Source organism: Lolium rigidum, chromosome 7 (assembly GCF_022539505.1).
Source record: "Lolium rigidum isolate FL_2022 chromosome 7, APGP_CSIRO_Lrig_0.1, whole genome shotgun sequence".
Lineage (NCBI taxonomy): Eukaryota > Viridiplantae > Streptophyta > Magnoliopsida > Poales > Poaceae > Lolium > Lolium rigidum.
In genome coordinates, this window is record NC_061514.1 from 97,293,588 (window position 1) to 97,359,641 (window position 66,054).

Genomic DNA, 66,054 nt, shown 5'->3' on the forward strand with positions numbered 1-66,054 from the left:
CCCCAAGCCCCATCCAAGACGAGAACAGTAATGAATCAGCCAAATGTGTCACCATCGGCTTCCAAGTTATAATGCAGAACCAGCCGATTCCAACAACATCGGCTCCCCAGAGCAGAGAACCTTCAGGGTGAGCTGCCCCCCGAGCTTCTTCAGTCCATTTCCTGCGCCTTGCTGGTCAGACCGGCCCCTTTCCTTTGGTGGATTTGATGCAAACCATCTTTACCTGATCTGCACGTCCATGCTGCTCTTGGCATCGGTCAGGGTCATGATCCCTCAAACTTGCCGCTACTCGCAAAAAGAATCCGGAGGTTCTTGAAGAGAGGATCTGAGCCACCAAACCACTCCATTGAGGAGTTCTTCCATTAGAGTCTCTCTTCGTGGCCTACTTCCTGCTCCATTGACCCTCCTTGCTATAACAGTTATACCTCTGAGTCGATGGTCATGCATCGGCTTTCTGTCCTTAAGTCGATGTGCGCGCATCGGTCCGTGCTTAATTTTTTTTGAATTTTACGACCGATTTATGTATCGGCCCCCATACTTCAATACCCATCATCAAAGAATATCTTGGGCTCTTGGGCATTTGAAAGATACTACTTCATATCCTCGTGTTTTATCCACCTAGAGTGCCCCCGAGCCGATTCTTTCAAGAGATTTGATGGTATCGGCTCTTTAGGTATTCCCTGCTGGATCAAATGTTGAACCCAGGCAGAATGGATGGTGAGGATAATTTTGGCCGATTGCTGGAATCGGCCTCCACGTTGCTTGCTCGATGAAGGTTTTTTGCGATGTTCCTCCATAAATCCTTGGGGCCGATCTCCTGGATCGGCATCGCCACGTTTGTCCATAGACGCTGCGTTCGCTACACGGTCGGGCCCGGGGATAAGACCAACCTAGTCCCATCCTTTGTCACGTCAACTTGCTCGCAGTCGTCGAAATTGGGTGCCTCGTGTAATCCTGGAGCACCAAACTCCGTTGGAAGGACGAGCACCATGTTTGTGCCAGCCGATGTTTCATCATCGGCTTTCCTTCGATGGGGCGCCACTTTTTTCTTTGTGGCTGACCTTCTTCGTCCAGGGTTCGCTGAATTTTGGCGGCCAGATCAGGCCGTGCCTTCCTCAACGTGTGCAGGTATAACCTTTCAGCTTCTTCCAACCCACGCAGAGCGCCGAACCCTTCGCTTACAGGAACAGGCCGAGCCCATCGGGGCACCACCTTGGCCGATGATACTTGTCTTCTTCATCATCGTCCTCTAGTTCCTCGAGATCTTCCACCGGAGCGGACTCGGCATGCTTGTTCCGAGACGGGAGAGGCCCTAGACGTTTGAACACGGACACGTTAGCTGCATCCTTCTTCCTTTGTTTGCATTCGGGCAATTGCCGATTGCAGGCAATCGGCTCATTCCCGAATCCCAGCAGATGTCGAAGAAGGGGCGGTCTCGGTGCCTATCCACGTCCGTCTTGCTCCCTCGACTTTTCCACCGGCGTGGCGCTCATGTCGCTCCTCGTCGTGATCATGCCGACGACGTCTCTGTCGTCCCTAGCCGGAGCGATCCTTTTCATCATCGTCGTTGTATCGTCGGCGTTGGTCATACTGACTCACGTACTTGTTGAGGAGGTGATCAGAGAGAGGTCGCTGATATCTTATGTTCTTCACTTCTCCCTCTGCGACGTAGCGCTTGCCGTCGTGGCGGAGCCGATCGCGTGGAGCGGCTTCCTCGTGTCTTTGCTATGAGAGCGAGCTGCCCTCATCTCCGTCCTTACCGAGTGGTGCCCGAGGTCCTACCATGTTGATATTGCACGAGAAATCTGGCCGGCACCTTCCATGGTGAGTATACTCCACCATATTAACGGCGGGGAAGGGGTGTGTGTCGACCTTCATGGCGTGCTGGTTGAAAATTAACCGTCCTTTTTCTATCGCCATTTGGATCGTCGACGCCACACCCTGCAGTCGTTAGTGGTGTGGGTGAACGTGTTATGCCACTTGCAGTATGGCTTTCCGTTCAGCTCTTGCACCGTGGGGATCTTGTGGCCTTCGGGTACCTTTAGCTGCTTCTCCGTGAGTAAGAGGTCGAAAATCTGCTCAGCTTTGGTCACGTCGAAGTCGAACCCTTTTGGAGGGACTTGTGGCTTAACCCACTTGCAGGACACGGGCCGCCGCCCGAGTCCATTCAGCCACTCGCTACCTCTCGATCTTCCGCAGCACCTTCATCCTCGTTCGCCTCAACCCAGGACTACCGCACGCTTGAATTTGTCCTGGTAAACATCCGGGTGGCGCTGTTCATATGTCGACGGCTTCGCACCATGTGCGCCAATGAAGGGTAGTGCTGCGGGAGGCCACGTCCTTGATCGATGATGAGAGACCCACCACCGCCAACTCGATCGCTTCTTTTCACTTACGTGAACCGAATAACATCGGTTCCTCACGGTCCTGAAGCGCTGGATGTATTCGACACTGTTTCCCGCGCCTCGTCGTACTTGTGCTAGATCGGCAATGCCAGCCTCGGAAGCCTCTCGAGTGATACTGCTCATGGAACTCGCTCTTCCAACTGCTTCCAAGTCCGGATTGAGTTCGGTGGCAGCGATGTGTACCAACCGAAAGCCGATCCCGTGAGGGAGTCGTGCGAAGAACCTCACACGCAGCTCGTCCGATGCTCGAGATCGTGCCTGACTGTAGCCAAATATCGGCTCACATGCTCGATGGAGCTGGAACCATCCGATCCACTAAACTTTGTAAAGTTAGGGAGCCGATATTTGGGTGGTAGCGGGATCAATTCGTACTCGTTGGGGTACGGCTTGGTATAGCCGAATGTCTTCCTTTTCAGGCATCATGCCGAACCGATCTTTCGTAATTGTACAAATCTGATCCGCGGTGATGGCTGAATCCGTCGAACCCCGAAGGTTCGCTGGGGTGGCATACTTAGCCAGCCATGCTTGCTTTTCCGAGTTCTGAGCCAAGCTGCAGGATCCGAGCTGCGGAGGTTTGTCGGAGTGGCGTACTTAGCTAACCACGTTTGCTTCTCAAGATCTGCTCCCGACATTCCTCCTCGCTGTTCCGGAGGCCCTCGCTTGCTGTGCACGGTTCGAGAGTGCCCAGTACTGCAGTCGGCACGTATGCGCACGTGTACCGTGCGGGATCTCCTTGGGCGCCTCGGGTAGGGATTGGTAGTCACTAGGATCACCACCAATCTTGTAGACGACGTATGCCGATGAGTTCGGCACTTCGAGTGCTGCCAACGCGAACGGCAGGCGGTGGACCGAGACCGGAGTGGCATCTCTCCTTTGTAAGTCCCCAGAGCTGGTCCCGACGGAGAATACCGATGGCTCATGATTTCCTGGATCACGCGCGAGCGACACGCTCCAAAGTGTTCACCGGGCTCTCGAGTGGCGGTGCAGCAGAATGAGCCACCATGAAGTTGATCTCTCGACGCAGCGACTCAGGTGCGTTCTTCGACGGGCGGACATGTCCACTCCATCGAGCGCGCCTTCGGTGAGAACCCTTCCACTCGATGCCATGGGAGCGGGTTCCGTGGAAAGAGCCGATGAGGTCGGCTTCGAGGACCGCCTTGATCTCGTCATGCTTCTTCTTGAGCTTGTCGGTCGCGATCCTCGTACTTGACCGGAGTGCTTTCCGCCATCTCGGATGTAGATGGCGATGCGGTGGATGTCGAAGGAGTGTCCCACCGTGCGTGCCGAAATGTGTTGCGGTCGAAACCCACCGGCGGGCAGCGACCGGCAACACCGTAGAGCCGGGAACAACTAGGGCTGCGGCCGGCCCTGGTCCCTCGGAGCGACGGCCCGCAAAGCCTTCCGGTCACACGTCCGATGCTTGTCGCAAGGGCGTGCCACCTGATCTATACCAGTCGGGAAGGTGTTGGATGATGCCTCGCTTAGTTTCCTGCATGGCATACACGTAAACGTTAAATACGAGCCTCGATCGGCTCTCGAGGTTGTCTGTGAATCGGCTCAAAGAGCCGATCCACCCATGATTCGTACGAGGTGTACGAATATATGGTGGTCCTGCTTGATCAAGATAAAGCTAAAGCGATCTACGACGATTTAGGGTTTTCACCGCATAATCGGATCATCCTACTCACGATTGGGCCTCGCGCTCGCGTGACGGTGATCGTAAGCCGATCCTAGACAGGGCCTAAAAACCAACACGAGGTTGATCCCCGGAACATCCTGTCTAGGGCTAGCAAACTACACCCTACACGCCGCTGGATCCTCCAACCCTTTGTAAGGCCTAACTATTGTGGATATTAAACTAATCCTTGAAGAACAAGGAGCAACTGTAACGGATCGGATCTACTAAATAATGATCAAGCGGGTGCCGCCCCTACACCTAAGATAGGTGTAAGGGCGGCTAGATGTATAAGGGTTGCACTACGACGAGCATATGATACGAAGAACAATGCTAACCCTAAACATCTAAGATAACTACGCTGCTCGCCATCAAAAAGGCTTCGGCACGAGCAACGCATGAACAACGTAAATAAAGCTTATGCTGCCTAGATCGCAAGATGCGATCTAGGCAGCATGGTGCTTACCAGGAGAAACCCTCGAGACGAAGGAGTTGGCGATGCGCCGAGATTGATTGTGTTGAACGTTGGTTGTTGTTTATTTCATAAACCCTAGATACATATTTATAGTCCAGGGGACTTTCTAACGTGGGAATAATCCCCACCGTGTACGAGACAAACTCTACCTAAACGACACGTATCCTACTATATTACATATACACGGGCCAACTAGCCCAAACTTTGCATAACATGCCGATTCACGTATTTCTCCCATGTATATTCTTCAAATCCATCTTGATCGCGGCCCACCTCTGACTCGGTCAAATTCTGGTGATAACAGCCTAACCGCATGGATAAGCTCACATTAACCCGTCAATTTTGGATCCAATTCGGGATTTTTCTTGGGAAGTGTCGGAAAGAAATTGGAATGGAATAATATAGATTCATACAGAGGAAAAGGTTCTCTATTGATGCAAACGCTGTACCTAGAGGATAGAGGAAGAGGGAAAAATCGAAATGAAATAAATAAAGAGTAAAGCAAAAAAAAAAATAAGTCGAAGATAGAAGAGCCCAGATTCCAAATGAAGAAATGGAAACTCGAAAAGGATCCTTCTGATTCTCAAAGAATGAGGGGCAAAGGGATTGATACCGAGAAATATTTCTTCTTATTATAAGACGTTATTTGATCCGCATAGGAAATCCGTAAAATCTCAGATCTTATTTATTAATCTTAGCTATTAACTAGTTCGAAATTTAAAGTTCGACTTATACTTAATAATACTTATAAAAAAATACTAAAACTTCTTACAGATAAAGTTAGCTTGATATGCTTAAGTAGAGGATATCTTTAAATAAAATTATAGAATTTATTGAACTTTTTTTATTTCTCTAATTAGCAAATGCATTTTTCTATATAGAATGGATTTGATTCCAATTTCTATAATGGAATTGGATTTCAGATATTTTCAATTTGATATGGCTCGGACGAATAATCTAATACATAGAAAAGAATAGTATAGCCTAATCTATGCATGCTAGGTGCTCTATTTAACAGTACAGGATGTCCTCGCATAACTTCTTGAAGTATTTCCCATACAATGGGTTCCTTTTCCCAAATTTTCCTTTTAGCAATCCTTACATTAGAAGTAGCGCGTTTCGTGATTAAATCGCGAATTACAAATAGCTGAAAAAGCTTTATTGCTATCTAGAGGTAATCCACATTGATGTAATGAAAGCGAAGGACCCACAACAATGACAGAACGCCCCGAGTAATCGACCCGTTTGAGGTGATGTAGATGGTGATGGAGAGGTGCCTTCTGCCGCCACCGACTTCCTATGGGTAGCGGTTTCCCTTGGGGGCGGTGGCCCTTGGCCCCTTCGCCTCCAAAAGTTGAGTTTCCTCTCAATATGTAGTGGTGGAGATGCAATTTAGGCCACTTGATGCATGTCCCTTTGATCCAATAGCTCTTGGACACCTCTAGAACCTTCCTAGGACTCACCTATGCCCTTTATTATCCCATGAAATCGTGGCTTGGCCGAAATCCTTAAATATGGAAGGAGTTTGAGTCAATCACATCACAAACTTTTGGAGTCTCGAAACTGCTCATGTATATTGTGAAGTAATTGGGTTCAAATGGCGCGTACGGAGTTCGATTATATAAAAAATTATTAGCTACAAATTTCCAACAACTTTCATGTTTGAATTTTTTTTCCGTTTAACGGCGTCTTCAGGGCTAACATAGCAATCTTCGAAAACAGTTATGCAAGGACATATTCTAGAAAACTTCAATTTCACCGGAATGAGTGATTTCCTTCCATATTTGTATATTTCCTAAAAGTGCGAAATAAAACTTGTGCACTTTTGCAAGTATTAGTAATGAATATGTAAAATAAAAAAATTAACACAATAAACTACAAAATTTATGACTGTATTCCGCATGCATAAGCAAGCGCGGCGATGCCGGCCAAGACTGCATCGGCCACGCGCCGCCGAAGCTGGAGCCCTTCAACAACAAGGATGACTACGCCGCGGCGATGTACCGACGCCTAGACCTCGGATGTGGCCACCACTAGCTAGTTTTATGTTTTATATTTACATTTTTTCCAAATTTTATACGAACTATCTCTGGATTATTTACGAAATCGTTTTAAAATCAAATTCGAAGTTTGATTTTATGACGCACATGACTGGAAGTTAACCGCCTCCATTTTTAAAGCGACGATCCTTCGTACGGCCAAAGTACGGTTGCGCCGGCCATAGCCTGAGTAATCCATTGCAGGAATTCAATGGTGGTGAGACTTTTTTTTTTTTTGCGAAAGTGAGACTTCGTTAATGAACGGACCCACGTGGCACGTACCAGAAAAAATACAGCTAATATACAATAGGATAATACATACATCTGCATAGTGCATACGGTGTGCCCTGGACAGATGTTAGTTAGACACGTCGGTGAGGCTAGCACGGTAGCAGACCCACAAATTATCGTCCATCTTTTTTGCACAGTAATTTCCGAGGACCCAAGCAAGGTATAGCCGCCTTTGTTCTTTTTGGACAAAAAAATCATCTCCACAAATGCTTGGAGCCAACCACGAGCGCGCGGGGCCCACAAATAAGTTCCCCTCGCCGGGGGCCCACCCGTCATGTTCTCCCCCACGAGCACGAGGTTCGTCTGCTCCCCGCGAAAGTCTTATCAGTTACGGCCCCCTACTCGTCGTCCTAATCCACAGGAAAGGAGACAACGCCAGGCCACCACGAGGCGCGAGCGCACGGGCCACGCTTTTCTTCCGCTTCCTCGCGTCGCGTGGCCTCCACCTCCGTCGCCCTCGCCGTCGCCGTGCCGCCTCCATGGCGTCCGTCCACACCGCGCCTCGCGCGCCGCTACCCGCCACGGGGCCCTCCTCGTCCTCGCCGCAGCTGGACCCGAACCCTAGCCGATTCCTCGCCGCGCGCCGCCTCCGCGTCCGCCGCCTGGCGGGCGCCGCGCCGACGCCGACGCGCCGCGCTCTCGACGCGGCCTCCGTGTTCCGCTGCGGCGCGCGCAGCCCCGGCGCCGACTCCGGCGGCGAGCGCCGCCGGGGCTGGGACGCGCTCTTCCACGGCGCCTTCCAGGGAGCCGTGCGGCGGTGGAGCGAGTACGTCGGCAGCCGCTGGCCCTCGACGCCCGCCTCGAAGGAGGCCGGCCCGGGGAAGAGGGCGGAGAGCTCTCGCCAACCGGAGGAGAAGGTGGAGGAAGACGGCGAGGGCAGGGAGGTGGAGGACGGAGAGGGGAAGTGGAGCTGGGAGAGGTGGAAGCAGCACTTTGCTCTTATTGAGGAGAGCGAGGGCCTTGTTGATGAACTGCAGGTTCGTTTTTCGCATTCTGATTATCTATGAATATGAATTTGGTTGCACGGAATGCACCCCGATGATGGTTTTTGTTACTACTGTTTACGAACTTGGAGCATTTAGTACTTTAGCAGTATAATAAATGACTCTGCTGGCGATGCCTAAATTCCACATCTCCATTTTCTTCTACCAAACTGTCTACACCTGCCTTATAGTAATAGTACAAACTAGCAACACAAACAAGTTAGGTTGTGGAAAACAGGGGCGTGATTATGATACCTCAACACAAAACGGGTGCAACATTGTATAACTTCATGGTTTTAAAGGTGTTAAGGCGTCTTAAAGCGGAGGGGGGGGGGCCTAGACGCCTAAGCGACGCCTTTAAAACCATGACTTCATGTATATGATTTGCGTGATCCCTTGTCTTTTGTGATTTAGTTTGTGTGTTATGAGGCGCAGCTTGTGTGGCACAAGTTTGAAGAAATACTCTATAAGCTTAACTGATGTTAATTTACTATCCCAAGGAAGCCTACACTTAGGGACTGGACATTATTGAGGCCAAGCCTGGCATAATTGGCGTTAAGCAATTTTCGTCTACTAGGAATGTGGATTAGTCCCTGTGGTTCTTTTCATGTGTCGGAACTACTAATGTTGTGTTAGACCTAGTGATTGTAGGCTATATCTTGGGCTTAATGTCATAACCACCTTTTCCCTGTGCTGTCTGTTACCACGCCAATAACACGTTGGAAAACAGTGTCAATGTTTGTACTTAAGATTTGCTATTCTTAAGCTCAAATACCCTTTTGTTAATAGGCACAATGATCTGGTAGGTTCACGAAGCATGCATGGTTTAGACTGGCAGAACACCTACACTTTTGATGTAGAGCTGGTATCACAAGAGTCACCGTAGAAGCGCCGATCATATACGAGCTACAGTTTGACTACCTTCCTGACATCATCACATGGTTTAGACTGGTAGAACACCTGTGCTCTTAATGTAGAGCTGGAATTACAGGACTCACCATCGAAATGATGATCACATGCGATTTACAGTTTGACACTACTGAGATTCATGGTACTCCAGCTACTATATTATTGAAGGTCCATAGTTCGTGGCAACATTTTTTCTGTCTGGGACTTCGTGGCAACATTAAGAAGAGTCATGAGCTCATCTACCATTTTGAGTGATGCTTGGACTTTTTTTTTAAATGTTAGCAATTGAATGTGCTTATTTTAATATACCCAGAATTGTTTGGAACTATTGAGCATGCTGTTTCGGTCATATCTGGATAGGACTTAAAAAAAGAGAACAACTCTAATATTCACGCATGGCTGATATACCATCTGTATATGTGTTTTCCTCCAATTTTTTTCCCTCTTAACCTGTGTATGAAATTGCAAATTTCCTGATGGCTGTATATTGCATTTCAGCTACAACTCCGGACTGCTGTGTATAGAGAAGACTATAGGAGTGCTCACAAACTGAAGTTGGCCATTATTTCTACATCAAGAAATGATACTGTTGGCAGAGCAATATCTGACTTACATGTAAGAAATTAGAAATATCTATTCTTTTATCTTTGTATAGTTAACTAATAGTAAATGCACCTCCGATCATTTTACTTTGCTTGTCACGTTGTGCCCCTCTACTCCACAATATCCCAGTTAATTGCCTGCCCCCCGACTTGCAAAGTAGTGTCTTCCTGTGCTACAAGGGGATTAATGTATGGTGTGTTCACTGATTTGGACGGAAACAATAGCAATAAATTATCTAAACTGGGTTAACCCAATTTATGGGGCCTTCAAGATCTACTTTCAACAAAAATTTCTCTCACCTAATGTATTTACATTCCCTATCTTAATCAGCAACATTATACCATGTCAGTCTAAATGCCACCTATGACAAGTGACCGACTTACAGTACACCCTGTTGAAACTGGACACGAGTACATGACTGGCTGTTTAATTGGATAACGTTTGTTGTGCCGCTGTGAACCTGGGGTGACACGGTTGAACAGGAGTTCTTTCACACAAGTCTAGAGATCCCGGACTTGCGTCTGCTTGGAGGAATAATTCTTGGACGATGAAACGAAATACAAGTGATTGGGATTTGAGCCCACAGCCTGCAATGGAGCAATTGTACACCTGCCTGCTGTGTTTTGTACATATCTTCAATTCCAAAAGTATTAACTCTGGTCCAGCCTTCCAATCAGGGACCGGAGCCTGACCAAGCCATCGACCTGTCCTGTTTCCAAACTATGCTGTAGTTAAGAGGGATTACTCTAAATTTTCTCATGTAGAGTCACTGATTCGATTCATGCCAGGAGTAGATTGACAAGATTGATAGTTCAATGTTAATTTGATGATTGACCACTGTTTATCTAATGTTTTTACTCTCACAGAGGGCCGTAGAAGAGGAGCGTTATATGGATGCAGCTCATATTAGAGACCACGCTGGTGCCGGACTGGTTAGTAACACAAAGGCTCAACTATCTGTTACAGTTTGCAACTGTGAAATATGTAATATGTAGTACCACACATAATTTAAGTACTTCAGAGAACGGACCTTTTTTCTAACGGAAAGGAACATACCTTTTAAGTTAATGTCTGGATTAAGCCATTACATTGAAGGAAAATGGTACATGAATCCTGGTTGATTACTTGATTTAGTTCGAGTTAAGTTGAAGAGGTACGGAATGACAGCACAGACCCATCGGGTAGAGATGCATGCCATATGTCTGACAGTTGCCTAGACCATGCACAAAGCACGACGTTCTCTTGAGCAGAGGAATTAAAAGATGGTAATCATGCTATCCGTCTTAGTTACTGATCCCACATGTGGCCTGCCGCTTGCCTAGTTAATTCCACTGTTAGCACTGCTTTTCAATGACCATTATGTCCTTTTAACTGTAAGCTAGCAGCTTTAAGTTCATGCAGGATAAGGTCATCCAACAAGCCACTGCCATTTAGACCTGAATATCTTGTTGTGGAAATTGGAATACTCGTGCATAGAAACAATAGACTTTGTATATGAAGTAGCATTTCTTAGTTTTTATTATCTACTGTACTCTCATTTATGAATATCCTTTCTACTTTTTTGTTTCTTTTCATCCGTGCAAAAGAATGCCATTACCTGATCCTTTAGAGCATTCACAGTTGGGATGGTGGTCTGGAATTTCCGGAAGTTTGTCTGATCCATATGGTCTTATAATTCGTATAAGCGCTGAACATGGACGTTACGTTGCAAAAAGTTACGATATCAGGTATTACTTTTGCAGATCATTTATTGTTTCATGATTATGTTTGGCATGTAAATAACTGCAAAGTTTTTCTTTAGCTCTATTAAGGGCTATGTGCTTTTTCTTGAATAAGTCTTATTCGTGTGCTTTCTCCATGCTTTATGTTTATGCGTGACTTGAGTTCTTAGTTTTATCAGCCCTGTTTTGGGGAAGAGATAGAAAAGACAATTCCTATGATATGGTTGGGTTAGCTACTGCAGGGTGTTCATTCTGAAGGAAGCTATGCCTTCTATTATGGAAATGGGTGCATCTTAGCTGTGTTTTGGTACCTGAGAGTAACTACTAGAATTAATTCAAATAAGGGGTGTGGGAGTTGCTTGTTTGTGGTCAAGTTAACATGTTAAGATGTTGAGGTCATAGAGATTAGAGAACATGGCAATGACATCAGTTATTGAAGCTTACCGTGAAATGTGAAGAAACTGGGTCAAATCATGATTTTCCATTGATGAAATGGAACTTGGATTCGTAGGAGCGACTTTGTTATTTGATCAGTTATCATATGAAAGAGCTACCAGCTTCTGTTTGGATTATAGATTCATAACAATGATATATGAGCTATGTATGAAGGCTGTAGAAAGAATTGTTTCCTCTCAACCACTATAGTCATATGTGAAGGCTGCTTCAATGGTAATATTAAAACTGCACATGTCCTGCATCAAATCATATCACATCAGCAGTATTTTCCAAGGTAGTATGCGCTAGTCAGGTGCTGTGGGAGCCCAAACTACTAGTGCCTAATTATTACAAATTAGTTTGGGGCTCTGAGCTAGGTGTCTGCCTAGGCAGGATAAATTGACTAGGCAGGCAAGGTGTGGGAGGGTGCCACCTAGCTCTCATGCTACATTTCTCCAGTACCCGCGTGTCCATATTATTATGGTACAGATGAATTCCCTTCCTCTAGTTACGTCGATTGTCTTGATGCCTATATACATGTGCGCCTTCATAACTTTGAGCTTACGTTTAGTTGTTTAAACCTTTCATTTAGTTGTTTAAACCTTTCATTTAGTTGCTCAATACTAAGTTCTCCAAAATTACTAATTTTAATCAAATCATCTTGCGATGGGCTTTCCGTTGCATGAATTGTGTCGAACATTTGTTTTATTTGCTGAAAGTATTGACTGTTTTAACTCTCTCTCTCGCTCTCTCTCTCTCTCTCTCTCTCTCTCTCTCTCTCTCAGGCAGCTGGGTTCAGATGGTCATGGTTTCCCTATATTCGAAATTTATTTTGCAGAGGCAAATGGAGGATACAACCTGCAGGTACGTGCATAACTAAAAATGGTCATTCCCGCCTGTCACAAATTGCACAAGTAGAATGTCAGGTTACGTTGTTGGCACATGCTCGTAAAATCACGTTACACCCCTTATTTCCTCTGATATGACGATAGCATTATAGGATATGATGATGCCAGCTGGATATGCCATACTGATAAGCACTTACATTTTTAATATGTACTTTCTTCTGAGTTATGTAGTTGTAGGTGGACCTAGGTACTGGTCCCCGACATTCCTAATGCACATGAAGTACCATGTCCTGACTTCCACAGTTACCGTTGTGTCTGAAAATCTTGTTATATGCATCCTTTATTCATAAGATTTCAGTTAACGGCCTTCCGAGCGTAGCTGCCTTAGTTTACTCATGGCCACAAATAAGCAAAGTTTTGACTAGTCCATACATGTTGACGTTGAGCTCTGGTATATGGCATCTGGCAAGTGTAGCAGTCCTGTACTATGACATGATTGCTATACCTGATCTGACCTAGTGTCAGACTTTCAGTACAAAACCTAAGCTTGCAAGAGCTCCATACTAGGTTACGGCTTACAGTCATTGCTATCTCGCGATTTGCGAACTTGAAGCTTTTTAGTCATGTACATCTTCTGACAGAATGTGGCTCTTGTTTCCAGGCAGTGCATCTGAAACCAGATGCCAGTGATTCAGACCAGTTGCCAAGTATGTTGAGTGGAAAGATAGACATCAACAGTATGAACATTTCTAGTAGTTCCTTAGGGGCTAAGCATGAGGAACACGACGAAGGCATAAATATGGATGATCAAAGTAGTGATGACAGTGACGTTGCTGCTGGGCCAGCTGGTTTGAAGAATTTGTCAAACGATTCACCTCCAGTTCCCAGGATCAAAATATTGAAAGTGGCACCTATGGAAAATATCAACCAAGACTATATAATTAAAATCTTTGACCAGATGTCAGAGGAAGATGATGAAAATGATGATGCTGAGATCGAAAATGAATCTTCACAAGATATTGGTGATGAAGATAACAATGAAGAAGCAGAAATAATTTCAGCAGAAGAGAATAATAATGAGTCTGGCGAGGAAAGTGATATTGAAGCCCTACTATCAATAGGAATTGAAATTGAGAACGGCAAGGAATTTGCTTCTCAGTCATCACCTAAAACCTTTGAACGTATGCCTGCTAAATTAGACAAGAGAGACCGCTTTTCATTCTCCTTCTATACTGAACAGTCGAGTAAAAAGCCAGATGCAGAAAGGGCTCAGCAGATTCCGAAGAAGCGAGTTGGCTTCCGTACCATTGAACAGGATGGTGATCTAAAGTTTGATCGTGTAAAGTTGGCTGGGGGCAACAGGAAACTACCGGTAATTGATACTGTGCTGTTCTGCAATAGCTTTGATCTCATGGCTTACTGCTAAAGTAAACAAACAACCTATTATTTACTCTGGGCTTCCAATGCTATTTATGTTTCTCTCTGAATGTTGCCAGTATGCACAAACCGGTACAACATCAAACTAAACTTTTTATAAACTGTCAGCAAATTTTGTGAATTTTTTTTCTGTAAACTGCACCACATTTTGTCTTGCTGATAGACTGCATTGATCTGTCCAAAAACTTCAGCAAACTAGTCTAACATCTGTTTTTGAGTTGTCTTTTGGATGTCAAAAAGCTATCTGTATTAATTTCCTTTCGGCATGAACATAGCTTGAATCCCCTTCGTATTGCTTTTTCGATTTTCCCACGTATATAAGATAAAACAAAGGGGCATGTGTTTTGAAATAGCATTGTAGAGTCACATAAAGAAAGAAGAGTTTTTCATCTCAATTTATCTGCTGCAGATATTGCAACTTGGTCTTAAGCAACACAATAACAATGTTCAGCCAAAACTATATGGAGTTACCCACTTCAGCCGTATTCAGATGCCTATCTCTTCCGATCCTCTTAGTGGTATTTCTCTATTCATACCTCCCACTTGAGCTTTTCATGATATCATTATCTGTCATCTACCATTCAAATTTTTTTATCTGTCGTCTCCCTTTGCTGGTATTAGCTCTAAAAAAACTTCTTGGCAGGCTTATATGAGACTGCATCTGGATTCGACTCAGAAGTCCTTAGTTTACAACGGAAATTCGGTCAATGGCAGGAGGATGATTCACCTGAGGAGCATGTGGATCTTAAATTTTACGAGTACGTCGAAGCTGTCAAATTGACTGGGGACAATCTTGTACCAGCGGGTCAGGTATTATGCTTTGGTTTATGCCTTTCCTGTTTGCAGCTGAAATGCACCATTTTTGGGTACTTTGATGTTAACTTTGCACTTACTCTTTCTCTAAGGTAAGAAGTGTGTTTATCATATCATGCATTGCACGTTTTTGAATAGTCTTCTGAAATACCTTGCATTTTACATAACATTAGGGGTGACACACTCAATATCCGTAGATCACATCCTTATTCTAAATCCTTTAAGTTGAATGCCCTTACTCTGTTTCTTAGTTGCATTGTGGTACCCCTCTCTTCTTTATGTGATCATGTAGTAACTGACAGCTTTGATTACTAGAGCTGATTAAGATGCCTTAATTTCTTATTATGACATCCTTGCTCAGATTATTCTGATATTGGAGATCACTATTTAGTACAATACGAATATTTGACGCTGTCGAAATACTTGTGCATTATTCGTCTGGTTCACGCACTATTATAAAATAAATTGACTAATGCCACACATACAAAAAATTAAATTACGTGTTGGTTTGTATAGCAACAACATAGAGGTTGCAGTTGTTTATTTATTTTTCTTTTTGAGTAAAATTAACCTGTGCCAGCTCATAAGTTGAATTTGTGTAGATATTTTTGCATTGACAATTAGTAATTTAATTCTATCAATGTTATTTCCATTGCAGGTTGTCTTCCGTGCCAAAGTTGGCAAACACTATCTGCTCCCTCATAAGGGAATCATCCCTAGAGAACTCGGAGTGGTATTTTCTCTGAGAAGATTAGTGATTTTATCTTTTCACTATGAAACTGCTTGTCATACATTACAATATAATACAGGTTGCTAGGTATAAGGGGCAAAGGAGAATTGCAGATGCTGGTTTCCAAAATCCTCGGTGGGTTGATGGCGAGCTTTTGATACTAGATGGAAAGGTAAAATTATATATATAAAGCATATCTTTGTTTTTATATTCATTACATTTTTTAAACAGAGTTCAATGTGCAATTTGCAGTTCATCAGAGATGGTCCTGTGATAGCTTTCTTTTACTGGACATCAAATCTCCATCTTTTTGAATTCTTTAGGCGGCTGAGTCTTCCTGACTAGGTTGACTTAAAGAGCTGCAGTTGAAGGTACTGCATTTCATCTTATCGTGGCTTACTTACTATCCAAGCTGTCACTGTTCTGAAGTATTGATAAATGATAACCATCATGCCCTTTACTGTTGTTTCTTGTTGCATTTGGTCAATATTGTTGTTTGTTCATGCAGAAGTGGTTCTTGTTGATAATTTATGTGTAGAATTACTCATTCTTAATGCATGTAATATTGTAGTCCCTGTACCAACCAATTAGCATTAAATTGGACAAAATTTCATCAGCTGAACATCTTTTGTCAAGACAGATAGTGCTCTCATAGGTTAAAACACAAGGCCAAATTTGAAACACATAAATGGTTTTCTAGGTGAATTTCTACCGAAGCTTACTTTTAATCAAAGTTATGTTGGGTTGTTTCCACTTGTTTTGAGAAAGAAGTATTTGGTTTATTCTAGGTTTGTCTGAGCATGTTAGATTGATAGATAACTCAGGAAAACATGATTGTTGTACTGTATTCTGCTTGGAATTTATGCTTGTCCTTTTTTGAGTTTTACTTCATTTCTTACCTGAGATTCCGATGATGCTTGATCCTTATGTTGATAGAGATTTGCTGGCAGACTGATGTTGCGGATTGTTGCATGAGCTCCATGTTACATTGTCAGTAGCGAGCCCTTTAGGTGCTTTCCCTGTGCCATTCACGGAATAGAAACCTTGCTAGCCCATTATGCTTATAAGCAGCTGCCGAAGCAATGCATACAATATGCCTGGTTGGGGCTTGTTCGACGAACTACTTAACACCGCCATCAGTACAAGAGCTGCTGTGTCCCCAGAGGCATGGGTTTGCAAGCATCGAGTCTTTAGCCATCTGACGGAGATGACCCTCCCAAAGGACCTCCTGGGAGGTCCTCTGTACAGGATCACTTAACCTATCAATCTATCAGACCTCCAGTACAGGGACTCACTCCTGGTGATGTGATGGATCCAGTACCATCAGCTGGACTCTTTTGCCCTACATTGTCACCTCAATAGGTGGTTTTACTCAGAATATGTAGAAGGTATCTCGAAGGGCATGCTATGGGACCTATGGACTTTGTGTCCTTCATGGTTGAGATCCTCATCAAGAGGCGCATCCTGTCCCTGAGCTGGGGGGACACGGACAGGTGTAGGTTGTCTTTTGCACTTGAATATGTATATACATCCAGCTCATTTTCATGCACGAGCATTGGTCTATCAAATGACCGAGTCTGTCTGTCTGTGTCTCTCTCTCCCTGTCTCTCTCATGCCAGTTTCTAACTGATGGTGTTATTATCATGATTGATTCTTGATGTCCTTTGCCACTCAAATTCACTGAACACAAAAAAAAAATTCATGAGTTTATTTTGTTTCACCAGTGAAAGGTGACTAATAAGCTTTGCGAATCCATTATTTGACTTCATTATGATATCTGCAATTTAGTAGTAATACAGTTGGATCCACCGCAACACCTATAGATATTGGGCTCTATTGCATTACGCGTGTTATGTCTTTGCCCTACTCTGCCCTGAGAGGCCATTTCTACTTATTACCCCTTAGTTAACATCTTCATACTGCAGGAGACTGAACATTGAATTTCTGTGCACTTGTTACCAGGTCTGTCGACAATCACAAATGCTGTTGTACAGTTTACAGATGATAATGTACATAGTTGCCTTTCGAGCAAACTTGACTTTCATCTGGCATCACATTTTCCAAATACGGGGTTTGTTTCAAAGATGACCCTGCAATATGATGATGACAACATGGGAGTGCCATTCACATAGAAAGCTGTAAAATTGAAGGGCGAGAAATTGAAGCCAGAGAAGAAATCTGCCAACTTGAAGGGTGAGCATTTCTCATTCTGGGTTGAGGTCAAGACTTGCTACATCAGAAGCAGATAAGAGTAACTTATTTCGAGAACAAGTAGAACTGTAGAAGTGAAGACTTGGCCTTCATACAGGGCCATTTTGTATGTGAAATATAAGCAACAATTTTTTGCAGCGTGGTGAAAACTTGAGTGTGTTATCGCGTAACTAAGGTCACCGTTCAAACCGGTCATCGGAGATATAGACTGATGTATATTTATACAGCTCGATGCCAATATATTCAATTATGTTGAACTATGTCCATGTCGCAATGCCAATCTTTCCCCTCTCTCCAACAATCAAGCAAAAAACTACTATGACTATTTCAGAGGGTAACTTGCATATGGCTCTAAGCCTCCACGCATGGATGGTACTAGCAGGCATCCGCTCCGTCAACCACCAGATCAGGTTCTTGTTTCCTAGCTGTCCTTTTTTTGTGTGTCTTCGTGAAATCAAGATGTTCAAAGGTACTGCTAGTGAGGCGTACTGAAACCGGTGGGCCAACGCCGACAAATAACATCCAGTGATGTGACGTGTGTAGGACGTGACCGTGATGGCGTGATATGTTGTCTAGGGACGACCACTTGTCGCGTCAACCGGCCGGCGCCGACGGGAGGTCGCTACCTAAGGAATGAGCACGCGCAGACGCAGAAGCTGTTAGCGTTTTACAGTCAAGTGGAAGGCAACGAGTAGATGAGATGGAAGGCTAAGGACGACTCCCGTCCGTGCTGGAGCGTTCGTTCAATGTAGCTTTTGCACACCTTCTAGGGACCACTGCCTCTCTTTTTTTTTTAAAAAAAAATGCTCACATTTTTCTTTTAGAAACATAGTAGAAACGCAGACGTTCACATACACGCGCATACATTCATTCCTATGAACGCACACACACACCCTATCCCTATGAGCACCTCCGGAAGACTGAGCTGGTGGATTGGATCTTGAAATTGACGAATTGACGAAGTCATCACAGACGCCTCGCTGTCGACGGGTACATCGTTTCCCACTAAATAAATATTCCGCTTTTTACGAGACACATAGATGTCAAACCTGAAGTTTGATCTCTGGTGAGCTTGGGGTACAACTATCCTCCTAACCACCCTATGGAAGTTCATATTTTCGTGCTGCACCAAGTAAAACAACTCTTTGTATACGAGTCAGCTAATAAAGATTGTGTTGCTCATTTCTTCTAAATCACAATGAAACAAGTACAATTAGTATGTGTTTATAGTCACATCAGCAAATATTATCCTCTCGGTCTATGTATAATGCGATACACACAATACCCTAGCGTCCAAGACGTCTAGATAGAAATGATGCACAAATAGTTGAATAATATCGTCGCATAGATAAAACACTCCTCACATGTTGCGATCGTGAACTACTCTAACAACCCACCACTTAATAAACACACAGAGAAACAACCTTTGAAGCGTTGAAAATATATATTTGAAAAAAATGTTGTTACCCTAGAGTTCACCTCAATTAGAGGACGAAGGCATAAGGCACTTGAAGAGAGTGCATTCACTTGTACAACTGATGACCCACAAGTATAGGGGATCGCAACAGTCTTCGAGGGAAGTATTACCCAATTTATTGATTCGACACAAGGGGAGACAAAGAACACTTGGAAGCCTTAACAACGGAGTTGTCAATTCAGTTGCACCTGGAAACAGACTTGCTCGCAAGAGTTTATCAATTAGTAACAGCTTTATAGCCAGTAGCAGTAGTGAAATAACGGCAGCAGAGTAACAAAGACAGCAGTAGTGATTATAGTAAACAGCAGGATTAAAATACTGTAGGCACGGGGACGGATGACGGGCGTTGCATGGATGAGAGAAACTCATGTAACAATCATAGCAGGGCATTTGCAGATAATAATAAAACGGTGTCCAAGTACTAATCAATCAATAGGCATGTGTTCCAATTATAGTCGTACGTGCTCGCAATGAGAAACTTGCACAACATCTTTTGTCCTACCAGCCGATGGCAGCCGGGCCTCAAGGGAAACTATCGGATATTAAGGTACTCCTTTTAATAGAGTACCGGAGCAAAGCATTAACACTCCGTGAACACATGTGATCCTCACATCGCTACCATCCCCTCCGGTTGTCCCAATTCTTGTCACTTCGGGGCCTTTGGTTCCGGACAGCGACATGTGTATACAACTTATAGGTAAGACCATAAACAATGAATATCTTGATGAAGCAATAACATGTTCAGATCTGAGATCATGGCACTCGGGCCCTAGTGACAAGCATTAAGCATAACAAGTTGCAACAATATCATCAAAGTACCAATCTACTGGACACTAGGCACTATGCCCTAACAATCTTATGCTATTACATGACCAATCTCATCCAATCCCTACCATCCCCTTCACCTACAGCGGGGGAATTACTCACACATGGATGGGGGAAACATGGCTGGTTGATGTAGAGGCGTTGGCGGTGATGGCGGTGATGATCTCCTCCAATTCCCCGTCCCGGCGGAGTGCCAGAACGGAGACTTCGGCTCCCGCGACGGAGTTTCGCGATGTGGCGGCGTTCTGGAGGGTTTCTGGCGACTTCGACTTCTCTCCGTGTGTTTTTAGGTCGAAACGAATAAGTAGTCCGAAGGAGGGCGTCGGAGGCCGGCCGAGGGGGCCACACCACCTGGCCGCGCGGGCCCCCCTGGGCCGCGCCACCTGGTGGTGTGGGGCCCTCGGGCCTCCACTTCAAGTTCCCTTCCGGCTCCGTTAGTTTCCGGGAAAATAGGGCCTTCTCGCATAAATTCCGAGGTTTTTCCCGAAAGTTGGATTTCTGCACAAAAACGAGACACCGTAGCAGCTTCGCTGAAAACAGCGTTAGTCCGTGTTAGTTGCATCCAAAATACACAAATTAGAGGTCAAACAATAGCAAAAGTGTTCGGGAAAGTAGATACGTTTTGGACGTATCAACTCCCCCAAGCTTAGCTTATTGCTTGTCCTCAAGCAATTCAGCTAACAACCGAGCGATAAAAGAACTTTCACGAACACATTTGCTCATATGATGTATATATTCTCATGATATGGCTAATACTTAAGCAAGCTCATAATGAGGCACATGCAAATAAGATCATCTAACAACTATGTCAATCATGGAGAGGTACCAACAATTAATAATAAGCATCAAGAATCATGTACATAAGCAAGATTGCAATGTTCATAAGAGAGTATGATAAAGTGGTATCTCGCTTGCCCGTATTTGATTGGCAAAACATAAATGCCCGGCACCTCCGGAGTTCATAGAAAGACTAGAAGTAGTGATTGTCAAAGATAAAAGCATCAAAGTTATACCACAACCAATCATATTTTGAGACAAGCATATTATACTAAGAATGACAAGCTTGTGCTCTCAAGAAAGTGCTCAAAGAAAGGATGGAGACACAACATAAAAGTAAAAGATTGACCCTTCGCAGAGGGAAGCAGGGATTAACATGCGCTAGAGCTTTTCATTTTTATAAATCAGGAGTAAAATTATTTTGAGAGGTGTTTGTTGTTGTCAACGAATGATAATGGGTACACTAACTACCTCGCCAACCGGACTTTCAAGAGCGGCTCCCATGAATTATTGCATATTTATTTGGCACTCCTTCCAACCTTTCTTGCACAAACCATGGCTAACCGAATCCTCGGTGCCTGCCAACAATCTCATACCATGAAGGAGTGCCTTTTTATTTTAGTTTTATTATGATGATGACACTCCCCCAACCTTTGCTTACACAAGCCATGGCTAACCGAATCCTTCGGGTGCCGTCCAACAATCACAAACCATGGAGGAGTGTCTATTTAAGTTTAATTAATTCGGGACCGGGAATCCCATTGCCAGCTCTTTTTGCAAAATTATTGGATAAGCGGATGTGCCACTATTCCATATGAGAGTCCGTCAAAAGTAAATGACAAGGTTGAAAGCTAAACACCACATACTTCCTCATGAGCTATGAAACATTAACACAAATTAAGAAGCATTTTGAAGGTTTTAAAGGTAGCGCATGAGAATTTACTTGGAATGGTTTGAAATGCCATGCATAGGTATTTATGGTGGACACTCGGAATAACTTGGTTTTCATGTATTTGGAAGCACGAGCAGCGTTCCCGCTCAGTACAAGTGAAAGCTAGCAAAAGACTAGGGAGCGACAAATCAAGAGAGCAAGAATCGTCATAATCATGCTTGCGGCAAAATAAATTAACCGAGGCATAAAAGTGATACAAGAACTCGAAGCAATGTAAATCATTGAGGCTTAATTGACTCTTGTTCAGTCATATGCATGCGTGAGCATGTGCCAAGTCAATATAAATGAATTATTCAGAGGAGGATACCACAATGCCATACTTACTTATGAATAAAACAATGCAAGCAAACATCCATGACATGCTACTCATATTAATAGATTGGAACTAATCATGAGAGATCATGAACTACTAGACTTTCTCAAATAACATATACCTCACATGAACCAACTAAGCATGCTCACATGGATGAGTATATGTACAGAAATGAAAACAAATAGAGTTCATACCAGCCTCTTACCACAATCAGATTGTCGTAGATCGTCATTATTGCCCTTTTCACTTGTGTAGCTTGGATAATATGAAATGAAAACCACGCTCCAGCCACCGAAGACCATTGAACTCATAAAGAACTTTACAAACCAAAGAAGAACAGCAAATATTTTTGGTGTTTTCAAATTTGAGAATAAGAACAAAAGGAAACAAACAAACAAAGCAAAATCTTTTGGGTTTTCTTATAGCAAACTAGCAATAGCAAATAAAGCGAAACAAATGCAAGAAACCAAGATAAACAAATGGTGAAGAGAAACAACAGAAATATTTTTGGTCTTTTTGTGGTTTGGGAAAGAAACAAAGCAAAAACAAGAAATAGCAAACTAAAAGAAACACAGAAAAGCGAGATGGCAGAAATCTGCCAAAACCTGACAGCAGTACAGAAATCGATTTTTACAAAAATCTTACGTTGCTCAGTTCAAAAAGTGTTCAACTAATGAAAGTTAGATAACAACCTGGGGAACCTGCACAAAAATTTGCAGCTCAAAATGACGCTCTGGCTATTTTTGAGAATTTTTACGGTAACGTTCCAGAATCTGTTTTCAGGCAGCACTTCCCCAAATATCATCTTCCTCTCATTAGAAAACCACTCAAACGAATAAAGCAAGTATGTGCAAGTATCCAGCAACCATAATATGCAAAGAATGAGTGATGCCGGTATACCTCCCCCCAAGCTTAGGCTTTTGGCCTAAGTGGAGTTCAATCCCATCGATCCCATGAAGTAGTATCTCCGTAATATGAAGATGGGTCATATTCCGGGTATGTGCTAGAAGAAGCACCCGGATATGTGCCAGTGTGGTCGTAGGAGGTTCCGACGTCCTCGGAGTCATGTTGCTGGTGGAACTCTTGTATCTTCATATGTTCTTCCACCTCCTCCTTAGTGCGCGACCATGGTTGCCTGTCAATATCAAACAAGCCTGGGCCGGGGAAGAGGGATTTCTTTCTCATCCCCGTCAGCAAACAACATTCTATAGGCCATATTATCCAAAGTAGACTCAGTGGTAACAAAATGATGACTCTTCATGGCAGCAATATCAAGTCTCCTAGGGGCCAATGGCACATCATTAGGATCAATAGGAAGATCTAGATATGTTAAAACACGCAGTGCAATAGTTCCTCCAAAAATAGGTCCCCTGGTAGACAAGCGACGAGCAATAAGAGCACCAAGGTGATAAGATGTTTGACCAGTAAGTGCAATGTTCAGGAAAGCAAGATGGTAGCTAGAAATATTACTAGTGTTCTCCCTACCAAGAATGCTAGTAGCAATGTAGTATGCAAAATATTTAATGGCGGGGAGTTGAATGTTCCTTATCTTGCCCCGCTGAATGGTGCGACAGTCGTCATTTGTGATCCCTCGGTAGAGCTCCAACAAGTCCCGAGGGTTGTCATCAATCCTACTTGCTGTACCTGCAGTGGTCAATATCCAAAGCAAGACAAAAATCCGTCAATTGCATAGTAACAGGATTACCATAAATCCCGAATGCAACCGTTGGCTCATATTGTTTATTGTCAAACCGGAAACTCTCGACGAAAATTTTTGTGAGCATATAATACTGCTCCCTTTCGTCTCCAACGTAAGTGGCTAACCCCGCCCTGTTGACAAGGGTGAAGAAATCCTCCAATATTCCTCGCATTCCTTAGAAAATCATAACATGGAAAAGTAGAAGCATTAGGAGGACCGTTGTCCTCTTCAGGCGCGAAGCTAGGCGCAAGGATGTCTTCATTGTATGATTGCCTAATCCGGGTGGCGGCCCTAGAAGGCCTCCCGGTGCTGGTTGTCCCCTTCTTGAACAACTCTCCAAATTTGAACTTCTTCATTTTCTGAAATTTCCAACAAACAATATAAAACTTGATTTGGTGACATAAAATTGAGGGAAACTACTATAGGAACTTGCTAGAGTACTAATCATGCATCAAAACTAGTTTCTACCACTTAGAACAAGCATGCAAGCTCACTAAACATGTTACCTACAGCAGCAAAATATTCAAGATATACTCAACCAAACAAAATTCTACTTGGATGGGTGGAGGAGTCACATACCGAAGAGCAAATGTGCCAAATTTCGACGTAAATCTGGGCTGAGCAAAGAGATCGAGAAATCTGAGCTCCGGAGCAAAAACGCGAGAGAGATGAACTTGGTACGAGTTTTTTCGGGAGAGAGAAGGTGCCGGGAGGAAGAGATGGCAAAGTGGGGCAGAGGGGAGCCCACACCACATGGTGGCGCGGCCACCTCCTTGGCCGCGCCAGCCGTGGTGTGGCGCCCTCCGGTGCCCCACAGTCATCCTCTCGGTGTTCCCAGGTGCCTCGTCGAAAAATAGGACCAACGGTATAATTTTCGCGAATTTTTGAAAACTTTGAAAAATGCACATTTTCTCGGGTATTAGGTTTATTATTACCGGCCAGGAAATTTTTTTGAAATCTCAAATCAACTAAGAAACTTTGCAAATTAAAAGTGCTACAGCAACTAAAGCAAGTGGAGAAAGAAAGAGATGTTGTTTACCTCCTCTATGCATATAAAAGGTATTTGTTAACAAGGTTGATCAAGTCTTGTCACCAAATAAATTTTACATAGCATATGAAGAAATAAACCTCAAATCAATCATGTTACCTTGAATTGTATTGATATGGATCCAATCACAAGAGTTTGATATTCTTCTTTATGCTCATATATAGGACAATCGATGGATCCCACTTTGATAGTTCTCACATGAGAGATAGTATTAACTCCGCACGCTTTCTCAATCCTCTTGGGGAAATAAACGGTATGTTCCCTATCATCAACATTGAAAGTAACCTTTCCTTTATTGCAATCAATAACAGCCCCTGCGGTGTTAAGAAAAGGTCTCCCAAGAATAATAGACATATTATCATCTTCGAGCATTTCCAATACAACAAAATCAGTTAATATCAAGCAGCTTAGTAGTAACTTGAACAGGGACATTCTCACATATACCAACAGGAATAGCAGTAGATTTATCAGCCATTTGCAAAGATATATCAGTAGGTATCAACTTATCTAAGTAAAGTCTCTTATAAAGAGAAAAAGGCATAACACTAACACCGGCTCCCAAGTCACATAGAGCAGTTTTAACATAATTATTCTTAATAGAACAAGGAATAGTAGGTATACCTGGGTCGCCCAACTTCTTTGGAATTTTGCCATTGAAAGAGTAATTAGCAAGCATAGTGGAAATTTCCTCATTGGGGATTTTCCTTTTGTTAGTAACAATATCTTTCATATACTTTGAATAAGGAGGCAATTTAATAGCATCACCAAAGGGATTTGCAAGAATAAAGGTTTCATCCAATCACAGAATTTATTATAGTGTTCTTCTTCCTTTGATTTTAGTTTCTTAGCAGGAAAAGGCATTGACTTTTGCACCCAAGGTTCTCTTTCATTACCATGTTTCTCAGCAATAAAATCTTCTTTAGTATACTTTTTATTTTTAGCATGCTTTTCAGGTTCTTCTTCAACCTCTTCTTTATCAGGAGTATCATTCTTATCATTATCATGTTCATTACCACTTTCAGTTTCAGCATCAGAAATAGAAATACTATTAGGATCATTAACAGGTTCAGAGGATTCTACAACATTTTTATGTTTCTTTTTCTTTTTCTTCTTAGAATGAGCACTAGGTTCAATGCGTTGAGAATCTTGTTCAATTCTTTTGGGATGCCCTTCAGGATATAGAGGATCCCGGGTAGAGACACCACCTCTAGTTGTTACTTCATAAGCATGTTTCTCTTTAGAATTATTCCCTAACAAGTCATTTTGCACTTTAGTGAGTTGATCAATTTGAGTTTGAATCATTTGAAAATGTTTGACAAGCATCTTAACATCATTGGAGGTTCTCTCCACAATATCATGCAATTGACTAATAGCTTGAGAATTTTCCATTAAATGATTCTCTACTCTCATATTAAAATTTTCTTGCTTAACAATATAATTATCAAACTCATCTAAGCATTGTGCAGGAGGTTTCGAATACGGAATATCTTCCCTAGTAAAGCGTTGAAGGGAATTTACCTCAATCATGGATGAAGGGGGAATTATCTCACATATATCTTCTATAGGAGGTAGATTCTTCACATCTTCGGATTTAATACCTTTCTCCTTGAGAGACTTCTTGGCTTCCCTCATATCTTCATCATTCAATTTAATTAAACCCCTCTTCTTCACTATTGGCGTTGGAGTTGGTTCAGGCGTAGTCCAATCATCATGATTCCGGCCTATTTTAGCCAATAATTCTTCAGCGTCGTCTGGAGTTCTTTTCCTGAAAACACAACCAGCACAACTATCCAGGTATGCCCTAGACTCAATGGTTAGTCCACTATAAAATATATCAAGTAAATCATGCTTTTCCGGATCATGCTCAGTGCCGAGCTCTAATAAGAGAGCAAAATCTCGACCAAGCCTCGTGCAATTTCTCTTCATCTCCCCGTTCAAAATTATAAATTCTCTCGCAAAGCAATATGTTGAGCACTAGCAGGAAAGTATTTGCGGAAGAAAACATCAAGCAATTCTTTCGGACTTCTAATAGAATTTGGTGGCAAATTATTATACCAAGTTTTAGCGTCATCCTTTAATGAGAATGGAAAGATTTTAGCAACAAAGTAAGTACGCATCTTGACATCATCGAAAACAAGCTACTCGCAGTAGATAACTCAGCCATGTGTTCAACAAGCACTTTCTTTTTCAGTACCACAAAAGGGTGTTTTCTCAACAATAGCTATATGAGATAGATCAAGAGAAAAATCATAATCTTTATCCCTAATATTTATAGGAGATGTGGCAAATTTAGGATCGGGAGACAGTTTATATCTAACAGTGTGTTCTGCAAGCAACTTTTTAATTTTTCTTGCATCAGTAGTAGCATTGCATTTTTCAATAAAATCATCATCGAGCTCCACATAATCTTCCTCAAGATCATCACTAGAGTATTCAAGTTCAGGTGAACTAACAGGTGTAGTAGCATTAGGAGTTTCAAGTATTTTCAATTTGTCTAGATTTAGCAATTGTAGCATCTAGAAAAGATCCCAATGAACCACTATCATCAAGCACAGCAGTAAACATTATCAATATTATGAGAGTGTTCAGATTCAGCAGATGTATCCGCATGCGAAGCATGTGGCGGTGAAACAAGTTTATCAATCACGGATGGTGAATCAAGAGCAAGCAGAGGTATTCAGAATTGTACCTTTTCTTGTAGTGGATGGTAATATGGCGATCTTAGTATCGCGAGGTTTACCCATGATGGAGAATTTGCAGCGAACAATATTAATCCAAGTGAACTTCCAAATAAAGCTATGCTCCCCGGCAACGGCGCCATAAAATAGTCTTGATGACCCACAAGTATAGGGGATCGCAACAGTCTTCGAGGGAAGTATTACCCAATTTATTGATTCGACATAAGGGGAGACAAAGAACACTTGGAAGCCTTAACAACGGAGTTGTCAATTCAGTTGCACTGGAAACGGACTTGCTCGCAAGAGTTTATCAAGAGTAACAGCTTTATAGCAAGAGCAGTAGTGAAATAACGGCAGCAGAGTAACAAAGACAAGCAGTAGTGATTATAGTAAACAAGCAGGATTAAAATACCGTAGGCACGGGGACGGATGACGGGCGTTGCATGGATGAGAGAAACTCATGTAACAATCATAGCAGGGCATTTGCGTGATAATAATAAAACGGTGTCCAAGTACTAATCAATCAATAGGCATGTGTTCCAATTATAGTCGTACGTGCTCGCAATGAGAAACTTGCACAACATCTTTTGTCCTACCAGCCGGTGGCAGCCGGGCCTCAAGGGAAACTATCGGATATTAAGGTACTCCTTTTAATAGAGTACCGGAGCAAAGCATTAACACTCCGTGAACACATGTGATCCTCACATCGCTACCATCCCCTCCGGTTGTCCCAATTCTTGTCACTTCGGGGCCTTTGGTTCCGGACAGCGACATGTGTATACAACTTATAGGTAAGACCATAAACAATGAATATCTTGATGAAGCAATAACATGTTCAGATCTGAGATCATGGCACTCGGGCCCTAGTGACAAGCATTAAGCATAACAAGTTGCAACAATATCATAAAAGTACCATCTACGGACACTAGGCACTATGCCCTAACAATCTTATGCTATTACATGACCAATCTCATCCAATCCCTACCATCCCCTTCACCTACAGCGGGGGAATTACTCACACATGGATGGGGGAAACATGGCTGGTTGATGTAGAGGCGTTGGCGGTGATGGCGGTGATGATCTCCTCCAATTCCCCGTCCCGGCGGAGTGCCATAACGGAGACTTCTGGCTCCCGCGACGGAGTTTCGCGATGTGGCGGCGTTCTGGAGGGTTTCTGGCGACTTCGACTTCTCTCCGTGTGTTTTTAGGTCGAAACGAATAAGTAGTCCGAAGGAGGGCGTCGGAGGCCGGCCGAGGGGGCCACACCACCTAGCCGCGCGGGCCCCCCCTGGGCCGCGCCACCTGGTGGTGTGGGGCCCTCGGGCCTCCACTTCAAGTTCCCTTCTGGCTCCGTTAGTTTCCTGGGAAAATAGGGCCTTCTGCATAAATTCCGAGGTTTTTCCCGAAAGTTGGATTTCTGCACAAAAACGAGACACCAGAGTAGTTCTGCTGAAAACAGCGTTAGTCCGTGTTAGTTGCATCCAAAATACACAAATTAGAGGTCAAACAATAGCAAAAGTGTTCGGGAAAGTAGATACGTTTTGGACGTATCAACAACCATTTCATCAATGATCACCCTAAACACAAGGCATAAAAGATGATCAAGATGGATTCATGAAACGAGAAAGGAGGAGACACCATGCCGGTGTATATTGTGAAATGATAGGCCCCAACCACCAAAATGAGGCAAACAAGAAAGCCCCTCCACCATCGCTAGGCAGAAATGAACCAATAATGCCGTGATCTAACAACAAAAGCGGCATCAAAAGCAAACACTGCATTATGCTTCATAATTTGGATGTGCATAATAGTCTTGTTATGCACTTATGCTTGTTAATATTAAGATATCGATGCATGCTATACTTGTCTTGATACTTGGACATAAAAAAACCCTCCATCTTCAGGCTACAACCTAGTTGCTAGGGCCAATACCCTATTCATCAAACAATTCTGTTCCTCTCCTTGTTGTGTAGTGGTTTCATGTTACTCACTAGAGCCCAGGATGCTCCTTTGCGAGTGACCACGAAACGAGCGTGACGTTGTGAGTCCCACCTGCGAAGGAGGCGACCTTATGCCCTCCCACAAGAGTGACACAACCTTATCCTTCCTAGCCCGTCTTCCCTGCACCTCTCCCCCAACTCCCTCTCCCACGCCATGCCATCCAACCTCGTTGGAGCCGACGGAGAAGGCGGCGATGAGTCTAGAGTGAGCCAACAACAAGCTCTAAACTTGGGATCGGAGGGTGCGTGTTCCGTTGACACCAGCAAAGAAAGGGGAGGAGAGGGCTTCGAGGGATGGTTGAGGCTGCGCGGGAGCTACACCGATCACGAGTGGCGGTTCCAGGTGCTTTGCTCGACCTCGGTTCGTGTGGGGTAGTGCCGAAGGTAAGGAAGAAATGGTTTAGGGCTAGGGTTTTAATTTTATCATTTTGCTGTCTCAAAGTGACCCCACATTTCGTATCACGTGGATGGCCGCCAATAAGCAACCATAGTCTACCACCCCTTCATCCCAAACCACTCGTACTTGCATGTTCCGTTTTACTCGATGGCATATAGATTCAATCGGTTTGTCTTCTCTCTTCACCTCCACTTCTACCATTCTCCACAACAGATTTGCAATTGCATTTGTTCCCTAACGAGCAAACACTAATCATCTTCACCATGTTTTTTTTTTGCATTTCCATTTATTGGCTTCAAAAAAATGTTAAGGTGGTCAACTTTCTTCCTAGTGGCAAGTGTGGTGACAAATCTCCCTAGAAAATTAAGAAAACAAGATATTTCTATTTTCAAAAAAGTATTCCAATTCGATAAATCGCGGAATTATCCTGTTTGGAAGTATTTATGACGACAACAAACAGTCAAACGTTTCCGTTTTAGCTGAAAACTGACGAAGTGGAGAAGAAGAAGCGATGAGTGTTTTCCTTGCGCCACGTTTCGCAAATAACCTTCTTCCCCGAGGCCGAAGCCGCGTCAAACAAAATAACCTCGTGCGGTGCGAGCTCCCCTCCCCACCTGGCCTCCTCCTCCCTCTCTCTCTCTCCCCTCTCCGCTCGCCAATTCCCTCGCCATCTACCCCCCACCCACGCGCCCACCGGAACCCGCCGCCCTCGACGGCGAATCCGCGGCGCCCGCCCCGCGAATCCGGGCCGCCCGCGCGCGCCCAGATCCGCACCCCCGCGGCGCCCCCGGATGTCATGAGCCGCCCCCATTTGCCCGCAAACCCGCGCGCAAATGGCTTCTTCGACGGCGCGGGCCGCCGCCTCTGCGAGATCGAGGAGGCGGCGGCCGCCGTAGCCGCCGCCGACCAGCCCTGGTCGGGCTCGCCGTCGCAGTCCACCTCCCCGTCCTCGGCCTCGTCGCTGCCCATGTCCTCCTGCGGCCAGTACATGCTGCACCGGGTCGGCAAGTTCGACACCCTCGCCGGCGTCGCCATCAAGTACGGCGTCGAGGTAATGTCACGAACGGGACTCATCTTCTCGCCAGGGCCTACTGTTTTTATATTACATTTGGAATATCAGAGACAGAGAGGATATAAAATAACAACGGTCTTTAACTTCTACCTGTTCTTGGTAGCCTCCCTGTTGTATATCGGCGATAATACGTTTTGAATTATTTGCTCATGCTGAATTGCTGATGTGTAGGTAGCCGACATCAAGAGGCTGAATAGCCTCTCCACTGACCTCCAGATGTTTGGCCACAAGACGCTGCGGATTCCGCTCCCTGGAAGGCATCCTCCCTCGCCTTTCCAGCACAACGGTTCATACGACGGCGATGACAGGTACTACATACAATGCTAACTTTACATTTGCTTTTTAACATTTTTTTCCTTCTTCCGGAAAAGCGTTAGCATTCTACTTACTTAAACCATGCCACTAGTGAGTTGACATGTTGTAGTGCTATTAAAAACGTGTTGTGCATTTTTTTCTGCGAATGTAGTGTTGTACATATTGATTACATCCTTACGAGTTTGTTCAGACATGTAGAAGGATCAAATGGGTAATAACACATTGGGTTTGATTTCAGCTCTAGTCAAGGTAGTTGGATTGGCTATGAACTACTGTTATCTTTTGAAATTGTAGTGTTATAAGTTGGAATGGAAGTCTTACGCAAAGTTATCTTATTGTACCTCATATTGCTGCGTTTATTACTTTTTAGCTGGACCATGTCTCTTTTATGGAACCAATTCTGCCTAAAGCTTTTCCTTCACAAAAAACTCAACTTTATATTTTGTATATTTTATTCCTATTTGAAGCGAATGCATGCACACTTCCGTAAGGTGTATGTCGTTACGGGAGGAGTTGGAGTACAAAATTTGTGGCTAGCCAATTTGTCTCTATGATGCGCAGTTAATCAGTTTGGTCGTTACATAACTTAGCAATTTTGAATTCTCACTGCACAAAGGGATTTCCATGTATATTTGGGCAGTTGTTGCCTGTCTTGTCATGTTCTATAGTTCATCAAGTGACCATATTGAACATAAGTTAAGCTGACACACGAATAGCCTTGAAGATGGGGGAAATGAAAAAAAAAAACACATTTTTGATGAACTTGTGAACATGTCTCAGTCTCTCGATCATCTTGTACATTACTGGACATATTTTTCTCCTTCTGATTAAGGTGTGTAGACACTTTCTAAAATAAATTCAACAAAATGCACACACTTTCTATGAGCAGGAAGTGGTTTTAGTAAATTCAACTCCACTAGAGTTTCATCCATGGTCTCTTATAGATTCTAATATCCTGTTCTAGTTGGCATTGCAAATGATTTTCTTCTGCCTTTTGCATGCTACAACACTTCACAAACTAGCTACTTGCTATGGGTTCTCTTTGCACCATCAGACTTCTTTTGCTGTCTCTACTTTATATGCTACCAGGTATAACAATATAATATTGTTTCAGGGAATGTACTCCACGGCGCCTTCATGAAGATCTACTGGATTCAGTTTTGAGAACACCAAGACACAAAGTTTCACCAGCCATGAGCCTTTTGCAGGGGTACTATGGTCTCACACCACCTCCAAAGAGGGATTCAACACACGAAGGAACTGAGATGTCGATGTATGGGAAAGGCAAATCAGTTTCCTTGGTTGACGGGCCATGGTCTGCAGAGACACCAAATCCTAACAAGTTCCTGTTTGAGCATAGGAATGCCAGAAGCCCAACAATAGGTTCTGTTGTGAATGGCGAGTCCGAGGAGAATGGAGACAGCGAAAGGCCAGTAAGGCGGCACCAGAAAGCTGACGGGGAGTTGTTACTTAGGGAGGAAAATGGCAGCGCTTTATTGTCGAGGGCTGGGAAAGGGCTCGCGTTGAGGCCAAAGGCAGGCAGTCGAGCAGACATGAACAAGAGCCATCAGAACCTTATTGCTATGATGGAGCCTTCGTTCGACGACGGGCTTCAAACCGTGAAGAAATCGTCGAGCACGCCCGAGTTCCAAGAGCCAGAGAGCAACAACAGCAGCTCCTCCTCCATATGGTCAGCGAGCAAGTGGAGCCTAAAACCGGACGGTTTCACCCTCCCTCTTTTTGACAGCATTCCGAAGCCAATCTCTGCTTGGAAAAACAAGGCGGCCCGAGATTAGCAGTCTTGTCCATCTCTTGGCTGCCCACCTGATTCTTCCCCTGATCTCTGGCAACTGGCATGTATTGCCCACGAGGAGCTTGAGCTCAGGTCGGCGCCGGTCCTCCCAGCTACGGAAGTAGGGCAGGACCTTGATTGGTTCCTCCTGGGTAGCCATGACACAGAAGATGAGGGCACCCAGTCTTCCACGATGCAGAGACGATGCTGAGGTCAGTGTCCGATTTGCATGGTTTGTCATGCTGTATATTGGAGGTGCTGCACCTACACCGGGTAGAGGCGTTACCAATTCTTCACATAAATTATAGATGACACAGAGCCTTGGGTATTCACGGGTATTCTTTTGTACACATTGGAGATAATGTAGGATCAATAGGCAGACTATATGTTGTATGTGTGGTTCCATACACTAATATAGAGAGATTGGTCTTGTTCAGCTTGCCTGAGTTGTGTGTTTCTGTTTTGGCTGCTCAATCATGATAAAATGCAGTCATTTTGGCACTGGTTTGAATTTCCTGTTTGCGACGCCAGGATTTTGATGAACTTGTCGGAAAATTAAACAGGCTCATGTGAAATTAGTGCGTTTTGATCTAGAATATTCCCATGTTCATTTTTTTTTCAGGAACATGCAAGTGACTGCATCAATTGGAAAAGGGTGTGTACATGACATGTTAAAGCTCAAAATGCATTTCTTCGAACTGAAAATAAGAAAGAGAAAGCAAAGGCTCCAGTCATACATCCGATTGGCATGATGCTGCGGAGCAAGACCCACTCGCAGGCGAAGAAGCACTTGCAATCACATGTGAGATTCCTGCAAAAAATAGTACATTAAGGTATAAAGCATCTATGTTCAAACTTCAAATTCAAAATGCATTTCTGCAAAGAGAGAAAAAAAAAGAGAGTAAAGTTTCAGACATTCATCCGATTGGCATGATGGGCTGAAGAATTTGCTAGCACATGCTTTCTGACAAGGATGACCCCACCAGTCAGCCGCCCAGATGAATCCCCCGGAACCTCCAGCACAACAGCTTTGCCTCGTTCCTCCCCCAAAACATTCCTCCCCGCCAACGAACGCAGCGAGCGCAACCCACAACCACAGTACGTTCTTCCTCACGCACTTGGCCTTCTCCCCTCCGCCGATTTATATGCTCAGCTGGGCTACAGACATGCGCTTCCCCACCCCCACCTCGCCCACTCACCCGCACCCAACCCCATCCCGATGGCGGCCAACGACGACGACCCCCTCCCCCCGCCGCCGCCGCTGCCGCCGCCTCGCCGCCCCCACAAGCAGCTCCACCCGAGGAGGTCGCCAGAGGACTCCCATTCCCTCCCTCCCCCCACATCCCTGAATCTCCATTTCGCTATTCCGCGCTGCGGGTTTCTGGCGCCTGCAGATGGAGAGCGCGCTGATGGGTTCCGTGTACCGGTGCAGGTACCAGGTGGAGGTGTTCGAGGCCGCGCTGCGGGGGAACACCATCGCCGTGCTCGACACCGGCTCCGGGAAGACCATGGTCGCCGTCATGCTCGCGCGAGAGCACGTGCGCCGCGTGCGGGCCGGGGAGGCGCCCCGCCGCATCGTCCTGTTCCTCGCCCCCACCGTGCACCTCGTACACCAGGTGCGCCCCCCTGGAAGCCACGGGGTTCCTGGACGGCATCATTTCGATGAAATTTTCCCTTCGCGCGTTCTGAGGTGGCTGTTTCTCTCTGTGTGTTTGCGCTCGCGCGCGCTGTAGCAATTCGAGGTGATTCGGGAGTACACGGACCTCGACGCCACCGAGTGCTACGGAGCGTCCGGGGTCGCCGAGTGGACCGCCGAGCAGTGGAAGGAGCAAGTCGGGAGCAAGGAGGTAACTGTTTTTTTTTTTTTAATCCTGCGCCTGCGCCGTGCTTCAGACGATTAGTGTTCGGCCGGGATGTACCGTGCCCACCATCTGCTCGACAAATTAATGACTTCTTCACAACAAACGAACGCTGTTGTTTGTGGCTGGCAGCTGTTTTGAATCGTACTATGTAGAATGATGCCATAGTTTCTTTGCTCATTAGTGTGAGGGCTGTCGACTAGAGCTATTTTCTGAAGAACCATGCCTGTGAAAACGCTGGGTCAGGACTCAGGACACCTAGATAATATTCTCCTTTCAGTGGCTCTCTTGTTCAGTTTTGTGGATACCGTAGTTGTTCCTATGATTTTTACCTACCGTATTGTGCTTAGCATATGCATCCCGTTGCTATCTGGCAACATGATTTTTTACTGAACAATGCATCTCTTTTGTGTCGTTCCAGATTGCTGTTATGACGCCACAGATACTCTTGGATGCTCTCAGGCATGCTTTTGTAACAATGAGCGCAGTGAGCTTACTAATATTTGATGAATGCCATCGTGCCTGCGGAAACCACCCATATACAAGAGTAATGAAGGTAATAGGCCTGTCAAGATATTTTTCTTCTTTTGACAACATCGGTACATAAGTTTTGGCTTGATTTTCATGCAGCCTTTTGAGAGTTTGATTAGGAGAGCAGTAAGTATTTCTTAGTAGTCTGACATGTTGAATTTACTAATTCCTTGCATCTCTCTTGGGTTTGAAGGAATTTTACATTGGCTCTCAGTGGAGGCCAGCTGTATTTGGAATGACAGCATCTCCTGTTGCTACCAAAGGCAAGAATTCTACACATGACTGCTCCTTTCTTTCTACCCTCGCTGATTTATATTTCGTCAGTAGTTTCAGTGAATGAAGATTATTTGGTTCTTCAAATCAGCCTGTTGTATGACCCGTCATGTACCATGTGTGGTGCTCTTGTCTTCTGCATCACAACATCTTGCACTTCCACAAGTGTGATAATCACTCTTGTGCCAACAGTGCTCTACTTCCCTGCACAAATTGCAGTTAACAACCTGTGCATGATTGCTTTCTGTTTCGTACTGATGACTGGTAATACAACTTGTGCATTACATGTTCATTTGTTTGTTTTTATTTTGACTTATTCTGCCTGCGACTCATCCTACTTGAAGGCACTTGCGACTTGGGACCAATTTGTGAAATCAAAATTATTTTCCTTCTTCAGGATGATTGAGTAGATGCAGCATTTTATAGCGCTGTTCCCATGCTCATTATCTTTTACATTACGACCTTTTATCTATTTCCGATAAAAAACGAGCGGAGGAGGGAACTTTTTTCTCAATAAAGATTCCATTCTTTTCAGGCACTTCCACAATACAAGATTGTGAAGCGCACATTGCTCAACTTGAACTTACATTGGATGCCAAGGTTATCTCACCGTCCAGTAATTCTTTCACTTTGAACTTTATTGAGCCTTTGGAAAACCCATTTCGCAGTGATAAATAATATCCATGTCTTACATGCCATTCCAGGTATACATTATACAAGATCGGAGTGAACTTGAGAGCTTTTCCCCTCCTGCAACAATTGTGAATAAATTCTATGATGCTTACTTGATTGATTTTGAAGATCTGAAATCAAAGCTACAGACATTGTATGCAGAGGTGATTTAACTTAACCATGTTTCGCCTCATTCATAAGAGATATCTATTATTTGGAGTAGCCACACCTAGAACACCTTGTCTTTTCCTCTTTGCATTATATTATTCTATGAATGTATATTTATTACTTTGCATTGTTGCACAGTTTGATGCTTTGTTGGTCAGTCTGGAAGAATCGTCGCCAAATAGATTTGAAGACACCAACAACATATTAGAGACATCAAGAAAGACTTTGTCCAGATACCATGGGAAGATATTTTACAGCCTAAATTATCTAGGCCCAATCATAACCGCCGAGGTATTGTAATATTTAATTGGTAGTTAATGTACATCTAGCTCCACCAAATTTTCTCGTAAGAGTCATACAGCGTCATTGTGCTATTTCTGATCTATTTATTTTAGTTGTAGTCACAAAGTTCCAGTTTTCTGCTGAAGTTATTCAAACTTTTTTGCCCATGTGTAGACTATTATTGGCAAATTCCTAGCTGACAGACTGTCAAACTATTCCACAAGTTCAGGAATTGCTGATAACATATCTGAATTAGCAATGATGGGCTAACTTATATGGAGTAAATGGACTGTTGAAAATTACCAGCATTTTAATGCACTTTGGTGTATGTTCGAGAATTGCCATTTGTTGGTTCAAAATTATTTTATGTTGAATATCGAACATAACAAGTCTGTTGAGGTAGTTGCTGAACTATCTGAGCAACAACTTTTTTTTCTTCGAGAAAATGCAGAAGCTTTGCATTTTTGTTCATTGATACAAAGAGTTCGATACAAGCCTAGAGAGGCAACACCTGGGTACAACGCAGCACTCTACGCACTAGGCCGGGGAAGCAACACTGCTAGACCCGAAGCTCCAGCTGCCACCCACTACTTGGCTTCCACCTTTATCGTGTCACGAAAGCCAACAAGATCAAGCCATGCACCGTCGAAGATGACTGCGTTACGCCGCTTCCATAGCCACCAAGCTATGAGCATAGTCGCCGAGGAAGAGTTGACCTGAAAGAAAAGAATGCATGTCTTTCTTTCATAAAAAGATCTTCTATAAGGAGGCTAAGAAAGTGTGGGTACTTTTTTGCCGGCATACATACTCCCAACTATTTTCCTTATCTCTAATACCGGTACTACGTCCTTGCCAAGAACTACCGTAGAGCGGTCTTTCTTTGAAATAGTCCTCTCACACATATTCGTTTACTACCAAAGTAATGCACAGATGGCCGCGTTCCACCAATCCGTGAACTTGACCCTGAAACAGGGTGACCTGTTTCATGGTAGAGTTTGCTGGAAGAAATGTTAGAATTTGTCCTTTTTTTTGTGCTCTACCATATAAGTTCCCGTTCTGTACTAAAAAGTTTGTGGTCCAACCATTTTTCCTTGCCTGTGAAAGTTATGCTACTTATTCATTATTTTTCCATACCATTTTTTATTGTATCTGTTTGTCTTCGATATGAAAGAGTGTGTTATTCGTTTCTGGAAAAAAAACTCAGTATTGCTCTGTTAATAGGTAGTGAAGATATATAATGAAAGCATCAAGACACTTGGTGATTCTGAAGATTGCCTCTACTCTAAAGCTAGCTTCAACCTACACGAGTCTTATTTTAAGGAAGCCTTATATTTGATAGAGGAAGTTCTGCCACAAGGTATGGCTCCGAATATACACCAGTTTCATGTGTTACATCTTATTGTTTTCACTCGCTACCAGCCTACTTATACAGGGAGGATCTGCAGTATCTTTCTGTTTATAAAGGGTAGGTGATAAGATAACTTGAAATGCAAATTAAGACCACATTAAGGTCCCATGGTTCTTTAGATAAGTTTTCTTTATATCGGCATTTCTGCATAATATATCTCGAAATAAAATCATGCTTCTACACAATCCTCTTGATTCACACACTGTAATACACTAATACTCTATAGAGGTGAGCTATGAGAAAGTATCTGCAGTGTGCATAGTTTCTATAGCAGATAGCCAAAGAGACAGTTAAGTGGTGATCTTCGACCATTTTTAACAGCCGTGTGTGCTACATGTATACTGTTCATTATTTTTGGGTGGAATGTAGAAGCACTCCTCATGGTGTGAATCTGTATCCTTACAGGCTTAAATTATTAGTTTTCTTAATGCACCTACTGTTTATGTGCACGCGTTTTGATTCGTGAGGCATTGTGTCGATGTCTCACTAGATTGCTAGCATCTTGAAAACTACAATTTCGTGCATTGATAGTTTCTAATTATAATTCTACTGATGTAATTGCATAATAGGTTATGAAGAACTAATGAAATCAGAATCTGGTTCTGCGCATTTAAGTAAAAGGGGATATATTTCTTCAAAAGTGGATGCACTAATCAACATTTTTAAATCATTTGGGTAAAGCCATATTCTGCTCAATATGCTTTGTTTTGCTCATTTTTGGTCTTCTGTTGGCAAACTTTTTCCTAATCCATGCATGTTTTATCCACAGGTCATCAAACGAGGTGATTTGCCTAATTTTTGTAGATAGAATTATGACAGCTAAAGCTGTTGAGAGGTTCATGAGAGGAATTGTAAATTTCTCTAGTTTTTCAATTTCTTACTTGACTGGAGGGAGTACGTCAAAAGATTCTCTGAGCCCAGCAGTGCAGAGATTTACTCTGGATTTGTTTCGAGCTGGAAAGGTATTCTATTTAAATTCCAACTGTTGATTTAAACAGGATTCCGAATGATATATTAATTCCAGGTCAATTTCTAGGTAAACCTGCTTTTCACTACAGATGTGACAGAAGAGGGTATTGATGTACCGAACTGTTCTTGTGTCATACGCTTCGACCTGCCCAGAACTGTTTGTAGCTACGTCCAATCTCGTGGTCGTGCCAGAAGGAGCAACTCAAATTATGTTCTTATGATTGAGAGGTACAGCGATTGTCGCACTTCTTAAGTTACATGTTGGTATAGCTTATTTAGCTTCATAGAAAGTTTATTTGGCCGCCATTTACTCTTCATTTCCCGCATATTATCAACCAGAAGTGCGAGTTCCTAGTCAAGAAATTGCTAAATCCTGATCTTGTCAGCTTAAAAAATGTTACAACCATGTCTAAACATTTTTTTTTCATAAGTTTATGTTGGAATCTAAGATTAGTGTAATAGTACTCTAGTAGAGTCTAGAATGCTCTAGGGGAATTGGAGATTAGTAGTCTCCTAGGAAAGTCTAGAATATTCCAGTAGTGTGCTAGAATCTAAGTTAGTTTATTAGCAAAGTCTAGAGTATTCTAGGGAGTGTTAGTATAGTAGTAGTGTCTAGACTATTCTAGTGTATGAGTTAACATGTAAGCCTAAGTTGAGCTATATATATGAGAGGGTGTGGAGGTCCAAGGGACCAACCCATCCACAATTTCCCCAAAAGCCTACATGGTATCGAGCTAGAGGCGGTGATGGTGTGTGCTACGGGCTGCCTGTGGTGATTCGGTGGAGTGAGGTGGAGTTCCGCAAAATCCGGGGAAATACAACGGACGGGCGGAGGAGTGGAGTGCTGCCCAGGTAGAAGTGTTGATGTGAGCTGCTGCAGAGGTGCGGAGCCAACCGTCTGCAGCGTTCGGAGTGGTGGTTAATCTTGCAAAGTTCGGTGTGGTGGTGAAGGGAGCAGCTGGGCGAGGTGCAGCTGCTTGTGGCTTGCGAGTGAAGAGGGAGAAGCAAAGGTGCTGATTTACGCGTGTGCGAGTAGAGGACAGAGGAGAGACCTAAGCTGCGTGTGCAGCCGGAAGAAAGATCCGGAGGGGTCGAGAGATCTGCAAGAGTAGGTCAAATATAGCGGAGAAGAGAAGAAGCACATAAGCTGGTTTGTTGGTGATTTTCAACAATATTGATCAATGGGGAGAATCAAACAATTGAGAAGCTACTTGAGAAAATGACTCAATTGCTCAAGGAGATTGAGAAGTTGAGACAATCAAGGGAGAGTGCAGAAATTCCAAAACAAAGTGGAAAAACAAGCTGTCCTAGGAAATTGTGTGAATCTTGCACAAACGGAAGAAGCAATCTCAAGTCGGGCTCCCGCATTAAATGGAACTTGTTCAAATTGGATTCCGGATTCGGGAGCATCGGCACATGTCACGGGTAAGTGGAGTGAGTTTGCATCATATACTCCACATCCACCCATGCATAAAGAGACAATCCAAACAGCCGATGGAACTTATCAACTCTGTGAAAGGGGTCGGCACAGTGAAATGCACTCCGTCCATTACATTGTCTTCGGTATTATATGCTCCATCGTTTCCGGTGAGTTTGGTGTCTATGAGTTCTTTGGTTGATGATATTGATTGTCGAATAATTGCCGATCGATATAATTGTATAATTGAAGAGAGGAAGACTGGAAGGAGGCTTGGGATAGGTGTGAGACATAAGGGATTGTGGTACTTGGATAGAAGGGAAACCGATGAAGCATTGTGCACTGCTCTCACAGTTGTTACCAATGATGATGAGGCAAGGTTGATACTCCAACATTGTCGATTGGGCCATATGTCCTTTGATACTATGAGTAAGATATTCCCTGAAGAAATGAAGAAGGTGGACAAAGAAAAACTTGTGTGTGATGCATGTGAGTTTGGAAAACACACCAGGACATCATATGTGAGTCGTGGACTGCGGAGCACGTTGCCCTTTGTACTGATTCACTCTGATGTATGGACTTCCCCGGTGGTCTCTGTTAGCGGGATGAAGTATTTTGTCACCTTCATTGATTGCTACTCCCGAATGACTTGGATATATCTTCTGAAACATAAAAGTGAGGTGCTTACATGCTTCAAGGACTTCTATGCATATGTCCAAAATCGCTTCAACGCTAGTATTCAAATTATCAGGACGGATAATGGGACGGAGTATGTGAACAATGAATTTGGCAATTTTCTTTCCCAAAAGGAATACTTCATCAAACTTCATGTCTCGATACTTCTCCACGGAATGGAGTAGGCTGAAAGGAAGAATCGTCATCTGCTTGGAGGTGGCTCGATCACTTATGTTTACCATGAATGTGCCCAAATTCTTGTGGAGTGAAGCGGTTATGACTGCTACTTATCTCATCAACCGGATGCCCTCAAGAGTGCGTGGGATGAAGACTCCATATGAAATGATCTATGGCCAAAATGAGTTCATCGTTCCGCCAAAGGTGTTTGGGTGTACTTGCTTTGTTAGAGACCATAGACCTTCGGTGGGAAAATTGGATCCTCGTCTTTGTGAAGTGCATCTTCATTGGATACCCATACGGACAAAAGGGCTACAAGTGTTGGAGCCCTAGTGAGCGGAGAACATTTGTTAGCATGGATATGACATTTAGAGAGTCTGAGCCGTTCTATGGAGAGAAGACGGACCTCAGCTCGTTGTTTGACTTTGACTCTCCTAGCACAATCGAAGCTAGTCGAGAGGGGAGAGTGAACTTTTGAGGACAAAGGAACATGAACCATCCGAGTTGTTGTTGGTTCAATTCCATCTCCTACGAGTGAAGAGAGATGGACAAAGCCAAATGAGGAAGAAAATCTAAGGGTGTCTACAAGGAGACAAGCTACAAGTGAAGAGAGATGGAGAAAGCCAAACGAGGAAGAGAACTTGAAAGTGTATACACGGAGAAAATCGCAAGCATGAGCAGCGGACGACAAGTGACACACGGAGTGCGGGGGAGCAACATGTGCAACAACAGGTTCCCACGACAAGTGACACACGAGTGCGGGGGAGCAACATGCTCCAACAGGTGTTGAAACCGATGAATTGTCCGATGACGCAGGTCCATCTATTACGAGGGATTCAATGGACTTGCCCATTGCCTTAAGAAAAGGAACCCGAGCTGCAGCTAGAAAACCTCCAAATTGGTACCAGGAGGAGCATGACATTGCTAATTATGTATCATATGCATCTCTATCTACGAACTACGGGGCCTTCATCGCATCATTGCAATCTGTGGTGATCCCAAGAGATTGGAAAGAAGCAAAACAAGACCCAAAGTGGTACGAGGCCATGTTGGAGGAAATGAAAGCTCTTGAGAAGAACAATACATGGGATCTTGTTACTCTTCCAGCTGGAAAACGTCCAGATTACTTGCAAATGGGTGTATTCCGTGAAGCAATCCCCAGAAGGGAAAATAGAACGATACAAGGCAAGGTTGGTGGCAAGGGGTTAGAGTCAAACATATGGGATTGACTATGACGAGACCTTTGCGCCTGTTGCAAAGATGAGTACTATAAGAACTCTTATTTCTTGCGCTGCTAACTTTGGTTGGCCCTTGCATCAGCTGGATGTCAAGAATGCTTTCTTGCATGGAGATCTCCGGGAAGAAGTTTATATGGACATTCCACCTGGCTTTAGTAACTCCAACACCCGGGGAAGGTGTGCAGATTGAAGAAGTCTTTATATGGTCTCAAGCGGTCACCAAGGGCATGGTTTGATAGGTTCCGGAGAGCCATGCGCAATATGGGTTACAAGCAATGTAATAGGGATCATACCGTGTTCTATAGGCATTCGGGGCGTCGTATTACCATCCTTGCGGTTTATGTGGATGACATTGTTATCACCGGAGACGATAATGATGAAATAAGCCGGTGAAGATGAGATTGAGCGAGAGAATTTGAGGTTAAGGATCTAGGACAACTCAAGTATTTCTTGGGTATTGAGATTGCGAGATCTCCTAAAGGAATAGTTATCTCTCAACGGAAATATGTGTTGGATCTACTCAATGAGACTAGTATGCTTGGGTGTCGGCTCGCTTCAACTCCTATTGAGCAAAATCACCGACTATGTGCTCAGTCAGGAGATCCAGTTAATAGAGAGCGCTACCAACGGCTTGTTGGTCGACTTATCTATTTATGCCATACGAGACCTGATATATCTTATGCCGTGAGTGTGGTGAGCCGCTACATGCATGACCCAAGAAGTGGACATCTAGAGGCAGCTTATAGAATTTTACGCTATCTGAAAGGAAGTCCTGGAAAAGGTCTATGGTTCAAGGCCAATGGGCACTTGAGTGTGGAGGGATATTGTGACGCTGATTGGGCAAGTTGCCTTGATGACAGAAGGTCAACATCAGGTTTTTGTGTCTTCGTAGGAGGAAACTTGGTATCTTGGAGGAGCAAGAAGCAGCATGTGGTCTCAAGATCAACTGCAGAAGCAGAGTATAGAGCAATGGCGGTGTGTTTGTGTGAGATGTTATGGATGAAAGGCCTCCTATCAGAATTGAAGCTACTGCGGAGAGGGCCATTGAATCTTTGGTGGCCATTGAATCTTTGGTGCGACAACAAGTCAGCAATAAATATTGCTAACAATCCCGTTCAGCATGACCGAACAAAGCATGTGGAAATAGATCGATTCTTCATTAAAGAACGGCTTGACGAAGGAACCTTGAAGTTAAGCCATGTAACCTCTAGAGAACAAATAGCAGATTGTCTAACCAAAGGATTAGGTAGTAAGGAATGTTTGTTGGCATGTAACAAGATGGGAATGATAGATATCCATCGCCCATCTTGAGGGGGAGTGTTGGAATCTAAGATTAGTGTAATAGTACTCTAGTAGAGTCTAGAATGCTCTACGGGAATTGGAGATTAGTAGTCTCCTAGGAAAGTCTAGAATATTCCAGTAGTGTGCTAGAATCTAAGTTAGTTTATTAGCGAAGTCTAGAGTATTCTAGGGAGTGTTAGTATAGTAGTAGTGTCTAGACTATTCTAGTGTATGAGTTAACATGTAAGCTTAAGTTGAGCTATATATATGAGAGGGTGTGGAGGTCCAAGGGACCAACCCATCCACAATTTCCCCAAAAGCCTACAATTTATGACTACCTTTTCACCTTTGGACCCTTCACATGGAATTTTCAGGGGAAATATGGAGCAGCAGGAACGCATATTCCGTATAATACAGACTGAGTACTATATTAAACATTTTGCTCTTTACAGAAGCCCCAATGTTTCATCCTCTAATTCTCCTATGCAAGAGAAGTACACATACCATGTTGATTCAACAGGAGCAACTATAACTGCAGAGTGTTGCGTCAATCTAATTCGTAAATACTGTGAGAAACTTCCTAAAGATAGGTACACGTACTTATGCTCTACGATTTCTAGCTTTTGTTGTTCTTTTTGTCTGCTTGGAATTCCACATCATCTGTAATCATTTAATATGCTGGTGTGCTTAAGATTCCTGAACTGTCATGGACCCGATTCCGTGGATAGCATGTGGGTGGGACAGTTGGTTAATTCGAGTGTCAGGCATAGCTAAAAAAAACTATTCCTCTATGCACGCGCTTACTTTCTTTCGTTAGATAGAAGTGATTAATCACTTTAGCATTCTTCCGCAGATATTACATGCCAAAGCCTTCCTTTGAAGTGTCTGGTGAAGATGGATCATATCAATGTATCTTGACTCTACCTCCAAACGCGGCATTTCCAAGGATAGTTGGCCCCTTATGCAGTACATGTAATTTAGCCAAGCAGCTTGTATCCCTAGAGGCATGCAAGAAACTGCATCAGCTGGGAGAACTTAACGATCATCTTGTTGTACCCATAATTGAAGAACCTATGGATAATGATATTGCTTTGACCTATGGGAAATTCATTTCAGGACCAGGTATGTGTATAACAATATGTAATATTGCTTATGTTAAAAATTCTTTAGATAAGAAATTAAGAACATTTCTTTCTCCACTTCACCATTTTATTTGTAACTATTGATTTTATACACTTCAAAATAACAACGCATCAGAATAAGACTAGGCTTGCCAACTTTTCGTACATGCTTGAACCGTGTGCAACAAATGCTGGCAGACTGTGTTTATTTCTTTTGCACAATGATTGCTATATGTTAACTCTGCGCATGTATGAGGTTGTGTTCTGGACATTTTTGTTGGTGGCTTGAAACAAATATGACTTCCAACTGTTGAGATGTGCTGACCTTACATAGTTACTTTACCATTTCATCTTAGTGGTGCGGTTACATTGCATAGTGCTGTTTGTAAGTGAACTGTCAAAGTTTCAATAGAAATCCCTTCTTCCCAACTTTTTGAGTGCTTCTCTCGTTGTAGATGATTATTTTTTCATTGCTCTTTTATCATTTTGTCAGGAACAACTAAAAGAAAGGAGCTCCATGGAACAACAAATGTTCTAGCTCTGTCGGGATCGTGGGTTCATGGAAGTGAAAATGTCACGCTGAATACTTATAGATTTGATTTTGTTTGTGACCAAGAAGGTGAAAACTATGCTGGGTTTGTTTTGTTAATGGAGTCGGCACTTGATGATGATGTAGCTTGTTCAAAAATGGATCTCTTCCTGATCCCTAATAAAATGGTATATACCACGGTAACACCTTGTGGAAAAGTTCAACTGAACAGAAAGCAGGTTGGTCAAGAAATAATATCATACTGTTCTTCAGATTGATAAATTTATGTAAAATTTATATGGCCACGTCTTAATTTCGTTGTTTCTTCAGCTACGTGAAGGGAAGTTGTTCCAAGAATTCTTTTTCAATGGAATATTCGGCAGACTATTCCATGGTTCTCGGACAAGTGGAGTGCAAAGGGAATTTCTTTTCAGAAAAGGACATGAAATACAATGGAGCTCAGAGAGCATGTACTTGCTTTTACCTTTGAGGCATTCACCACCTATCCAGCAAGATCTAAGCATACACTGGGAGGCAGTTGAATCCTGCACCCAGGCAGTGGAGCAGTTGAGAAATTTGTATATGGAAGATGGAAATCTTCACGCACATTTTATTCAAGACAGAAGTATCAAGGGAGAAGACATTATTCATCTGGCCAACAAATCTCTTCATTTTTCCACCATAAAAGATTCAGTTGTGCTATCACTTCATACTGGGAGGATATACAATGTTCTTGACTTGATCTATGACAGGACTGCTGAGGACTCATTTGAGGAGATGTATAATGGGAAAGCTTCACCATTTTCTTCATTCGTGGAATACTACCATGAAAAGTAATTCCTCTATTATATTCTTAATTGAAATTAATATTTTTTTCTGATATGCTTCTTGAAGAACTTCTCTGTTAATTACCTTTTGTAGGTATGGTATTACTATTCAACATCCAAATCAACCATTGTTGCTGCTAAAGCAAAGCCACAATCCACACAATCTTCTTTTTTCAAAATTGAAGTACATAGGTACTGGCCATATATCTTACTCCTGTACCTTCTCCCTTTTTCTGCTACGATGAATTGAACGGTAGCTAATGGTTTGCTATTTTGTCTGCTTTTACATGAAATTCTACATGACCTGGGGTAGATGATTCTACGGGCGATCCTTTGCTCATGGAAAAAGAGCAAATACACGCCCGAGTCCCACCTGAACTATTAATCCACATTGACGTGACAATTGAAATTCTCAAATCGTTTTATTTATTGCCTTCTGTAATGCATCGACTTCAGTCTCTCATGCTAGCCAGCCAGCTTCGCAGAGATATTGGTTATACTCAACACATACCAGCTCACCTGGTCTGTTTACTTTCATGAGTATAATTTTACTGCTATGGAAAGTTAGAAGACCTAAATGACTTGATGTGTTTTAATGTCAGATTTTGGAAGCTATCACAACTTTAAGGTGCTGTGAGACATTTTCCCTGGAGCGTTTAGAACTATTGGGAGACTCGGTACTGAAGTATGTGATAGGATGTGACCTTTTTTTAAGGTATCCAATGAAACATGAAGGTCATCTTTCTGATATGAGATCCATAGCCGTCTGCAATGCTACACTTCATAAACATGGAATATGGCGATCCTTGCAGGTAGATGGTCTAACTTCAACACTATTGGAATGGTTTCAACTTCCTGAAGTTTATGATGGGTTTTGTTAGACAATTAATTTCTGTTTAGTTATAGTTCACGTGCACTGAGCAACTTAGCCAGTCTTATTTGAGCATGAGAGCCAACTTCAGATAGCAAGTTGTTTGCTTCTATCCGTTTTGAAATTTAGTTTTGTTGGAATACTTGAGAGTCTGATGTTTTCAAGCGATGCTTCTTCAATGTTATTTTTAATGAAAAACATGTTTTCCAGATATCCTACAAAAAGGGAGAACTTATATAGAAAAAAAAGGGAGAACTTATATAGAAGCAGAGTCAAGTTGCGTATAGGAGATAAAATAAAAACTAGATACCCAATATAATTTCATTTAACGAGCTACTGATTCCCAGAGATGCAAGGTTGAGAATACAATTCAGAGAATATGTGTATGTTTACTGGCTAATGGTTATTCTTGCTCTCCAGGGTTATGTACGGGATAGTGCATTTGACCCACGGCGCTGGGTTGCTCCTGGACAGATATCATTGCGCCCTTTTCCTTGTAACTGCGGGATTGAGACTGCATTTGTTCCAACTAATGGAAGATATATCACAAACGACCCATCTTTTGTCGTGGGAAAACCATGTGATAGAGCTCACAGATGGATGTGCTCGAAAACGATATCTGATTGTGTTGAAGCCCTAGTTGGAGCATATTATGTTGGTGGTGGCATTGTTGCTGCACTTTGGGTTATGAGGTGGTTTGGTATTGAAATCAAATGTGATAGAAAGTTGGTACAAGAAGTAAAGCTTAATGCATCTTATATATGCTACTTACCTAAAATAAGGGATATTGAGGAGTTGGAAGCAAAACTGAAGTACACCTTCTCTGTCAAAGGCCTTCTACTGGAAGCCATAACTCATCCATCTCTGCAGGAATCAGGGGTTGACTACTGTTACCAGGTCAGTGTAGCAGCGTATTTCTGTATTTCTTGGTCATCATTTCATTGCGCTTCAGTCAGAAATTGCTTAAAATTATTATCTATCCATGTCTTCTGTCCTTAACATGCTTTTTAACTCTGCTTTTTTATTTCAGCGTTTGGAATTTCTGGGTGATTCTGTTTTGGATCTACTAATTACACGGTATCTCTATGTTACCCACACTGATGTTGATCCTGGTGAATTAACTGACTTACGTTCTGCTTTGGTTAGTAATGAAAATTTTGCGCAAGTTGTTGTAAGAAACAATGTTCACAGCCATCTGAAGCATGGGTCTGGAATACTTTTAGAGCAAATTACAGAATATGTTAGGTCCAATTCAGAGTGCCAAGGGAAGGATAATGAATTCCTTCAACATGCTACATCTAAAGTACCTAAGGTTAGAAACACAGTTTCATACCTTAGCATCCGACGTTTCAATTTTGTGCTTTTATTTTTTCTGCGATATTTCTTTGTGGAGCTTTCCACAGCCAATATTATACGTCGAAGTTATCATGCTATTTTTTTTCTTTGTTTTACAGGTACTTGGAGACATTATGGAAAGCATTGCCGGTGCAATATTTGTAGACTCAGATTTTAATGTTGATTTGGTTTGGAAGATTGTTGAACCGTTGCTTTCTCCAATGATTACACCTGATAATCTTGCATTGCCACCTTATCGGGAGCTGCTAGAGTTATGTAGTCACCTTGGTTATTTCATAAATTCAAAATGCAGTAGTAAAGGAGAAGAGGTAATTATAGATATGTCAGTGCAATTACGAGATGAACTGCTGATAGCCCAAGGACATGACAGAAATAAGAAGAGTGCAAAGGCAAAAGCAGCAGCTCGTATTCTGGCAGATCTAAAGGTAGATTCCTTAATTATAAATAATAATATTGTGTTAGTCTGTAGTTCATGGCAGCTGCCTCATGGTTTTGGTGGTTGTTTAGTTGATTGGGTAGCAGAACTATACCCTGGGTGCACATTTTCTGCCCTATTGCAATAGAACCATAAAGATATGTTGTGTATTGCACCCTAGTGTATTTAAAGGTCCGTGCTTTTAAAATAGATGATATGTTTATGTCAGTTATCTGTGCTAGAAACTGATGTTCAAGTTTCAAGCAGAAACGGGGTCTTTCAATCAAACAATGTTTATCCAAGGCTAAGCAGCTGGACGTTATATCTTCGAACCTGCAGTCTCACTTGACAAGTGTAAGCTTCTAAATAGTTTTCCAGCAAATGCTTTACCAAAGTGTTGTACTCTGTTATGGATAATGAGTATTATTACTTTTTTCTGTAGTTAGAATCACCACTTGATTATTCTGATATGAATGACTATTCTAGCCTGGGAGGTCTGTCCTCACTGAAAGAAGCAGGTATGTAATATTCCCATTTTACTTGTCCTTTGGGATATTTGTGTTGATGTTGGTTTACAGCCTGTCAAATATGACATGCTATTTTGTATGTCTTCAGTTGTTCTTACGCTCAAAATGGATAAAGGTGGACCAAGAAGTGCTCTTTTTAAGCTATGCAAGAGGTTGCAGTGGCCAATGCCAGAATTCGAATTTGTGGAACAACGGTTTAGGTATGTCCTGGATTATAAAGATATATATCACCTCTAGAAATGAAGGAATATTTTATTTCACTAACATTAGCAATGCTAATATTTTCTATCTTCAACAAATTAAGCTGTGAATGTGCTAACCAACAGGACTCCTATTATTCTGGACGGGGTAACCACAACGAACTTCAATAGCTTCGTTTCAACCATCACCTTGCATGTACCTGATGTAACAGCCATTACACTTGAAGGCGAGCGGCGTACTGACAAAAAGGCTTCTCAGGATTCAGCATCGTTGATAATGCTACACAAGCTTCAAGAGCTCAAGGTCTGTATATGTAAGACTTAGCAAAGCACCATGGATCCACTTGCCAGCTACTACTAATCAACCTGGGGATCTGGTCTCCACTCCCATTTCTGTTAAAATTGTTTATGAAGAACTCGGTGGTAGTGCTATTTAACCTTGCATTGCTGTAGAAAGTATTGTGTGGCCACTTGGGTTCGCTAGTTTCCATAGTGTTGTGTTTGGAGGGATTGGAAGCTACATTTCTGTCTTCTAAAATTATAATATATGATTTAACTTACTGAACAAAGAACATTTTGTGAGAGTTGATATTGGTTTGCCTTTTCTATTTTGGACAAAGATATTGGTTCGGTTTGAACCATATTTGGTGAATTATTTACCTTACCCATAAGGTACTGCAGCACCCAAGTAGAGTTTCAAGTTCAAAATTCTCCTAGGTTCCTAAAGGAATTGAGTTTCTTGTTACCTCCTCAATTAGCAGTCTACATGATAATTAATAAATACCCTGTAGCTGTTTGTTTCATATGTATCTAATAAAATGACATAACGTTGGCCCCTGAAATTTCTCTACACTCCACAAATGTCCCATCAAAATGCAATTATAACGTTGACAGTGGAAAAACAAAAGAAACATGTCGGCCATTTCCCCAAAGCCAAAACCACTCCAAAACCCAGCAATTTACAACACCACAACTGCTGTTGATTACTACAACTAGTATATACAAAAGCGTGACGACGGTCTCTTGCCGCCATCTGCGTCCAACAACCCATACATGGCCATCTTCTTCTTGTGCTCGTCGGCGCACAAGTAGTCCAGCGCCACCCGGTGACCAAGCCTCCGGCTGCTACCGCCACCGGGAGTGCCGCCCTTGGTCTCGGTCCGCGCCACCTCGAACCACCACCGTGCGCCGTACATGCACGAGCACAAGAAGAACATCGCGGTGATGCGGCCTAGGAACACGATCACGCCCAGTGTCGTCGCCGCTGTCCACATGCCGCCGGGGCAAGGCCCCACGCCGCCACGGTTGAGCTGGAGCGAGTGGAACCTAGACGACGGGGCTCGCCAAATGCCATCGGCCGACCTCAGGAACCGCTGGCTGGTCGATACCACCTGAGAAGGCACTGTCTCTTCAGCGCAGCTTGTGGTAGGTGCGGCGTCATCATCGACCGTTTGTCGTGGCTTGCTCCGGTTTCGCTTCTTGGCGCCGCCGAAGCTGCTGACCTGTAGATGCATAACATTGGCAATGAGCAATGATTAGGACTGCAGTTGGAACTAGCCGGAAACGTACCATAACAAAGTAAAATTCTCACTAACGAGTTCTCTAGCTACCCAGCTACCCCTAAAACATGTGTTGTTTTTGGCAGCTGGGCACTATCGTGCACCCTGATCGTGAGTTCTAGCCCTGTTGCAATATTGAGCAATTCATGTGCCACGACATTTCGATTCCTTGTTTTTCTCGGTTTTTTGCATTTTTATAAGAGATAAACACCACAAATGGTTTTCTCATTCCCGAGTGCGGTTGGCAACGGCAGGGGCATCTTCCTCCTCACGTGGTGGGATCTCCGGCTGGAGATTCGCGGCGGCCCTGGACGGCGGTGGCCCCAGACTTCTTCAGCGACCGACGTGGCCGCCAGGGCGACACGGTTCCTGGTTCAGGGGACGGCTCGGCCCCTCATCTCCGCGTGGTGTGAGTGGTGGCGGTGGCGCCCGCTGAGATCTCTGATCTGCTGTTGGGAGCCAGCGAGCGGCGGCATGGGAGCCTATCGATCTGCCTAATAAAGGATGCAGTCCTAGGGTTCCCACATTAAGATGGTGTTCTGCTTCAGACCTCATTGATATGGCCGGTGACGAGTTCCGGAAGGCTCCACCAACGATCTCTAGTGCACCTGGTGCCTATAGATTGTTGGATAGATGGGATTCGGTCGTGTGCACCCATATTTTTGGCCGTGCGGCTTCAAGAGAGAGTGCCACGAAGCTTCTCCGTGTGTTGCCATCATGGAACATGTGAGTTTTCAATTTTCATGGAGACAGTGGCGGAGAATGTCATGGCGGCTGATGTCTGAGGTCTAGTAATGACGGACTGAGTCTTTGTGGTGATGAGGACTTTGCTTGGTGTTTCTTGACTTGTAACAACATCACTTCCAGGATAAAAATTCAAGTTCTAGCCTTAATTGGTTGTGGCTGACAATGATCATGTTGAAGGCATTGTTTTGAGAGAGTGGACTTTCTCAACGGGTGAAAACCTAAGATCTATCTTAGTAGTGATTTGTGTTGCTGACAAGGTATCGACTTGTCAATGCCTACAAGTTGTAGACTAGGGTTTTGCGAAAAGTAGAGGGCAAGTAGATCTCGAGGGTTTCAGCCGGAAAAGTACTCGACTGCTAAGAAACTAGGGTTATGTTGACAATGAATCGATCCTCTCTTCATCCCTCGACTCCCCCTTATATAGGAGGCGGAGCCGAGGGTTTCGTATTACACAAGTTACAAACTCCAGGAGACTCTACGAGTTCGTCCCGTATTGGTTACAAGTCTTTATTCCTAATACAATTCTATCTTTTCATATCGACAGTTAATTGGGCTTCCTGGCTTCATATCCTTCAAGTCATGAGCCTTCAGTAAACCCCGGGTACCTTCTTCGGCAGGCCTATTGGGGATGCCTATATCAGTTGCTGCTACAAGATTTTGTTCACCGCAGCGGATCTTTTGTTTCTACTTCTTGTTCTTTTTGTAATAGGGATGTGTGCATCCGTAATGTTTTTAGAACTTTCATTATTGCAGATGTTAGATGTAAATGATATCTTCACGATATTAACATATTCTCGTTGTCGAAAAATGGTTTTCTCGTTGATGTGGCATGGGGTTTGCCCCGGCTTGCCACCATATGACTCTCCATGTCAGCTTCCTTTTCCCTTCCGATTCAGTTTTCATACTCACTACTCACTAGATGCTCTCTACCCTCTTAACTCCAGCGACCCTCAAACTTCCCATGGCACCGTCTCCCCTGTTTATCTTCTGCTTCGTTTGTGTTTCTTAAGTATAATAATATGCTGACATGGCAAATTACAATGTGCCAGCGTGGACGAACACGTGATGAGTCGAGTGGAAAACCAAGACATGTAAGCAAAGATACCGCTTAGGTTCAGATCAGAGACCAATTTCATCCCATTCTCAAAGATGGGAGACCAAAGGTGTTGAGCTTAGAAAGAACGACAAGAGACCAGTAGTGAACTATGCAAACAAATTGTGAGAAAAACATGATTAGTACTTATCTCTTCCCAAAATATATAAGATTGCTTTTTGTATGTCTTTCCCCATTTTGGAGAACACACGTTGCACATGTTTCATTAGAAAAACACACGTGAGGCGCGCGCGTTAAAAGTCATTAGTCCACAACCTCACAACAGTGACACGGCGGCCCAGACCCAAAACCCCTCTCTCTTCTTCCACGGAATTGCCGGCGTTGGTAGGTCAATCACGCAGCCTCTGCCCCACCTCCATCTCCATCACCATCACCATCCCGTTAAACTAACTATACGAAAGCACATGTTAATTAATTAACCAACCGTGCGAAAGCAATTGCACCAGCAATGACGCGCCATTATCGAAGCCAAGCTAGCTCGCTGATAATTCAGAAAGGAAATTAGCGGCCAAATTTAATCCAGTTCCCGACAGAGGACTGTCACGCTAGCTCAAGATCATGCATGGCCATGGCGATCGATCGATGCCCATATATGTGATGTGAGTGTGGCGTACGCAGCGTACCTTTGCTAAGAGGCTGCTCCCCGACGAGACGGACGCGAGCTCCTTCTTGGCCTGCAGCGACCGGAGAAGCAGCAGCAGCAGCTTCCTCCTGCTCCCCCCCTTGTTCTTGCCGGCCGCCTCCGAATTCGTGCCGCCGCGTCTCTTCCGGAGCCACGGCCACGAGAACCAGGACAGGCTGAGCTTGAGCTTGAGCTTGAGCCTGAGCCTGAGCCTGAGCCTGAGCTTGCACCGCCGACGCCTCCGCCGCTCAGGCGGCGCCGGTACCCTGGAGCCCCAGAAGCAGAACGGCAGGCACGACGAGCAGCCTGCAGTGCTCCGGCCGTCGTGGCTGCCACTGCCGGCGACCATGGCGACTGAGGCAGAACAGCTCTCGTCGATCGGCATCTATATATTGACGATCGATTCGATCGGCAGCGCTAGCTAGGCCTGCGGCCGGCGCCGCGGCAGCATGCGGCCCCACCGCCCAAGGCCGGGAACGAGAAGCAGCCTGGGACTCTGAGCTCGATTCTTGGAGGCCGCGGGCCGGTCTGATCAAGAGAAGGTTTTATGCGATGCAGTTAACCGTAGCGATATTCCGAAGAGGAAGACGCGGCCTCGATCTCGCTATAGGCGCGCACCACGATTGCAGCTCACGGAAACGGCCCTGGCACGTAGAGCTAGCTCGCTCGCTAGCTAGCCACCAGTTGTCAGTTTGCAAAAAGCTAAGACGGAGGGAATTAAAATCCCAAGTCATGGTCGTCTAATACGGGGGAAGAAAAGAAGTGGGGGCGACGACTTAGCTAGCTGCTATAATCCTCTCCATAAAACCGCCTGGTTTCTATCAGCAAGCTTGCAACTAAAATGTTAAGAATGGAATGACGGGATGCAGTTGTTTATACTTTAGGAACTAGCACGGCCGCCCTTCAAATGTGATGCGAGCCCACCATTCCAGTGGGCAAAAATCTAAATATTCAAACCAGACTTCACATGTACTTCCTCGCTCCATAAATACATGTATTTCTAACTTTTATACAAAGTAAAAAAAATCAAATTTGATCAACCGAGTGATACTAATTTAATGTCACAAGTGCGGCTACATTTCTATAAAGTTGGCCAAATCTTAATAAATTTGACTCAACACAACCACTAGAAATATACATATTCGCGGACAGAGAGAGTATGCGTTGTTTAGAGTTCACTGATGATTAACATGTACATTGACGAATATGTGTCGTATGAGATAGACTAGATGAATAAGCGCGCTTCGCCGCGCCGCCTACATTACGTTTGGGCACTCCGTGGTAGACGGGGTGGATTTGCATCTGCTAATAGGCATGTGACTTGTGTGTGTGGTCAGCAGTCCAAACTTATAATTCTCTAATGAACGGAGAAATAACCAACAATATGTACAGAGCTGCCACTTGCAGTTCCTGCTATGCTAGGAAAACAACAATGTGATCTAGGACCTACATGATCGGCTCCAGGTAAACAAAAACTGCTTGTTTCTTGCCCTTCACAGAATAATGATCATCAAAACACCAAATTCATGTTGCAACATCAGGTCGCATCCCTTCCAAAAATATGCAAGGCATACAAATGAATCAAAACCAAAATTGACTACTGAAGCGGAGATAAAGGACCACCTAGTCTCTCCCCAGCCAAGTAATCATCAAGAACTGAATCTGATAAAGGACCACCTGGCCACTCCGGTTGGCTGGGTTTCACCTTCGCCTGGTGTTCCGCTTGACCTAATGACCTTGCATCCTGCCCCTAGCATCAAGGCCCAATCTGACAGTGCAGGCCAGGTCATCTGCTCCGTCACCGACCACATCGATTTGATGCCTCGGCTTGTCGTTGTTCACCGGCCGCCTCTGTCCGCTGCAGCACTGACATTGCCTTGGCGTTCGGCCAAGATCATGTTGTAATCTCCTCTACGTGCTCACTACAGACCAACCTGGTGAGCCTTGCTTTCAGCTAGTGAGTTTGGCATCCCATCTATTCATGCATAAATAGAGCTAGCAATATATGCGAAGATGGACCGAGGGGACCGTATAGTTATAGAAAACAGAAGGTGTTGCTTATTTGTTCAGCTTGCGTGCTCTACCTCTATGATCTGGATCCTTAGGGAGATTGGTGCTAATTAATTATTACTTTCTTTGCCTGCATTATTTCAAGTCATGCTAAGTATGCTCCTGTACTTTACTCTACCTGAATAAACAATCTTACAGATAACTGTTTTGGGTACAAGTCTTGATCAAAGTTTGGTAGTACATATGAACTCCATTTTCAGTTAGTAGTCTTGTTTTACAAACAGTACCTTGGCATGCCCATCATCAGGCATCCTCGCAAAGTATATTAGTACTCTGTATATATTTAACTTAACTGGGGTAGATTTATCAAATTATTTATGAAAAATGCGCATGCATATATAAGTCTGCAAAAAAGACACATAGGTTTCCACCTCCCACTAAAACGTTACATCTTCTATAGGAACAACAGGGAATTCCAAATAACTAAAATAAGAGCAGAACAATCTGAATAAAATCAACATGAATATCCATACAAAAGGAGCATGAACAGGATAAAGAAAACTGTGTGAATGTAGCTATTTAGATGAAACTCAGGACAATGGTAGCTAGCAAAGGCACCTGTAACAAATATCTGAGCTCAACTTCTCGAAGTTGATTTTCAACGTCCACCTATTCCTAAATTAAAAAACAAACCAAAGCATTTTTATAGAACTATAGAGCTACAATTGGTGATAACAGAAGAATGTCCTTCAAACCAAACACAAAAATATAGGTAGCCAACGAATGAAACCATGCAAAATCTGAAAACACATAATGAATCTGTGACTTGATCCTCATGTATTCAACAATACATTGATTGGCGGGCGATCCTTTCCACGCTCGATCTCGTGTCGCACCTCCACCGGCGGAGCCGCTGTAGAAACTCCACCGTAGTTGCAGATTTTGGAGGGATGCCTTCAGCAAGAAGAGGAGGTGGGGGATAATGGAGGGAGGAGCGGCGGAAGCGGTGGCCACGCCACGACTGCTCAGAGAGATAGGCGATTCCAGGATAGGGAAGTTGTAAGCCTGTTGAAAGTCCTGTGAGGTGAGCACCCGCTCAGCTTGCGATGTCGACTCTGCCCGAGTAGAATAGGACTTTCAAGAGGCTTACAGCTTTTAGGTAATATACCTTACACCTAGCAATGGTAAAATATATTGCAGAAAAATCAATGTCCTCTAAAGTCTAAACACCAGACCGCTGTCCAGAAATCAAGCAGAACATCAGATAGCAGCACTCCATCTCTCAACCCCATCAATCCTCTGAGTCTCTCTCTCATGTCTCTTAGCGTTAGCAGCAATACTATGCCTCTCGCAGGCTGAAGCGGCGTCGTGGCAGAAGCATAGTGTGTCTACGCAAAGTGCCTCATCTACTGCCAAATCCTTCAGTAATTTATATGGTAGCCTAGATAATGTGTAGCATTGATAGGTACCGAGAGTGTTGCGACATTACCTTGAGGCACCCCATCTTGAGCGGCCGCCACCTACTGAAAAATCGAGAGCTCCTTGGCTACGTCGAAGTCCACCTCGGCGATGGAAGCGATCTCATCATGGCGGCGCAGGCCCGGCGGTGCGTCGCCGTGCTCAATGTTGTTGATGACCTCGACGTGTGCCGGGTCGTCGGAGACAGAGTGGGCGGCGATGGCGCGCATGGGAGATCCCACGCCGCAGCCGGCGTCGCGTCGGGGAGTCTGGCAACGCGCTCCTCATTGACGCGGTTGGATTCGCCCGTCGGATTGGACGGCGCGCTGCTGCCGGAAGGGGAACATCGAGCGGCCGTCAGCGCGGAACCGGCGAGCTTCCGCGGGCGAGGGGGGCGATGAGCTGCTTCCTCCGGCGACGGGGGGGGGGCGAGGGGATGCTTCCGCCGGGGCAGGGGCGGCGCTCTCCACGCTCGGCGGCGGAGGGGGTCGGGGAGAGGGCAGAGTCACGGAGACGTAGGATCGGAAGGAAGAAGAGAAAGAAAAAAAAAGGGTTAGATGCTGTCTTTTTTTTTACCGGACGCATTGTACCCCCACGAACGATGCCACGGCCGGGCCAAGACGTCAGCGACGACAGAGATTTAACCAAGGTAGCATTAACTCGCTTCGTTTTTCCTGAACTGCCAATCACAACCGCTCACAGTCACGATCCCATGGTCAAAAAGTCTCTGCGCCGCAGTAGCCTCAGGAGGCTGGGTATTCAACAGGATTAAATGTTGTAGTAATATGTAAGTGCAACTATGATGATCTTTAGTTGTGATGTGATTCATCTAGTTATCTTTACCAAGATCTACCAATAATGAGTTGTTTACGTGCACTTATGAAGATCTAACTGTTTAGGTAAATTGTAAATATGTAATGGATGTGATATGTTCGCATGAGCTTGTGTTAAATTAAGAACTTAGGAACGATTTCTTCCTCGAAATAGGCTTTCGCCCCGCTTTGTAAATAAAGCATCAATATCCATACAAGGTTCACACAACAGAAGTGCACGAAAAGGAAAAACGTCTACTGGGGTCACATCAGGTCATGCCCAACTAAAAGAAAGAACTGGAGATACAACCCTAGCGCTAGGGCACATCGATCAACCGCTGGAAGATGTAGATAGACGACGAGCCGCCGTAAGAAGATCCTCCAACATGCCGTCTAGCCGGTCCCGGTTCCGCTGTCTACACAGCGGGTACCACTGCTGTAAAAAAACCAAGAATTTGAAGATAGAATCAGAGGCTCGTCTCAGGAAGATACGCTTAATCACCATCTTGTTGCGCGCGTTTCATAAGGTCCAAGACATAGGAATGATTAGGCAGGTGCAAGTATAACATGATATAATTTGTTTTGGTAAAACTGTGAAGATATAATGGATATGATGATCTGTCTAGGTAAATTATAAATCAAACTCACGCTATTTGTTTATGTATGTTATGTAGATATAATGGACACTAGTAGAAAATGGATCTTTCGTTCGGAGCTGAAAGGAGCATTAGTTCCGGTCGCTATTTGATTTTGGACTATTGCTAGCAATAGTCTCGATTTCAACGGCTAGAAGGAGCGGCAAGCTGTAGTCCCGGTTCAATCGGGACCTTTAGTCCCGGTTGGTCATACCAACCGGGACTAAAGGAGATGCGGCGGGTGCGATCACGTTTAGGCCCGTTTGGTATCACCAACCGAGACTACAGGTCCATCTCTGTATATACCCCAGCCCTGCCCAAGGTTGTGAGTCACACTTAGTTTTTTTCCTTCCAAGCACAAGAGGTGTATGTTGGTTGGCTTTCTTTTCTTATGCATAAGAGGTGTTTGATGAAATGGCTCAAAGCATGTTTCACTTGGGTTCACACAATACAAATATGATATGAAGTGCTCGAGCCACACTTAATTAGGGCGCGTTTGGTAGCCTGGGCCTGAATCCTGACTCACTAGCGCAGTGGTGCAAGCACACCTGCGCGTCCAGAACGAGCCACGGGCCGGAATTGGCCTGTTGTTTGGTAGTTTGGGCTGCATCGTCTGGACCGAAAAGGCTTTCTGTTTGTTTGCCTGCAGCCAACCCATAATCTCGATGGAGATGAGATTAAGAATGTTTGGTACCATACATGCATGCCTAAGGTTACCTCTTCTCTATAACGGGTAGCCTTACCATGCTCTCACCTCCCATCACACATAAATCACAGTTCATGATAGTTGCAAACTTATGAAGCTAATAGTTCACGAAATCATCCCTAGCTAGTACGAATGGTAGTTCATAACACGATGCTCCCTAGCTACTACGAATGACAATTTATCATAACAGGGTCGTTCAACATACGGGGATCAAATAGGGGTTCGAGAAACAGGGGATCATAGGGGGTTATTCTTCTTCTTCACTTCTTCTCAGATGGTGGTGTTGCCTTTGGCTTCCCACATTGTGTCTGCCTACTCTTGCCTCTTATCCTTCTAGACATCATTGTCGCCTACGTCCACGCCATGGCCGGTCTCTACCCCATCAAAGCTGACAACCTCTTCGAAGAAGTCATCCTCGCCCCAACCTAGGATCCAGTTGTGAAGAATGCAGCAAGCAAGGACCAGCTTTACTTGAGTGTCAAAAGTGTGGAACGGTTTCTGGTCAAGGACCTTGAACCTATTCTTCAATACAATAAAGGCCCTCTCAATGGTGACTGTAAGGCTTCAGTGTCTCAGATTGGACAACTCTTTCGCATTCTAAGGTCGGTGCTTCGCAAAGAACTCGTTGAGGTGGTACCTTATTTTCCTGAAGGGAAGTAGAATACCAGGTCGGCATGCATATTCAACATCTCCAAGGTAGAACTTACCCTCAGGGATTTTCAACCCATCAGGCCTTGACAAGCTGTCGGCCAGGATGCTCGCATCATGAGCTGAACCCTCCCACCCAGCAAGCACGTAGGTGAACCTCATATCGAAATCCACAGCTCCTAGCACATTGATGACCCACAAGTACAGAGGGTGTATCGTAGTACTTTCGATAAATAAGAGTGTCGAACCCAACGAGGAGCAGAAGGTGTTGACAAGCAGTTTCGATGAAGGATTCACTGTAAATGCTCACAAACAAGTATTCAGGGGGTTTGACATAGCAGATAAATAAAGTACAAGTAAGTAAAATGCGAGAGTAATAATTGCAGCGAGTGACCCAATCTTTTTAGCACAAAGGACAAGCCGGTTTATTTACTTATGATGACCAAACGTTCTTGAGGACACACGGGAATTTAGTCTAGTGCTTTCGCTTCATATAGTTGATTAATCTTCATTGTTTTGATAAGTGTTGTGTGGGTGAACCTATGCTAATGCACCGCCCTTCCTAGGACTTATACATACTTGTGATTAAACCCCTTGCAAGCATCCGAAAATACAAGAAAGTAATTAAGATAAATCTAACCACAACCTTAAACTCTGAGATCCTGCTATCCCTCATGCATCGATATACCAACGGGGTTCAGAGTTGTCTGTCACTCCGGCAACCCCACAATTAACAAACGAATACAAGATGCATTCCCCTAGGCTCATAAAGGTGAAGTATCATGTAGTCAACGTTCACATGACACCACTAGAAGAATAACACCACAACTTAAATATCAAACCATTAAATATTACTCAACATAGTTCACTACTAACATTTAGACTTCACCCATGTCCTCAAGAACTAAACGAACTACTCACAAGATATCATATGGAACATGATCAAAGGTGATATGATGATGAGTAACAATCTGAACATAAACCTTAATTCAACGATTTCACTCAATAGCATCAATAACAAGGAGTAATCAACACCGGGAGAGTTTCCCCTATGATATAATCAAGATTCAACCCTAGATGTTACAGCGGAGACGAGGTGCAGCGGTGGAGATGACGGTGTCGGTGGTGGAGATGATGATGATGATGATGATCCCAATGAAGTGCAGCTCGATGGCGGTGACGATGGCGACGATTTCCCCTCCGGGGTGGGGAATTTCCCCGGCGGATTTCAGCCTGCCGGAGAGCTCTTTTCTCTCTGGTGTTTTCCGCCCCGCAGAGGCGGCTGTGTCTATCCTCGATCGTCCCCCGCAGCTTAGGGTTTTCGGGGGATGAAGTACGCGAAGGAGAGATGGTCGAGGGGGGGTCGTGGGCCCCCTCCCCACAAGGCGGCGCGCCAGGCCTGGTGGCCGCGCCGGCCTATGGGGGGGCCATGGTGGCCCTCCTCAGCCTCCCCTTTTGGCTGGCTCCGTCATCTGGCAAAATAGAAGCTTCAGTATATTTTCCTTCAATTGTTGATCTCCAAAAATATTGTATCCTGACGGTGCTTTTTCCAGCAGAATCCTGACTCCGGTGAGTAGTTCTCCAATAATCATGAAACATGCAAAATAGGTGAAATAACATAAGTATCATCTCTAAATATGGAATATATCAATGAATAACAGCAAATTTTGATATAAAATAGTGATGCAAAATGGACGTATCAACTCCCCCCAAGCTTAGACCTCGCTTGTCCCCAAGCGAAGCTGAACTCGGTAAACAAGACCACATGTTTATGGAGTGAAGAGTCGATGAATGAAATACGGACAAGAAGCATCACATTAATTTACACAAGACATCCTAGTAAACAACTTCCTCATATAACTCAACTTGAGACAAGTAAAGGGAAATCACAAATAAAGGTGCATAGGAAATCATAATTGGTGATGGCAAACTTCGTTCTTGGTCAAAGAACAATTAACAGATTGTACTTATCTTTCGAGCATAGATAACCTTCAAAGTCATATTCATTCAGATAAATTTGTACTAAACAAGGAAGAATAAAAGACATGATTACATAGATCACAATATAAATGGTTGGATCACAACAACTCAATTGCTTGCTTGAGATAGAGGGAAATAGGTTTACTGACTCAACATAAAAGTAAAAGATAGGCCCCTTCGCAGAGGGAAGCAGGGATTAAATCATGTGCTAGAGCTTTTCAAGTTTTGAAATCATATAGAGAGCATAAAAGTAAAGTTTTGAGAGGTGTTTGTTGTTGTCAACGAATGGTAGTGGGCACTCTAACCCCCTTGCCAAACAGACTTTCAAAGAGCGGCTCCCATGAAGGACGTTATCGCTACCGGCAAGCCAGATCATCCCTCTTCTCTTTTATTTACACATGTACTTTAGTTTTATTTATAGATGACACTCCTCCCAACCTTTGCTTTCACAAGCCATGGCTAACCGAATCCTCGGGTGCCTTCCAACATTTCTCATACCATGGAGGACTGTCTATTTGCAAAATTAAGTTGCTTACTGATGAATCAGGGCAAAACATGTGAAGAGAATTATTAATGAAAGTTAATTAATTGGGGCTGGGAACCCTGTTGCTAGCTCTTTTTGCAAAATTATTGGATAAGCGGATGTGCCACTAGTCCATTGGTGAATAGTCTGCCCAACAAGATTGAAAGATAAAACACCACATACTTCTTCATGAGCTATAAAACATTGACACAAATAAGAGGTAATAAATTTTTGAATTGTTTAAAGGTAGCACATGAAATATTTACTTGGAGTGGCACAAAATACCACATAGTAGGTAGTTAGGGTGGACACACATGGCATGGGTTTGGTTTAAGGTTTTGGATGCACGAGAAGTATTCCCTCTCAGTACAGGTCTTTGGTAGCAAGGTTTGTTAACAAGCATAAGAGTTGAGGAAAACAAACAAATATACATGTGATAGAAGCAATCACGCATCTTCCTTGTAAGCACGAATAATTTTAACTTCAGAATACTAAGCTAATTACCTAAGAAGAAAGAAAGGTAATGAAATAATATATCTGACAAGGTATTAACTTGTCAATGCCTACGAGTTGTAGACTAGGGTTTCGTTGGATGTAGAGGGCAAGGAGATCTCGAAGGTTTCAGCCGAAAAGTACTCGACGATGTAAAAGCTAGGGTTTGTGAAACAATGATTCGATCCTTTCTTTGTCCCTCGACTCCCCCTTATATAGGAGGCGGAGCCGAGGGATTCGTGATACACAAGTTTATAGAGTCCGGGAGGGTTTCTAACTCGTCCCGCAAGATTACAAATAATGCTTCCTATTACAACTCTAGCTTTCCTTAATAGTATCTTGGGCTTCCGAATCTTCTTATCCTTCGGGTCGCGGGCCTTCAGTAAACCCCGGGTACCTTCTTCGGCAGGCCCATTGGGGATGCCTATGTCGGTAGCCCCGAGATTTTGCTTGAATCGCAGAGTCAGGGAAAATCTCCAACTTTATATTTGTTCAATAGCTCTGAACTTTATCATATATCTTTGGATATGAAATTATATATTGCACAGAGATAATGGTAGTTGGGGCTAGTTCATATGACGGATCAGGTACTAGTTAACTGCTCTAGTGGCAATCCGCAAAAACCTACTTCAAGATCACGTCCCTGGACATGATCCCGGGATACTGGTGTAAACTTCGACGAGTGCCGCTTAAGGTCTTACCATTCGTCGAGTCCCGGTCATATTTTATCGGGTACCTAACGCGTCCGTTAGGATTTTTCTTCGTATCCGTTGATACGGAAAAAAGTAGCAAACCGACGTCGAGACGGCGCCACGCTACTCGAACGGATCCGGGGTCTTACCTTCGCAAAGTTTTGCGGCATTCAGAGATTATTCGCTACTTTGGCGCTCTGAGAATATATTGTCGAGTGCTTTTTCGGCTGTTGGAATAGCACATTTTATTGAGTCAACGGATGACTTATTTTGCCTTCCCAATGGGAGTATATGTAGAGTTATTTGTATAACTCGAAATATACTCACTTCTTCTTTCTTTCTTTTTCCTCTTTTTTTTCTTTCTTTTTTTTTTATAATTTCATCGGGCACGCGAACAGCGTTCCCGATGGGAGTAGCCCCCGAGGCTACAACCAAGGACTAGTGCTTGGTTGTAGGATCAACACTCTAATGCCTCATGTCGCTATATTGTCATTCTTTCTCGAACTTTTATATCTATCGGGTGCGCGAACAGCGCTCCCGATGGGAGTAGCCCCCGAGGCTATGGACAAATGCTTGCATTTGGTCATAGGCTCTCGCCTTTTATATTTTGCCATACTCGAATTTTATTTTTTCCAAAGTAGCCCCCGAGCATTTGGGCAAAAACTTGTATTTGATCAAAGGCTCTCGAAATAATCAACAATCTTCAGCTGTCGCCATTTTTACGAACCTTCGTAGCCGAGATTTTCTCTTGCCAAGGTGACATCATTGCTGACAATAGCCACGACCACTTTATCATGAAAACGCGAGAACTTCTCTCCCTCTTTATCGTGGGCCCAAATTTTTACCAAGTTGACACGTCGTGCAAGTGGGGGACACACGTCCTCCACTTTTCCTGGCGCACGCACTGTAGCGCCCGTTCGTTCCCTTCTCAGTGAATTCTCGATTTTACCCCTTGTCCACGTGTCACCATCTATCCCACATTTGCTCCATCCAACGGCGCATCGATTCACCACACCTCTATTTAAGGTCATCGTCTTCCTCCTTAGATACTTTCGCTCGCGCCGCTCCTCTGCTCTCCTCTGCCAAAATCCTCCCTTGCGCCCCATAGTTCTTTGAGCTCCACCACGCTCGCGTTTTGCTCCGGCGCCATTGTTGATGCCTCCGCGCAAACTCACCAGGCACACCACGCCCGAGTCTAAGATGGCGACCGAAGATCTGGGGAATACGGAGTGGGAGAGATCCAAAATCTCCCCTCAAGACATCAACCTACTGAAGAAACTGGGGATCAACAAGAAGGAAGGCGCGCTTCGCTTCCCCAGCGAAGAAAGCTACCCAATCCCTCCAATGGAGTATCGGGTCAGTTTCGTCGACCACCTCATCCGTGGTCTTTCCGCCCCCATTCACAATTTCTTACGGGGTTGCTTTTTATGTACGGACCGCAAGCTGCACCATCTTACTCCCAACTCCATCCTCCATATCTCAATCTTCATCACGCTTTGCGAAGCTTTCCTTGGAGTCCAGCCTAACTGGGCTCTATGGAAACACATTTTTTTCTGTCGCCGTAATGGCTCTCCCAATGTTTCCTACAACATTGGCGACATTGTCATCTGCGTCCGCCCTGACGTCGAGTATTTTGACGTCAAATTCCCCGACTCAGTACAAGGGTGGCGCAAAAAGTGGTTGTACATTCATGAGGAGAATCATGGCTCTGTTAAAGACAACATCCCTCCTTTTGATGGTACCGAGAAAATCTGTCGCCGTCGTTCCTGGGATGCAGAGGCTACCGACGAAGAAAAAGCAGCGACAGAAGCCTTGATGACACGCATCCACCAACTCCAAAATACCCGAGGACAAGAACTATCGGGTGTCCAAATCATGGCGTATTTCCTTAGGATTAGAGTGCAGCCTCTGCAAGCTCGCAAAAATCCCCTCTGGAAGTATGCTGGCGACAAAGATGTCGATCGCTTGTCGGTGGATTTGCCGGTCAAGGATTTAGAAAAACTTGTCCGAAAGATCTCCTCCCTCAACAAGAAAGATCCTGTCCCCTTGTCTTGCCGCGTAAAGCCGTATAGCGCCACCAACGCGCTCCCTGAGGTAAATTTTTGTATGGACTATTTTTCTCGAGTACGTATTTTTGTTGACACCCTTTACATAATTTTTTGTCGACATTCTTCTTTTTGCAGAACCATCTAGATCTTGTTTCTCTTCCTCCCCTTCCTGAAGGTGGAGAGGTCGAAGAACGGGCCGTTGTCACCGACGACAACCAGGGTACTTCTCGCCCTGAGAGTGAAGCCGCGGGTTCTCGAAAATCTGCGGTATCCTCTGAAAAGGAAGTTGAAT

General features: G+C 44.0%; 4 protein-coding genes across 5 annotated transcripts; 3 read left to right on the forward strand and 1 right to left on the reverse strand.

The window, feature by feature from the left end:
* Positions 1-7,364: 7,364 nt before the first annotated feature.
* Positions 7,365-17,835, forward strand: LOC124677978 (protein EXECUTER 1, chloroplastic-like). 2 transcript variants are annotated; one of them, XM_047213910.1, is made up of 12 exons: positions 7,365-7,862; positions 9,276-9,392; positions 10,247-10,312; positions 11,001-11,107; positions 12,322-12,400; positions 13,046-13,756; positions 14,231-14,339; positions 14,465-14,631; positions 15,293-15,367; positions 15,444-15,536; positions 15,617-15,735; positions 17,290-17,835. In XM_047213910.1, exons 1-11 carry the CDS (start codon positions 7,365-7,367, stop codon positions 15,707-15,709), a joined length of 2,115 nt encoding a protein of 704 aa, XP_047069866.1. In that variant the 3' UTR covers positions 15,710-15,735; positions 17,290-17,835. The 2 variants fall into 2 exon arrangements, with proteins under 2 accessions (XP_047069866.1, XP_047069865.1); XM_047213909.1 differs by having other exon boundaries at positions 17,327-17,835.
* Positions 17,836-30,537: 12,702 nt separating this feature from the next.
* LOC124676057 lies at positions 30,538-33,348 on the forward strand. Its single transcript, XM_047212137.1, has 3 exons — positions 30,538-30,792; positions 30,985-31,121; positions 32,243-33,348. The coding sequence occupies exons 1-3, from the start codon at positions 30,538-30,540 to the stop codon at positions 32,922-32,924; spliced, it is 1,074 nt and encodes a 357-aa protein (XP_047068093.1). The 3' UTR covers positions 32,925-33,348.
* A 545-nt stretch (positions 33,349-33,893) lies between these two features.
* LOC124671711 (endoribonuclease Dicer homolog 3b-like) lies at positions 33,894-50,041 on the forward strand. Its single transcript, XM_047208050.1, is given in 26 exon segments — positions 33,894-34,225; positions 34,353-34,536; positions 34,654-34,767; positions 35,201-35,335; positions 35,504-35,573; positions 36,119-36,237; positions 36,240-36,419; positions 36,562-36,714; positions 37,927-38,062; positions 38,683-38,736; positions 38,882-39,075; positions 39,150-39,310; positions 44,245-44,460; positions 44,724-44,992; positions 45,485-45,759; positions 45,851-46,353; positions 46,442-46,539; positions 46,661-46,869; positions 46,950-47,159; positions 47,639-48,115; positions 48,249-48,530; positions 48,673-48,999; positions 49,257-49,343; positions 49,432-49,507; positions 49,605-49,716; positions 49,843-50,041. Coding segments are annotated over 26 exon segments (5,172 nt in total).
* Positions 50,042-50,708: 667 nt separating this feature from the next.
* Positions 50,709-54,107, reverse strand: LOC124671712. Its single transcript, XM_047208051.1, has 2 exons — positions 53,751-54,107; positions 50,709-51,218 (listed from the first exon to the last, which is right to left on the reverse strand). Exons 1-2 carry the CDS (start codon positions 54,105-54,107, stop codon positions 50,709-50,711), a joined length of 867 nt encoding a protein of 288 aa, XP_047064007.1.
* Between the last annotated feature and the right edge of the window lie 11,947 nt (positions 54,108-66,054).

Excerpts from the sequence above, each read along its gene's own strand:
- LOC124671712 (XM_047208051.1), bottom strand. The coding sequence starts at position 54,107 with ATGGTCGCCGGCAGTGGCAGCCACGACGGCCGGAGCACTGCAGGCTGC. Across the intron at positions 51,219-53,750 it reads TCTTAGCAAAGGTACGCTGC|GTCAGCAGCTTCGGCGGCGC; the intron begins GTACGCCACACT and ends ATGCATCTACAG.
- LOC124676057 (XM_047212137.1), top strand. The coding sequence starts at position 30,538 with ATGAGCCGCCCCCATTTGCCCGCAAACCCGCGCGCAAATGGCTTCTTC. Across the intron at positions 30,793-30,984 it reads CCATCAAGTACGGCGTCGAG|GTAGCCGACATCAAGAGGCT; the intron begins GTAATGTCACGA and ends GCTGATGTGTAG. Across the intron at positions 31,122-32,242 it reads TCATACGACGGCGATGACAG|GGAATGTACTCCACGGCGCC; the intron begins GTACTACATACA and ends ATATTGTTTCAG.
- LOC124677978 (XM_047213910.1), top strand. The coding sequence starts at position 7,365 with ATGGCGTCCGTCCACACCGCGCCTCGCGCGCCGCTACCCGCCACGGGG. Across the intron at positions 7,863-9,275 it reads GCCTTGTTGATGAACTGCAG|CTACAACTCCGGACTGCTGT; the intron begins GTTCGTTTTTCG and ends ATTGCATTTCAG. Across the intron at positions 14,632-15,292 it reads ATCTTGTACCAGCGGGTCAG|GTTGTCTTCCGTGCCAAAGT; the intron begins GTATTATGCTTT and ends TTTCCATTGCAG.